At 48.2% G+C, this 72,089-nt stretch overlaps 1 protein-coding gene across 1 annotated transcript; it reads left to right on the plus strand.

The window, feature by feature from the left end:
- Positions 1–7,154: 7,154 nt before the first annotated feature.
- On the plus strand, positions 7,155–44,836 carry LOC144821915 (endonuclease domain-containing 1 protein-like). The gene is made up of 3 exons (XM_078679064.1): positions 7,155–7,183; positions 19,117–19,415; positions 43,869–44,836. Exons 2-3 carry the CDS (start codon positions 19,134–19,136, stop codon positions 44,469–44,471), a joined length of 885 nt encoding a protein of 294 aa, XP_078535190.1. The 5' UTR covers positions 7,155–7,183; positions 19,117–19,133; the 3' UTR covers positions 44,472–44,836.
- Positions 44,837–72,089: the final 27,253 nt, after the last annotated feature.

Below are 72,089 nucleotides of genomic sequence, written 5' to 3' on the forward strand. Positions count from 1 at the left end.
AGGGAGCAGGACCCATTTTAAATCATATTACGGATCAGGAATGGTATTCCCATTTTTTAAAACTGTATTGCGAGGAGAGTGTGGATAGCTCGATATTATTATCAGCTACTACCCCTGAAGGTATGCCTTGTGGAAATTTTATTTACAACACAGATCCATTCACCCAGAGAGAAGTATTAGATGCTATCTCTAAATTATTGCCCGGGAAGGCCCCAGGCCAGGATGGTCTTCCAGGGGACTTGTTAAAGTACGAACCAAATGTGTGGGCTAAATACATATCAAGTCTGATGAATTTGATCCAGGCTGGTCACCCTGTTCCCGACTCCTGGAAAGGTGCTGAGGTAATAACCATTTATAAAAAGGGCGAAAGGGATGACCCTTCCAATTACAGACCGATAAGTCTGATAGACATTATCCAGAAGGTGGTTGGAAGGGTGATCATAAACCGTACAGAAGCATGGCTTGTGGATAAAGGTATCTTGTCCCATTTCCAGGCCGGGTTTAGAAGTAATATAGGTGCAATAGATCAGGTATTTAGATTCTGTGCAGTCTGTTGGAAGTCAGTGTTAATCACTAAGGGTAGTCTATACCTGGCTTTCATAGACTTGAAGACAGCATTTGATGTGATCCCACGGAATAAGCTCTGGTCGGTCTTATCCGATATGGGTTTTCCTAGTTACCTCCTACAATTTATTATTAAACTTCATGAGGGGAACTATGCCAGGATCCGTTGGGGATCCCAGGGCCAACTGACTGAGAAGATTCCGGTAAATAGGGGAGTGAGACAAGGGTGTGTGATGGCCCCAACTTTGTTCTCCCTCTTCATTAATGGGGTTGTAGCCCATTTGAGGGAGGATCCTGCTGATGCCCCCGTCCTTGCAGGAGAGAAAACACCCACCCTCCTCTTTGCCGACGATACTCTTCTCATGTCAAAATCCCCCATGGGTTTGCAAAAACTACTCGATCGTTTTTGCAGTTTTTGTATAGATAGGGGGTTGACAATAAACACTTCAAAAACAAAGTTGATGGTGTTAACTAACAAAAAGAAACACAGGAAGGTAAACCTCTTGCTGAATGGCACCCCGCTGGAGGTGGTAGAAGAATTTGATTACCTCGGAGTGAGACTTTGTAATAACCTGAGCTGGTCTGCCCATATCGCCAAAATGGTTTTAAATCTCAAAAGGGTTGCAGGAGTAATTCTTAAGAACCAGCGACGATCTTTCAGTAGACCCATAGCCCCCACCTTGGCAATTTATGAAGGGAAAGCATTGGCAGTGGCAGTTTATGGTTCAGAACTTTGGGGGGCGGAAAATACAAAAGCTTTAGTAGTGGCGGAAAACAAGTTTATTAGAGATATGGTTTCGCTACCCTTATCGTCCCCACTGAAACCTTTATTTCTTGACATGGGCAAAAAATCGATTGTTGATCTGGTGCAAATTCGCCCCCTGTTATTTTGGGTTCGTCTTAGAAGGACCCCAGAACTTTATAATTACGCCCAGGTTTTGGATGAGCTGATTAGTCTGAATTTAGCTAATAAAATTAAATGGCTCAACAATTTAAAGCAGCTTGTGAAATCTATAGGTTTGGAGGAGAGTTGGATTTCGCAATTGCCACCCCCAAAATCAATTGTCAAAAAACTTTATTGGGATTGGGTTGTTGCTAAAGAACACAGGAATCCTAACTGGGGTCATCTAACTAGTACTTTCCTTGACCACAAGCCCCTTAGGAAGTTAGAGCCCTTCTTGGACTTTATCCAGGTCCCTCGCGATAGAACACTGTTTCTGAAACTCAGATATGGTATTCTACCCCTCAACACATTCAAAGTAGGTTGGAAGGGATATAGAGGAACAGAGTTCAAATGCCCAGGTTGTCCCTGCCCGAAAGAATCTCTGGGCCACTTCCTTTTTGCATGTGTAGCCTACAAAAAACCACGAGGAAGGTGGTTGAAACCTGTCTGTAGGAATCTAGGGGTGAGGGATCACAGACTAGCTATGTGTATCATTCTAACAGATGTTACTTCAATGTACATGGTCTGTGGGGTGGCGAAATATGTGGCGAATGCTTGGTTCATCAGGTCAAAACTTGTACCCATTGTCTGAATTGTTTTATGTACAGTTTATTACGGATATTGTATATGTACTTTTATGAAATTTTGTTTCGGATAAAGTATTTCAAAGGGTATCATTCTTCGAGAATCAGTTTGGAACATGCTTGAGTTCGGACGTGCTTCTTCATATCCCCACCGCGGACGAACAGCTCCAGTTTACCCAGCTAGAGGTTAGGCATGTCGTAAAACTGATTCCGAATGGGAAGGCTCCTGGACCGGATTGTGTCCCAGCGGATTTGTTTACCCATGAGCCGGATCTATGGGTCCCCTATTTAACCCGTCTGGCTAATGCTATTGCTGAGGGTGCACCAGTCCCTGATTCGTGGCTTGGGGCTGAAATCTTGCCAATTTATAAGAAGGGCGATAGATCGGCCCCAGGCAACTACAGGCCGATCAGCCTGATCGACGCTGTTCAAAAGATCATTGCACGTCTAGTTCTTGGTAGGATCCAGCATTGGATTATAGATAATGACATCCTGACACCTCTGCAGGCAGGGTTTCGTACCTGTATGGGGACGCTTGACCAGGCCTTTAGGTTTGTTATGTTGTTTTGGAAGGAGGTTTTCCTAGGTGGGGACGGCTTTTTGCTGCCTTTGTGGACCTTCGGTCCGCCTTTGATTTGGTCCCTAGGGCCAAATTATGGGAAACCCTATTAAAAATGGGGATGCCAGTAGGCCTGGTGAGGGTGTTAGTTAAATTCCATGAACACACCTATGCACAGGTGCGATGGGGTAAGCCAGGGGAAGTGACAGCCAGGTTTGAGGTGTTAAAGGGAGTAAGACAGGGGTGCGTTCTGGCCCCCACGTTGTTTTCCCTATTCATTAATGGGGTTATGAAATATTTTACTAATAACCCAACTGATGCCCCCTCTTTAGCGGGAATGAAGGTACCACTGCTCATGTTCGCGGACGATACGCTCTTAATATCTAAAACTCGCCAGGGGCTGCAGAAGGCCCTGGCGCAGTTTGAGCTGTTCTGCCGCGAGCATGAGCTGGAGGTTAATGTGGGGAAGACAAAGTTCATGGTGTTGAGGGGGTCAAGACCAATAAAAGCAAGGGTATGTATGGGAGGCACCGCTCTCGAACAAACTCCTATCTTCACTTATCTGGGTGTGACTTTTAGTGAGACCTTGAGCTGGAAGCCCCAAATTGACCTCTTTTCCCTTAAACATACCCAATTAGGAGGGGACTTACTTAGGGAGCACAAAAGATCCCTCACGAAACCACTGGCTCCATATTAAAATTTACAGCTCAAAAATTTTACCAGCAGTATTGTATGGAGCAGAGTTGTGGGGTTTTAGTAATGTTGACGCCCTGAAAACTGGCCAAAACAAATTTTTAAGATCGGCAGTGGGTTTACCACAATCTTCCCCCCATATACCCATGTTATATGACCTGAGTTGTCAGCCTGTAGAGGACATAATTCAGTACAGACCGCTGGCGTTTTGGCGACGCGTGTGGACTGTACCTGAACTGTCGTTGTACGCAAGGGGTCTGTTAGAGATTATAAAACTAAGGGGCTCCCATAAGATCGTGTGGCTTGATGGAGTCAAATCGTTGCTATTTGGAATGGGGTTACGAGAGTTGTGGTTTAATCCCGAAACCGCGATATTTCCCCCTCAAAAGTTAATGAAAGAACAATACTGGAAGTGGATAATATGTAGACGCCACTCTAGTGTGGCTGTTGGTTCTCTCACTGCTAGCTTTCTAATTGCCAAAGATAACTGCCTCTTGGAGGACTATTGGGGCATAATATCAAAGAGTCTAGATCGTAAGCTCTTCCACCAATTCAGAGCTGGTTCATTGCCCGTAAGGGGATTAACCAAATCCTGGGGCGGGGGGGGGGGGGGCAGTAGCAAATGCTTGTCTTGTCTTGACCAGGATGAAACATTAGACCATTTCCTCTTTGTTTGCCCGTTATATTGTGCTCCGAGGCGGAAGTGGCTGCGTCCAGTATGCTGTCAGTTGGGTACTAGATCTGCTTTAACAGCTAGTAGAATCTTGAAAACTGACACTTCCAACTTAGTAGTGACTGGGGTAGCCAAATTCATTGGTTGGGCCTGGATCATCTGGTGTAGGGTTGCCCGAGAATGTTCCCTTGTGCCTCTGGCGGAGCATAGTTCTCCTCCCTATTACTACTTGTGTCACTTTTTTTTTTAATAATAATAATAATACAGAGTTTTATAAAGCGCGAACAGCTACCTCACGAGGAGGTGTCCCGGCGCTATAGCAACAGTGTTGTGCCCGTTTAGGTAGAGAGCTGGAGTCTAACGTGGTGCCTAGCGTGGTTGGGCAAACAGCCAGGTTTTCAGTAATCGCTTGAAACATGCTTCGGATGGAGCCTGTTGGAGAGCAGGGGGTAGCGAGTTTATTAATACATATTGTAAAGTCTTTTCTGGATTTAATACTTTGTTTATATATTTATGAATTTTATCAATATGTACATTTCAAGCATCGGATTTTATTGAATGGATTTTATGGTGATAATATGATTGGGCTGTTTTTTACTAATGAAGTCGTATTATTTGTATGCTAGAATGTCTTTTAGGATGAAAATCGAATAAAGACTTTTTTTTGATTGATTGACATACGCGTACGCCGCGATTTTTCTTTAAAAAAAATTAAATAAAAAATAGAGCCTAAACATCCATGTACGACCCCTTGAGCAAGCCTAGAGGGTCAGAATGTCTCTACCCTACCCTCTTCCCTTATTTCTCACCTTTGTTTTACTGTTTTCTTGTGACTCAGTTCTAGCGAGGCACAAGATGGCCGCCAACACTTCCTTGTTTCGAGTGTTGACAGACAGTTCACAGCCAATCAGCATGCAGCTCGCGCTCGTAATTGAACTGATTTCAGTACACGTACTGAACTCCTAATCTAGATATCGCTATGATTTTACTTGCAATTTTCTCAGAAACTACTGAACGGATTTACACCATTTAACAAAAAGCACAATCTGCGAACTGAACTCTACCTCTCTGCCATATTTCGTGTAATTCCGTTCAGTCGTTCGGGCTGTAGCCCTGGCTAAAGGTCCCAAAGGAAAATTGCATGGGGAAAACACATTTTGGGACCCCCCCTTTTCTCTCGGCCCCCACTTGACAAATCACCCCCAAACTTTCAGGGAAGTAGCAGAACCGAGCAGGCCATTTTCTTGGAGAAATTCACGAAGATTCATCCACCGGCGCCAAAGTTATTCCAAATAGAATGCTGTGGAAACTAGGTCCTAACCATAACTACCTACTGGCTATATATATATATTTTTTACCTTATCAACCCCCAAACCTTAACCCGGCCCTACCCTAAAATCACTCCTGGCACAAAAATACAACTACCTGCGAAACACTCAAAATACTCTTGCCACTCAAAAACTCTTACCCACCCTAAACCCTAAAAACTGCTTTGCCACCCAAATAACACTACTTGCCCTAAAACCTAAAAATACCCTTGCAACACAAATTACCCTTACCCACTCTAAAATTACCCTTCCCACCCACGCACCCCTACCCACCCTAAAAACATACTTCCCACCCTTAACCCTAAAAAGTCCCTTGTGAACCAAAATACCCCTACGCGCCCTAAACCCAAAAAATCCCCTTGTCACACAAATACCCTTATCCTCTTTAAACCCTAAAAACAGCCTTGCCGCCCAAGTACCATAACCAAGCTAAACCCCCAAAAATCCCCCTGCCACCCAAATACCCGTTTCCACACTAAACCCTAAAAATCCTGTGTAAATCAAATACCTTTACCCACCCTAAACCCTAAAAGTCTCCATGCCACCCAAATGCCCTTATCCTACTTAAACCCTAAAAATCCCCTTGCAGCCCAAATACCCATACACACCCTAAACCCCCCAAAATCCCCATGCCACCTAAATACCCCTGTGCACCCTAAACTGTAAAAACACCCTTGCCTATCCATATTTCCTTAGCCACCTGAGACCCTAAAAATCCTCTTGCCACCCAAATACCCTTACGCGCCCCTGCCCTTACATATATATATATATATATATATATATATATATATATATATATATATATATATATATATATATATATATATATTCTTTCATTATTCTTTGCAAAGACGTGGGTGGTGAAGGCATTTGCGTTGTAAAACTTTGCGTGGTGAAGGCGCATGCGTTGTCATACATGTGTGATGATGGTATTGCCTGGTTCTGACCGCATTGTAAAGGTCGTTTCCCCTTACACACACACATATAGGACTTTGATAAAGAATCCTTTCTGTTTCTGTTTTAAAAATTAAAGTTATAAACCAGTCTGAAAATAACCCCCATATGTTTGGATACACAAGTCTAATCCATGAAACTGTTCAGTGTGTGTTCTTCCAAAAGACCTGGCTTCCAGAACACTTCTCTGTAATTTGAATATTGTTTCAGGAGACTGTACAGGAAGATTCTCCAAGACCACTCATACATCCTTTCGCCCCTCGGTTGAACAACCTGTGTGAGATATACAAAGCTATTATGTTTTTTTACAGCGCCTTGAACTGCATCAGTTTAGTTTAAGCGCTACGTAAATCCTCTCTTGTGCGATTATGTACTGAAGTGAAACACTCCCACGTTAGAAGGAAAACTGTTTTCGAAATGGGAAACTTGCTTGTTCTGTGATTACAGGATATTTGGTGCACGATTTACTTCCCCAATAGTTTGCTTTCTCAGCTGGGGCAGGGGCACTTTGAGCTCACTTTGACCCCCCTGCCTCGGCTCGGCTCTCCCTGCTAGTTTGCCGGCTCGCCCACTCCATGGTTTACATACAGTTCTGCCAGGCACTGCTAGCTCAGATTGCCTTGTGCTGGTAACTTTGCTGCCCTCACTCCCGTGTAGGCGGAAGCAAATCTGGAATTCCAAAGGTCCTTCTCTCGATGGAAGTGATTTGCCTCAGAAGTTGTTTGATATGGAAAATTCACTAATGGCTCTGTGATAGCACCCTGTTATCACCCAGACCGCCAGGGCATGTTTGGGTAAGGATGGGGTCTAGATATGGCACTGTATAAATACAGTACACTTCAGGCGTACTGGAAACATCTTTACTTGGAGACACAGAAGGTGTGGGTGAGTACCACTCTCTGTTGTAATAGAAGTCTGTGTCAAGGTGTGGGTGAGTACCGCTCTCAGTAGGGAAATACATCTTTGTTAAGGTGTGGGTGAGTACCGCTCTCTATAGTGAAAGAAGTCTTTGTTAAGGTGTGAGTGAGTACCGCTCTCGGTAGTGAAAGAAGTCTTTGATAAGGTGTGGGTGAGTACCACTCCCTGTTGTAAAATAAGTCTTTGTTAAGGTGTGGGTGAGTACCGCTCTCTGTAGTGAAATACATCTTTGTTAAGGTGTGAGTGAGTACCGCTCTCTTTAGTGAAATACATGTTTGTTAAGGTGTGAGTGAGCACCGCTCTCTATAGTGAAAGAAGTTTTTGTTAAGGAATGGGTGAGTACCGCTCCCTGTGGTAAAAGAAGTCTTTGTTAAGATGTGAGTGAGTACCGCTCTCTGTAGTGAAAGAAGTCTGTGTCAAGGTGTGGGTGAGTACCGCTCTCAGTAGGGAAATACATCTTTGTTAAGGTGTGAGTGAGTACCGCTCTCAGTAGGGAAATACATCTTTGTTAAGGTGTGGGTGAGTACCGCTCTCAGTAGGGAAATACATCTTTGTTAAGGTGTGAGTGAGTACCGCTCTCTGTAGGGAAATACATCTTTGTTAAGGTGTGGGTGAGTACCGCTCTCTGTAGGGAAATACATCTTTGTTAAGGTGTGAGTGAGTACCGCTCTCTGTAGGGAAATACATCTTTGTGAAGGTGTGGGTGAGCACCGCTCTCGGTAGTGAAAGAAGTCTTTGATAAGGTGCGGGTGAGTACCACTCCCTGTAGTAAAATAAGTCTTTGTTAAGGTGTGGGTGAGCACCGCTCTCTGTAGTGAAATACATCTTTGTTAAGGTGTGGGTGAGTACCGCTCTCTTTAGTGAAATACATGTTTGTTAAGGTGTGAGTGAGTACCGCTCTCTGTAGGGAAATACATCTTTGTTAAGGTGTGAGTGAGTACCGCTCTCTGTAGGGAAATACATCTTTGTTAAGGTGTGAGTGAGTACCGCTCTCTGTATTGAAAGAAGTTTTTGTTAAGGTGTGGGTGAGTACTGCTCTCTGTAGTGAAAGAAGTCTTTGTTAAGGTGTGGGTGAGTACCACTCCCTGTTGTAAAATAAGTCTTTGTTAAGGTGTGGGTGAGTACCGCTCTCTTTAGTGAAATACATCTTTGTTAAGGTGCGAGTGAACACCGCTCTCTATAGTGAAAGAAGTCCCTGTTGAGGTGTGGGTGAGTAACACTCTCTGTAGTGAAATACATCTTTGTTGAGGTGTGAGTGAGTACCACTCTCTGTAGTGAAATACATCTTTGTTAAGGTGTGAGTGAGCACCGCTCTCTATAGTGAAAGAAGTCTTTCTTAAGGAATGGGTGAGTACCGCTCCCTGTGGTAAAAGAAGTCTTTGTTAAGATGTGAGCGAGTACCACTCCCTGTTGTAAAAGAAGTCTTTGTTAAGGTGTGGGTGAGTACCACTACCTGTTGTAAAATAAGTCTTTGTTAAGGTGTGGGTGAGTACCGCTCTCTGTGGTAAAAGAAGTCTTTGTTAAGATGTGAGTGAGTACCGCTCTCTGTGGAAAAAGAAGTTTTTGTTAAGGAGTGGGTGAGTACTGCTCTCTGTGGTAAAATAAGTATTTGTTAAGGTGTGGGTTTGTACCGCTCTCTGTGGTAAAATAAGTCTTTCTTAAGGTGTGGGTGAGTAACGCTCTCTGTAGTGAAATACATCTTTGTTAAGGTGTGAGTGAGCACCGCTCTCTGTAGTGAAAGAATTCTTTGTTAAGGTGTGGGTGAGCACCGCTCTCTGTAGTGAAAGAAGTCTTTGTTAAGGTGTGAGTGAGCACCACTCTCTCTGTAGTGAAAGAAGTCTTTGTTAAGGTGTGAGTTAGTCCGCTCCCTGTAGTGAAAGAAGTCTTTTTTAAGGAATGGGTGAGTACCGCTCCCTGTGGTAAAAGAAGTCTTTGTTAAGATGTGAGTGAGTACCACTCCCTGTTGTAAAAGAAGTCTTTGTTAAGGTGTGGGTGAGTACCGCTCCCTGTGGTAAAAAAAAGTTTTTGTTAAGATGTGAGTGAGTACCGCTCTCTGTGGTAAAAGAAGTCTTTGTCAAGGTGTGGGTGAGTACCGCTCTCTGTGGTAAAAGAAGTTTTTGTTAAGGAGTAGGTGAGTACTGCTCTCTGTAGTAAAAGGAGTCTTTTTGAAGGTGTGGGTGAGTACCGCTCTCTGTGGTAAAAGAAGCCTTTGTTAAGATGTGAGTGAGTACCGCTCTCTGTATTGAAAGAAGTCTTTGTTAGGGTGTGGGTGAGTACCGCTCTATGTATTGAAAGAAGTGTTTGTTAAGGTGTGGGTGAGTACCGCTCTCTGTATTGAAAGAAGTCTTTGTTAAGGTGTGGGTGAGTACTGCTCTCTGTAGTAAAATAAGTCTTTGTTAAGGTGTGGGTGAGTACCGCTCTCTGTGGTAAAAGAAGCCTTTGTTAAGATGTGAGTGAGTACCGCTCTCTATATTGAAAGAAGTCTTTGTTAAGGTGTGAGTGAGTACCGCTCTCTGGATTGAAAGAAGTTTTTGTTAAGGTGTGGGTGAGTACCGCTCTCTGTAGTAAAATAAGTCTTTGTTAAGGTGTGAGTGAGTGCCGCTCAATGTGGTAAAATAAGTCTTTGTTTAGGTGTGAGTGAGTACTGCTCTCTGCGGCTACCAAAGTCTTTATGAAGGTGTAGGCGAGAACCGCTCTCTGTGGTAAAAGAAGTCTTTCTTCTAGTTTTATTCATGGGATGTTAAAGCAGGGACACAGCTTGGAGTCCAAGCCAAGCCCTAAAGCCTGTAGTATATTTGGTATTCTTCTCTATAGATGTTAGTGCACAAGGTGTAACTTTCTTATTGGTGTCATCGCCTCGGTGTTATTCGCTTGTGCTGTAGGTTGTACAATGTAGGGGAAAACAAACTCACCCTGCGAAGTCTGTAATTGAACTGTGTGCCTCATAAGGTAAACTTTCCACATTTAATTAGCGTACCGGTTGTTTTGAAACCACTCAGGACTCCGCCACACCAGGAACTTCTCTGATCTCCGCTGCAGCCGGTGATTGGTACATTTTCCCCAAATTACGGCTCTGCTTAGAGCGAGATTGTTCCTACTGGCTGGTGTTCTTGGCCGTCAACACTACCAAGTTTCAGGATTTATCTAAGTTAGGCTCATTAATTATTGCCAGTTGGCTGCCAGGCATTAACTGCTCTTAATACACATTTCCCTTATATGCCCCAGCCATTGGCGGGGGTCCATAATTGCAGTGCTGACAATTAACAGCTGTTAATAGTCTGGGTAGGAGATAACCCAGCATAATTAAGTATCTCTTGAATGACCAAGTCCAGAGGGTTTCAACCTCAAGGGACTGCAAAGGCGCTGCCAAGGAGGGGCAGACCAAATGTGCCAGACCCCTGTCCCCCCTTTCTCGGCATGCTCTCTTTTCACATGAAATATCATATTGGACAAAGTCTGTTTGTCTTATTGTAACTTTGAGCATCACATTTTGTGAATGTTGTTGCTGAGTCTCTCTTCAGGTTTTTTAAAATATTTTCTTTTAGGCGGTACTATAATGTGGGCATTCCAAAACCTTGGTTAGTTTGATTGGCAAAGGAGTGGGCTGTATTTATTTTCAGACACTTATACAACCAAATCCCTTTATATGTGTACAAAATGTGACTATTCATGGGAACTTTCAAAAGGTGTTCTCTTCTTCTCTGTTTTTTTTTTTAAATATTAACAAGTACGGTAAATTTTAGGAGCTGATTAAATCCCTCTCTGGTGTAAAATCAGATTTCTTTATGTAGATTCATTTTGTTTGTGAATTATGAATATGGGAATCAGTATTTAGAATATTCTTCATCCGTAACTTTCATTAAAAATTTCAACATTTCCTCTTGGGTTCAAGGTCACACATTTTGTCTGCATCTTTTCATTAACGACCCTGCCTGGCTGTGCAGCACATTACACTGGCATCCGTCTCCACTGTCCCTTACTTTTCTGCTGCAGGGTCACCAACATATACAATCGATGGCCTGGTTGGAGCAGTGAGTGGCGGGAATAGGGTATTTTTACAAGGTCTCCACAGTCATGTGGTGTCACTCCAGCCCCCACAAGGCCCCTCTGTGCTTTCAGATGCCCCCAACCCTGGGGTGTGACCAGGGCAGGATCAGCTTCCAGAAGGGTCGTGTTTGCATAAAGCTCTCGCCCTCAATCTGTCTCGAAAAATGAAATAAATACTTCGCACACTGTGTCTGTGACGTCCATTTTCATTTGCTTGGAGTGTACCACTAGTGGAGAGGTGTCCCCTCCTGTGTGACACCCTCACAGTGCCCTGGGGTGTCACGCTTAGATCTGGCAGGGGCTTCTCGCGACACAAAGTGTGACTGACAGGAGCACGCTGTAGTGTCCTAGCAGACACAGTCTAGTTGTTCTGTATGTAAGAATACACCTAACACCCACCCACCACTGATGTCACGAGACCACGTGACACAGCAAATAAATAGGGCGGAGCGCACATGCTCTTGGCTCACTAACCCACTAAACTACTGGTGTCCGTGTCGCAGTCCTTCCACCATGTGGGCCTAGGGCCCCACGACTTTACAATGGCGACGAGGGAGTGGTTCGAACTCCACGCAACGCAGCCACTGCTAAAAGGGAGGAGAATGCTGCCCATGTGAAGGACACCCCCCTGACGAGGTGGCGCCGGCCGACGAGCGGCCCGAGGGGTGTATACCTTGCCCCGAGCCTAGCCGTTAAGGAGGAGGTGATCGGGAGCTGACCCCGCACCTCTCTGGGCACGCCGTGCGGAAGGAGACGTACCTGCACCAAGCGGACCGTGCGGTGCCCACCCGCATCGGCCGCGACTGCCCCGGTGAGGAGAGACTGGACGGAGCCCACCCGCCGCGGCCGGAGCCCGACTGCAAGGCTCGTAGGCCGGAGGTGAGCCGAGGAGCTGTGAATGGCCCGGAGGGGTCGCGCATGCCAGAAGCGACCCCCCTCATCGTTTGCACAGAAGCGGAGCTCACCCACATGGCCAGAGCACGAGACGGCCGACAATTAACTTCAAATAAAGGCAGACCAGCTGAGCCCACCCGCGGCCTGCCTGCAGTGTCCCCGCCGCGCAGCGTGTGAGAAGTGCGGCGGCGGGGTAAAGAAAAAACGCCTGCAGCGTGTGAAGTGCTGCTGGGCGCTGTAAGGGGACAGCGGAGACCACCCGCATGGCCATGGTGCCCGGAAAGTAAACTTTACATACAGCAGCGCCAGCGGAGCCCACCCGCGGCCTGCCTGAGGCGACCCCCTACGAACACTGACTACAGCAAGGCCAGCGGAGCCAACCCGCGGCCTGCCTGCAGCGTCTCTCCCGCCGCGCTGCGCGTGTGAAGTACCGCGGGCGGGGAGAGTGAAAATAGTGAAGCGGAGCCCACCCGCTATGATGAGGGATGTTGCCCGGCCCAAGTGAAGCGGTGAGCGACCGGCAGCGTGTGAAGAGCTGCCGGTGCTGAGAACAATCAGCGGAGCCCACCCACTGCTGTGGCCGGAGGAGTAATCAGGGCGATCGTCAGCCACGCCGCAAGGAAATGCCCGGTAAGCAGAGATCACCCGCGACACACGCTGCCTCACCAGATCGGACATGGCCCCCAGCCTTTCCCCCCTGCGAAGGGACTGAGGCTGCCGCGGGCAGGGAGGACAAAAGAAGAGTGCCGCCAGCAAGCTCTCCATGTGAAGGGAGTGAAGAGTTCGCAGAAGCCTCACAGGAGCAGTGACCCCCCCTCTTCCCCTGCAAGCACCAGCGCCAAAGGAGGACAACGAGGAGAGACTGCCCTCCCCCGGTCCACAACAGAGCCCCAACGTGAACAAATGAAAGGACTTACCTGCAGCCAGCAGTAACTCCAGCCTCCTCCCCCTGCACACTCCATGGCCAAGGCAAGTTCAGCAAGCCCAAACAACATGGGAAGGAAAGTCACCAAGAGGAGGCAAGCTGTTGGTGAAGGGAATCCAGCCCACACTGCCATCTAGGGGTCACTAGGTGGTATTGCATCAGAAGAAGCACCAAGAAGCAAACAAGCACAAGACAGCACAAGGGACAGCCTACAGGGAGAACAAGCCTGCAGCGACGTGGACGAAGACGGAGACCCATCACCACTGCAGAAGTGACGCCTGTGGCCACAGGTGTTCATCGCAAACGCAGGAGAGACAACAACCTCACGCTGGACGTCGAGGGAGAGTCAGAACAGTCTACCGCAAGCAGCAAGATTCACAGGCAACCGACTGGAAGAGCGCAAGTGTACCCCGGACGCAGACAGTACAGGACAGCACCTGAAAGTAAGGAAGCCACACCCAAAGCACCAGAAGACGTGCGAGGCAAGTACCCAAGTGTGAAGAAGAAAAGTGCGATACGTACGTGGAAGAGCGACGACGCCAAAGAATTAAATGAACCGCAAGGAACAAAAGCTACACTGAAGATGTATCACGACGGTACCAAGTGAAGCGAGAACTTGCCACCACAATGCACACTGACGTGCTATGGAAGAGTAACGCAAAGTTACCCCGCAGCCAAAAGGAGGCGAAACAACCAAGCAAGGTGAACGCCCCAAGAAGCTAAAGAGCCTCACCAGAAGCGAGCACAAGCAGTGCATCCACCGGAGAAGGTCCAAGGAGCGGTGAGTTAACCCTCCGGAAAAGCAGAGCACACGAAGAGCGCAGGAGAAACTGAGCCAACGCAAAAGCACTGCAGCAGAACTGATAGCGACCCCAACGGTCGCTGATAGCGAGAAGACTCACGAAGAGGAAGCTGTCCACCCCATCTGGTAGCAAAGAAGATCGCCCAAGAAGAAAAGGATGATCCGACAAGCCAGAGGGGCGCCCAAGAAATTCTGCCAAGTCAGGATGAATATGTCCTGCCAGAAGACGTCCGTGAACTGAGAGACCAGAAGACCCGGAGAGACGGACGCAACACCAAGAGTAACTAGAAGTAATAGGAGGCAAACGAGAAGATCGTAATGACCGGTCCATTCACCGAAGAGTGGAGAAAAGACAGTGTCCTAAAGACAAGACAAGACCAGATGGAAACAGGCGGAGTGCACGCTGCTTGAAGAAGCCTGGTCAGCCAGACAAAGGAAGAAAGGTGACCGCACCGGGTCGCGAAAAGGAGAAAGGAGAAGAGTGGCACGATGCCATGAAGAAAAGAACTGAAGTAAGAAGTCATGTGGCACGACGCCATCATCAACAACTTCTGGAAAAGGTGAAGAGAGGTGTAACAAGTCCACACACCTACAAGAAGAAGAAATAAAGTCTCAGCAGCAATTTCCATCACCGTCATCAAGCAAGCAGCTGAAGAGACTCACTGTAAATTTGTAATTACTGTATATTTATGTACTTCCTCCCACAGGCTGGGACTTTTTGCTTTTCCTTAATTTTTATTAAAGTTTGGGAGGAATGTAGTGTCCTAGCAGACACAGTCTAGTTGTTCTGTATGTAAGAATACACCTAACACCCACCCACCACTGATGTCACGAGACCACGTGACACAGCAAATAAATAGGGCGGAGCGCACGTGCTCTTGGCTCACTAACCCACTAAACTACTGGTGTCCGTGTCGCAGTCCTTCCACCATGTGGGCCTAGGGCCCCACGACTTTACACACGCCAGGCATCTGAGGAGAGGTGACCTGAGATTGGGTAAAGTCCGACGCTCGGGATCCAATCACTGCCTTCGTGCAGAGACGCACAGAGGAGGCTTGCATCCTTGAGTGACACAGGCCGCTGGTCACTGCTCCAGCCTCTCCGGTGGTTTTCCACCAGAAGAATTTTGCATTGAACTAGGTTGGCTACCTTGTCACTGGGTTGCACGCATTCTCTAGTGAAACTTTATTACTTAAGAAAACTTTGCAAAAAACAGTGGTGCGCAAACTTCATATTGCTTTAACGCTCATCACTTTGCCAGAGGTGCATTGTGTTTCCGTGAGTGGCGTGGAATGGTCATCGCTCTGCCAGTGATGCAGTGTGTTTCCTTGTGTGGCGTGGGATGGTCATCGCTCTGCCAGTGATGCAGTGTGTTTCCTTGTGTGGCGTGGGACGGTCATCGCTCAGCCAGTGATGCAGTGTGTTTCCTTGTGTGGTGTGGGACGGTCATCGCTCAGCCAGTGATGCAGTGTGTTTCCTTGTGTGGCGTGGGACGGTCATCGCTCTGTCACTGATGCAGTGTGTTTCCTTGTGTGGCGTGGGACAGTCAACGCTCTGCCAGTGATGCAGTGTGTTTCCTTGAGTGGCGTGGGACGGTCATCGCTCTGCCAGTGATGCAGTGTGTTTCCTTGAGTGGCGTGGAATGGTCATCGCTCTGCCAGTGATGCAGTGTGTTTCCTTGTGTGGCGTGGGACGGTCATCGCTCTGCCAGTGATGCAGTGTGTTTCCTTGTGTGGCGTGGGACGGTCATCACTCTGCCACTGATGAAGTGTGTTTCCTTGTGTGGCGTGGGATCTTCATCGCTCTGCCAGTGAAGCAGTGTGTTTCTTTGTGTGGTGTAGGACGGTCATCGCTCTGCCACTGATGCAGTGTGTTTCCTTGTGTGGCTTGCGATGGTCATCACTCTGCCAGTGATGCAGTGTGTTTCTTTGTGTGGCGTGGGACGGTCATCGCTCTGCCAGTGATGCAGTGTGTTTCATTGTGTGGCGTGGGACGGTCATCGCTCTGCCAGTGATGCAGTGTGTTTCCTTGTGTGGCGTGGGACGGTCATCGCTCTGCCAGTGATGCAGTGTGTTTCTTTGTGTGGCGTGGGACGGTCATCGCTCAGCCAGTGATGCAGTGTGTTTCCTTGTGTGGTGTGGGACGGTCATCGCTCAGCCAGTGATGCAGTGTGTTTCCTTGTGTGGCGTGGGACGGTCATCGCTCTGTCACTGATGCAGTGTGTTTCCTTGTGTGGCGTGGGACAGTCAACGCTCTGCCAGTGATGCAGTGTGTTTCCTTGAGTGGCGTGGGACGGTCATCGCTCTGCCAGTGATGCAGTGTGTTTCCTTGAGTGGCGTGGGATGGTCATCGCTCTGCCAGTGATGCAGTGTGTTTCCTTGTGTGGTGTGGGACGGTCATCGCTCAGCCAGTGATGCAGTGTGTTTCCTTGTGTGGCGTGGAATGGTCATCGCTATGCCAGAGGTGCAGTGTGTTACCTTGTGTGGTGTGGGATGGTCATCGCTCTGCCAGTGATGCAGTGTGTTTCCTTGTGTGGCGTGGGACGGTCATCGCTCAGCCAGTGATGCAGTGTGTTTCCTTGTGTGGCGTGGGATGGTCATTGCTCTGCCAGTGATCCAGTGTGTTTCTTTGTGTGGCGTGGGACGGTCATCGCTCTGCCAGTGATGCAGTGTGTTTCCTTGAGTGGTGTGGGATGGTCATCACTCTGCCAGTGATGCAGTGTGTTTCCTTGTGTGGCGTGGGATGGTCATCGCTATGCCAGAGGTGCAGTGTGTTTCCTTGAGTGGCGTGGGATGGTCATCACTCTGCCAGTGATGCAGTGTGTTTCTTTGTGTGGCGTGGGACGGTCATCGCTCTGCCAGTGATGCAGTGTGTTTCCTTGAGTGGCGTGGGATGGTCATCACCCTGCCAGTGATGCAGTGTGTTTCTTTGTGTGGTGTGGGATGGTCATCGCTATGCCAGAAGTGCAGTGTGTTTCCTTGAGTGGCGTGGGATGGTCATCACTCTGCCAGTGATGCAGTGTGTTTCTTTGTGTGACGTGGGAGGGTCATCGCTCTTCCAGTGATGCAGTGTGTTTCCTTGTGTGGCGTGGGATGGTCATCGCTCAGCCAGTGATGCAGTGTGTTTCCTTGTGTGGCGTGGGATGGTCATCGCTCTGCCAGTGATGCAGTGTGTTTCCTTGTGTGGCCTGGGACGGTCATTGCTCTGCCACTGATGATGTGTGTTTCCTTGTGTGGCATGGGACGGTCATCGCTCTGCCAGTGATGCAGTGTGAAGGCTCCACTCCTTCTGCCCTTTTGGTTACTTTAAACCACGACAGCCAATGTGGTGTGTGCTTTTCCGGGCTCCTGCCCCTACTGATTCCCGCTCTCAGGGTTGATTCATTGTGGTCTTCCCTAGGGTTCACTTCTCTTTCCAGGGCCCGCACTGCTTCTATCTGCCACTGCATTGAGTGTAAGAATTGTGGAATCCAATTCAGCATTACTCCACATGATACTTCTGTAACACTATGGGGGTCACGTCATCTTTTTTTCAACCTACAGTCACTGTATGAAGTGCATCATGGATGGTTTTTACAGTGTTTAAAGTCAAAGAGTAAAATACAAATTTTCTGCACACCACAGGAACATCCGGTTAGAGGATTTGATGAGGTATTTGTACACAAAAGAGGAACGTTTTGTTATAGATTTGACATGGTATTGTTTTGTGTTAATTTCACCTGGATCTACGTAAATGGAGTTGCTATTTTTGAAATTTGCAACAACCGTGACAATTTAATTATTCCGAACTTCTTGTGGAATTTTATAGTACATTTATCATGCAAATACGTAGAAGCTGTTAATTTTAATAAATTTGTGGCCCAAAGGATGTGAAATAAATATGTGTTGTACTAGGGGAATCTCCTAATGCTTTCTCTGGAAAGATAGGCCTGGTAAACATGTTTTTTTACAAAATCTTTTTCAAATCGGATGCCGACCTATGTGTACATAATGTGAGGCATAATCCATTGTTATCAGGGAAGATGCTATAGCAGAATAAAAACTTCGGCAAAGAATCCTGTGGAGCCTACGGAATGGGTGTCTCCTCTTGTGGGAAGACATGCCAGAAGCAGTGTTAGACTGTGTGTTGATTTCAGAGAGTTGACTAAAAACATTCTGGTAGGTCAATGCCCATTACCAGTAACACATGAAATGTCTCTCATGAAAGGAGTTCAATGGTTTTGCACTAGTCTGCGTAACATCAGGTCCCACTAAGAGATTAACAACTTTCGTTACGTCAGTCAGATGTTTCCAGTTTTGGGGCGTGCTCTTCGGCCTTGTTTGGGCGTTATCAATGGACCAATACCTTATGATTAACTTGTTGGAAGGTGTGAGTGAAATGATGCTTTTTTAGGATGGCATCTCAGCCATGGGTAAAACGATGCTAGAAGCTTCAGGAAGTTTTGAAAACTTTAGAGAACAAAGGCCTTACAGTTGAAATCAATAAATGTAAGCACCAGAGGTTTACAAATCCTGGTGTGACAACAAAAAGGGGCTTCAAGGTTGGTGATTTTGTGAGAGTTAAGAATGACAAGATGGCGTGTCAGGGTGATTGTAGGTACTCTCACAGGTATAAGAGTGAATAGGTTCTTTTGCAAATCCTGCTTTGTTCAGTGCTGGTGATGTATGGGATTTAAGTAGATTAGATAGTGTATCCACGTTTCCTCTTGGGCCTAGATTTAGAAAGATGTCATGGAATGTACTGTGCACTGTGACTATGACTGGATTGATGAATTTGAAGCAAATTAGTTTAATATGTTGCTTAATGATGAATAAGGTTCTAATGATACTGATAATCCTACTTCATATGTAAGCAAACCTATAATATGACAGTTTTTGAAGAGCTATTGTTAAACTAAACAATATGCAGATTTAACATCTACTTAAAGTATTCTTCTCTTATTTAGGACATCAATTCGTTTTCCTATTAGAAAATGATAAAAGTGTCCCTCATGTTAAGGGGAAAGATATGTTGTGGGGTGTTTATAGTTATAAAGGTTGACCTTCAGTAGCCAATGTTTGTTGAACACTGGTGTTGATGTGTTCTTGGAATGTTTCCCGATGGTCTCCAATGCTTTTTATTCTGCCAGCAATGCACTTAGCAATAGCTCCTCCTACTCACACATCCATGAACAGCTAAATCGCAATCATTTCTTCTCAAAATTCACCAGTTCATTTTTTTAATGTTTTTTAGTGAGAGACGACTTCATCATGCATCTGCCGCTTGTGCTCCCTGTGATCTTGTGCAGCCTCACCCTGGGGAATGCAGAGGTTATACAGAACACATTTAAAGATGGCTGCCCTCAGTTTTTCTACAAAAATACAGAGCCCTCAGGAATTGTACCCAAAAATGCAGCTCGGATTTGCCAACGCTTCAACAATAAGTATCAATTTGCCACCATGTATGACCGTGATCTCCGCATTCCGCTCTACTCCGCTTACGTCTACGAACGGGGAGTGGCTCAGAGAGCTGACTGGATGATAGAGCCCCAGGTATGTACCATCTCTGGGGGGGTGGGGGGGGGTGGATGCTAAAGGGAGGGCAGACAGATGATAAAAGATGAGGGGAGGAGTGGAGAGGACTGACTAGATGATAGAGCCCCAGGTATGTGCCATCTCTGGGAAGGGGGGTCAATCAATCAATCAAGACATTTATAGAGCGCACTACTCACCCGTAGGGTCTCAAGGCGCTAGGAGGGGGGGGTGCCGTTACTGCTCGAACAGCCAGGTCTTGAGCTTCTTCCTGAAGGCGAGGTGGTCTTGGGTCAGGCGCAGGTCGGTCGGGAGGGAGTTCCAGGTCTTGGCGGCCAGGTAGGAGAAGGACCTTCCTCCTGTTGTCGCTCTTCGGATGCGGGGGACGGCGGCGAGGGCGTGGCTGGTTGATCTGAGGTGGCGCTTGGGAGCGTAGAAGTTGATTCGGTTGTTGAGGTAGCTCGGGCCTTGGTCGTGTAGGGCTTTGTGTGCGTGGGTGAGGAGACGGAAGGTGATTCTTTTGTTGACGGGGAGCCAGTGCAGGTCTCTCAGATGTCCGGAGATGTGGCTGTTTCGTGGGATGTCGAGGATGAGTCTGGCTGAGGCGTTCTGGATCCGCTGGAGTCTCTTCTGGAGCTTGGCGGTGGTTCCGGCGTAGAGGGCGTTGCCGTAGTCCAGTTGGCTAGTGACGAGGGCCTGGGTGACAGTCTTCCTGGTCTCGGTGGGGATCCACCAGAAGATCTTCCGTAGCATGCGTAGGATGTTGAAGCATGACGAGGAGACGGCGTTGACTTGTCTGGTCATGGAGAGGGAGGAGTCCAGGATGAAGCCCAGGTTGCGTGCGTGGTCCGTCGGTTTGGGTGCGGTGCCCAGGGCGGGGGGCCACCAGGAGTCGTCCCAGGCGGAGGGCGAGGAGCCCAGGATGAGGACCTCCGTCTTGTCTGAGTTCAGTTTCAGGCGGCTGGTCGTCATCCACTCGGCTACATCTCTCATCCCTTCGTGCAGGTTGGCTCTGCAGGTTGGCTCTGGCGGCGGCGGGGTCGTTGGTCAGGGAGAGGATCAGCTGGGTGTCGTCGGCGTAGGAGATTATGTTGAGGTTGTGTTGGCGTGCGATGGCCGCGAGGGGGCTCATGTAGACGTTGAAGAGGGTGGGACTCAACGAGGATCCTTGAGGGACGCCGCAGATGACTTCGGTGGCCTCTGACTTGTACGGTGGTAGGCGGACTCTCTGTGTTCTTCCGTCGAGGAAGGAGGTGATCCATTCCAGTGCCTTCTCCTGGATTCCGATGTTGCCGAAGCGCTGCACTAGGGTGCGGTGGCAGACAGTGTCGAAAGCCGCGGAGAGGTCCAGGAGGATGAGGGCCGCTGTTTCTCCGTTGTCCATCAGGGTTCGGATGTCATCGGTGGCCGCGATGAGGGCGGTCTCGGTGCTGTGGTTGGCTCGGAAGCCAGACTGTGAGGGGTCGAGGGATCCATTCGTCTCGAGGAAGGCGGCCAGCTGTTTGTTGACGGTCTTTTCGATGACTTTGGCCGGGAACGGGAGGAGCGAGATGGGACGGTAATTCTTGAGTTCGGTGGGGTCCGCTGTAGGTTTCTTGAGAAGAGCGCTGAGTTCTGCGTGCTTCCAGCTCTCCGGGAAGGTGGCGGTGTCGAAGGAGGTGTTGATAATGTCCCGCAGGTGGCGTGCGATGACAGCGTCGGCCTTGTTGAAGATGTGGTGAGGGCAGGGGTCAGTCGGAGATCCGGAGTGGACGGAGTTCATTGTGCGGATGGTGTCTTCGGTGCTGATGGTGGAGTTGCTGCGGTTGTGGCGTGCGTTGGTTGGGTGCTGAAGCTGTTGTGTATGTCCGCGATCTTGTTGTGGAAGTAGGACGCGAGGGAGTTGCAGAGGTCTTGCGACGGGGTGATGTCGTTGTTTCCGGTGTTGGGGTTGGAGAGCTCTTTCACGATGTTGAAGAGTTCCTTGCAGTTGTGTGCGTTGTTGTCCAGTCGGTCCTTGTATGTGTTTTTCTTGGTGGCGCGGATCAGTTGGTGGTGTTTCCGGGTGGCGAGCTTGAGGGTGGTCATGTTGTCCGTTGTTGGTTCCCTTCTCCATACTTTCTCGAGGGCTCAGCAGTTCTTCTTGGAGCTCTTGAGTTCGTCGGTGAACCATGGGGTTTTTCTGCTGCCGGGTCTGCTGGGCGGGGTCCTCAGAGGGGCGAGTTCGTCCGCGCAGTTGCTGATCCACTTCGTGAGGTTGTCGGCGGCCTGGCTGGGGTTCGCTGAGCCGGCCGTAGGGTGCTGGCTCAGGGAGGCGGTGAGCTGGTCGGCTGTGATCTTGTTCCAGCTTCTTCGGGCAACCTGTTGCTGGTGGTGGTGGATCGTCGTTCTTTTGAAGGTGAAGTGGACGCAGCTGTGGTCCGTCCAGTGGAGTCCTGTTGCGTGGCTGAAGGCGATGTCTTTGCTGGATGAGAAGACGGCGTCGAGTGTGTGTCCGGCGAGGTGGGTGGGGGTGGACACCAGCTGCTTGGATCCGAGGTTGTCGAGGTTATCGAGCAGGGTGATGGTGTTGCGGTCGCTGTTGTTCTCCAGGTGGAAGTTGAGGTCCCCCAGGAGGATGTAGTCGGCGGAGGGGAGGGCATGCGGGCTGATGAAGTCGGCGATGTCCTCGCTGAATCGTGTGCGTGGTCCCGGGGGTCGGGTGATCAGGGTGCCTCTGAGGGTGGTCTTCGGGTCGGTGTGGATCTGGAAGTGCAGGTGTTCGGCGGTGGTTAGGGTGTCGTCGGTGTTGGTCGTGATGCGGATGGTGTCTCTGTGGATGATGGCGATGCCTCCTCCCGTCTGGTTGGCGGTGCGGTCCCTCCGGGTGATCTTGTAGCCCTCTGGGATGGCGATGGCGATGTCGGGCGCTGAGGAGGCGTTCATCCAGGTCTCCGTGAGGAAGGCGATGTCAGGGGCTGTGGTGTCGAGGAGGTTCCAGAGTTCGATGGCGTGTCTGTGGACGGAGCGGGTGTTGAGCAGGATGCACTTGAGGTGGTTGCTGCTGGTGTTAGGCTTGGCGGGTGTTGGTGCGGGGTTGGTCCGGATGCAGGTGAACTTGCAGGCGTGGCAGCTGAAGGGTCCGTGGGTGTGCTTCGGGGTGGCTCGGTGACATCCCGGGATGGCGCCGGTGTTGAGTGCGATGAGTTCGGTGGCATTGTAGGTTCGTCGGGTCGGCTTCCGTCGGTGGGGGCCAGGGGTCCTGGCACTGGGCGTGGTCTAGGCGCGGACGGGCTTACCTTTGGCGCGCCTTCGGCGCACAATCGGCGCGCCCGCTGCGCGTTCGCACGGTCGCCATATATGGCGAAGTGCGCGGGGGGGCGGAGCAGCTGGGAGGCGGGAGCGGGGAGGGTACAGAAGGCAAAAGGGGCGGGGTTTCGCGGCGGTGGCGGGAAGCGGGGAGGGAGGGTGAACGGCGGCAAAAACAGCGGCAAACAGGAAGGAAATCCACAATACAGAAAAAACAGGCAATACAATTTACAAAAGCAGATTGACAAGGTACAACAGCAGGGGCAGGGGGTGGATGCTAGAGGGAGGGGCAGACAGATGATAAAAGATGAGGGGAGGAGTGGAGAGGAGTGACTAGATGATAGAGCCCCAGGTATGTACCATCTCTGGGGAGGGGGGGTGGATGCTAAAGGGAGGGCAGACAGATGATAAAAGATGAGGGGAGGAGTGGAGAGGACTAACTAGATGATAGAGCCCCAGGTATGTGCCATCTCTGGGAAGGGGGGTGGATGCTAGAGGGAGGGGCAGACAGATGATAAAAGATGAGGGGAGGAGTGGAGAGGAGTGACTAGATGATAGAGCCCCAGGTATGTGCCATCTCTGGGAAGGGGGGTGGATGCTAGAGGGAGGGGCAGACAGATGATAAAAGATGAGGGGAGGGGTGGAGAGGACTGACCGGATCATAGAGCCTCAGGTATGCACCATCTCTGGGGAGCGGGGGGTGGAAGCTAAAGGGAGGGCGGACAGATGATAAAAGATAAGGGGAGGGGAGGAGAGGAGTGACTAGATGATAGAGTCCCAGGTATGTACCATCTCTGGGGAGGGGGGGGTGGATGCTAAAGGGAGGGCAGACAGATGATAAAAGATGAGGGGAGGAGTGGAGAGGACTGACTAGATGATAGAGCCCCAGGTATGTACCATCTCTGGGAAGGGGGGTGGATGCTAGAGGGAGGGGCAGACAGATGATAAAAGATGAGGGGAGGAGTGGAGAGGAGTGACTAGATGATAGAGCCCCAGGTATGTACCATCTCTGGGGAGGGGGGGGGGTGGATGCTAAAGGGAGGGCAGACAGATGATAAAAGATGAGGGGAGGAGTGCAGAGGACTGACTAGATGATAGAGCCCCAGGTATGTGCCATCCCTGGGAAGGGGGGTGGATGCTAGAGGGAGGGGCAGACAGATGATAAAAGATGAGGGGAGGAGTGGAGAGGAGTGACTAGATGATAGAGCCTCAGGTATGTACCATCTCTGGGGAGGGGGGGGGTGGATGCTAAAGGGAGGGCAGACAGATGATAAAAGATGAGGGGAGGAGTGGAGAGGACTGACTAGATGATAGAGCCCCAGGTATGTGCCATCTCTGGGAAGGGGGGTGGATGCTAGAGGGAGGGGCAGACAGATGATAAAAGATGAGGGGAGGGGTGGAGAGGACTGACCGGATGATAGAGCCTCAGGTATGTACCATCTCTGGGGAGCGGGGGGTGGAAGCTAAAGGGAGGGCGGACAGATGATAAAAGATAAGGGGAGGAGAGGAGTGACTAGATGATAGAGTCCCAGGTATGTACCATCTCTGGGGAGGGGGGGGGTGGATGCTAAAGGGAGGGCAGACAGATGATAAAAGATGAGGGGAGGAGTGGAGAGGACTGACTAGATGATAGAGCCCCAGGTATGTACCATCTCTGGGAAGGGGGGTGGATGCTAGAGGGAGGGGCAGACAGATGATAAAAGATGAGGGGAGGAGTGGAGAGGAGTGACTAGATGATAGAGCCCCAGGTATGTACCATCTCTGGGGAGGGGGGGGTGGATGCTAAAGGGAGGGCAGACAGATGATAAAAGATGAGGGGAGGAGTGCAGAGGACTGACTAGATGATAGAGCCCCAGGTATGTGCCATCCCTGGGAAGGGGGGTGGATGCTAGAGGGAGGGGCAGTCAGATGATAAAAGATGAGGGGAGGAGTGGAGAGGAGTGACTAGATGATAGAGCCTCAGGTATGTACCATCTCTGGGGAGGGGGGGGTGGATGCTAAAGGGAGGGCAGACAGATGATAAAAGATGAGGGGAGGAGTGGAGAGGACTGACTAGATGATAGAGCCCCAGGTATGTGCCATCTCTGGGAAGGGGGGTGGATGCTAGAGGGAGGGGCAGACAGATGATAAAAGATGAGGGGAGGGGTGGAGAGGACTGACTGGACGATAGAGCGCCAGGTATGTACCATCTCTGGGGAGGGGGGGGTGGATGCTAAAGGGAGGGCAGACAGATGATAAAAGATGAGGGGAGGAGTGCAGAGGACTGACTAGATGATAGAGCCCCAGGTATGTGCCATCCCTGGGAAGGGGGGTGGATGCTAGAGGGAGGGGCAGACAGATGATAAAAGATGAGGGGAGGAGTGGAGAGGAGTGACTAGATGATAGAGCCTCAGGTATGTACCATCTCTGGGGAGGGGGGGTGGATGCTAAAGGGAGGGCAGACAGATGATAAAAGATGAGGGGAGGAGTGGAGAGGACTGACTAGATGATAGAGCCCCAGGTATGTGCCATCTCTGGGAAGGGGGGTGGATGCTAGAGGGAGGGGCAGACAGATGATAAAAGATGAGGGGAGGGGTGGAGAGGACTGACTGGACGATAGAGCCCCAGGTATGTACCATCTCTGGGGAGGGGAGGATGGAAGATAAAGGGAGGGCGGACAGATGATAAAAGATGAGGGGAGGAGTGGCAAGGACAGACTGGATGATAGAGCCCCAGGTATGTACCATCTCTGGGGAGGGGGGGTGGATGCTAAAGGGATGGCGGACAGATGATAAAAGACCTGGGGAGGGGAGGGGTGGAGAGGACTGACTGGATGATAGAGCGCCAGGTATGTACCATCTCTGGGGAGGGGGGGATGGAAGATAAAGGGAGGGCAGACAGATGATAAAAGATGAGGGGAGGAGTGAAGAGGACTGACTGGATGATAGAGCCCCGGTTATTATGACCCATCTCTGGGGGGGGCATTGATCCCAAAGGGAGGGGCGGACAGATGAGGAGAGGGGTGGAGAGGGCTGACTGGATGATGGAGTCCCAGGTATGTGCCATCTTTGGGGAGGGGGTTACTGAAGAGAGGGGTGGAGAGGTAATGTGACATGAGGGTAGGAGGGGGTAGGAGTGAACGGTTGTTGGAGCCGCTGGTGTGGCCCATCTCTGGGGAGTGGAAGGAGAGGGGAGGGTATGGAAGATATGGGACGAGGAGGAGCGACGAAGAATGGGGAGGGGAGGAAAGGACTGGATGATGGAGCCGTAGGTATGTGTCTCTGATTATCTATCTGTGCGGTTTGCAGGGCCAGACTCTGGTAGCTCCATTGATACAGGACATTCTATGGACTTGTGTGAATCCTTACAGCCCTTCACCTGCAGGACTTAGGCACATGCTTTCCACGGTGGTGTTTAACTTGAGTTGTATCTCCCCTGCCAAATATCGCCTATCACAATATTGTGAAGGTAGGAGTATGTAGGTGCTGTTCTCAATTCTGCATCTATGTACCATGACCATGTACATACCGTCAAGGTACAGACATGTAGAGGGAATTATAGTAAACCTATCCTTACTTCTACATACTTACCTTCACGGTATTCTAGCATTTACATCTCGATACTCTGGTAGTAAACTTTCATTTGTAATTGATTTAAAATGCCTAAACAATAATCACAATTAAAAATCACTGTATTGACAACCTCTAAAAAATGTTTGGGCTTGCTTTTAAACCAGGTTTATTAATTACACCTATTTGTTTTAAATTGTTTTTCTTAGGGACATATTATCAAGACAGGCGATAACAATTTATCGCCTGTCTTGATAATGTGCCCCTTAGGGGCATGTTAGCAAGGGCAATATCGCCGCTTTAGCGGGACTTTTTCCCGCTAAAGCGGCGATAATTTCATGGCCCTATTAGCAAGTTGTCGCTGACAGTAGTTAGCGACAGTTTGAAGGCGATAGCTACCGGTTTGGGACCCACTTTGCATGTCAGCGATATTTATCGCTAATGACATGCAAAGTGGGTGTACCCAACCTGTTAGCGACTGAAAGCAGTCGCTAACACAGCTAACGCCTATTAGCAAAGCAGGCTGTGTGATTGAAAAAGTCGCTCTAATCGCGATTATCGCCAGAACCGAACGCCTGCTCAGACCATGACTTAACCTGTATATCCAATGGGAGGGGGATATTCAGGTTAAGTCCCCATTAACGTTAATGCCTGAATATCGCTGGATTTCCAGCGATATTCACACATTGAGCCGCTATCGGCGGATATTTTATCGCATTAGAGATAAGCGTTGCTAATAGCATGTTATCTCTGCGATACTATCCGGCGATAGGCAGCGATAAAAAAAAAGCAATAAATATAGATATTTGTTGCTAATATGCCCCTTCGTTTTTAGGAAGTTACTACGAACTAGGATTAAACAATTCAGAAGAATGTTCGAAATGATTGCTACAGATACTTAATAAGACAAACCCTAAGACACAGTAACCTCTACACCATCGCGCCCAGCATGAAGGAACCTGTCCCTTTCATAAAACTCCAGTTAAAACCAATACATCTGATAAATATATTGATGCTGGCATTCACATTGAATTTATTTTTTTTACAAAATGGGGTTATTGATGGGAGCTTGGGGGTGGAAACCCTTCTCAAGCAACAACCGCAATCCTTGTCTGGGTGACCCTGAAAAGTCAATAAATTCACCTATGCTTAACCCCCTGGTAGACTGGCTCAAATGCAGTCCGGCTTAACTTAGAGGCAAGTGTAAAGTATTTATGCAGCACACAATCAGTAATAAATAAAGTGAAAACACAACCCAATTAAAATCCCATGCTAATTTGCAAAACTATAGTACATTTTAAGAAACGAAACGACATTAGAAAGACAAAAATCCAATTAGTAGAACCGAAGATATGCATTGTCAAAGTTTCAGGTTAAAACAGCACCTAAAAGACACTCAGGGTCATCTGGTCGTGCAAGACTGGGGGAAAGTCCAAGGTTCAGGTCGACCGTGATGCAGCGCAGGCCAGATCCAAGGACAAGGTTACGTTCTCAAAGTCTGACACAAAGAGTTCTGTGGGCACTGGAGGTAGGCGCAAGGAGAGCATGGTGGAGGATCCCCGCTGCAAAGCGAGGAGCTGATCGGGAGCCGCGGACAGTCGTCACTAGAGGTTTTCCTTGGCGGGCACGGTGGGTTGTCACTGCTGTAATTCATAGTGCAGATCTTGCATTGCGGTCCTCACTTGTAGTAACTTTATTGCAAAACTTGGGTTCATCAGAGCTTTGAAACACAAACAACTTCAAGTTTTCTACCTTTCTTTACAGGAGGGGCTCAACTGATGCCAGCCAAGGGTCCATGACCTGGGGTGGGACCTCTTGGGGATCAGGAATCCATTTCAACAGAGGCCAGCAGGCTTTAGGCATGTCCAGTTGCAGGTCCAGTTGCAGCAGGTCAGCTGGGCAGTTGCAGGGAGGCCTCTAGAACTTGTTATGTCCCTATAGCTCAGACAGGAGGTCTGCCAGCTGACTATAGGAGACACTCTGGTACCCTGGGATGAAGGGAGCAGGTCCAGTCTTCCATCTCAGAGAGCAGGCCTCAAGCAGCAGGGCAGGCCTCTGGGGAACAAGGCAGGCCTCAAGCAGCAGGGCAGGCCTCTGGGGAACAAGGCAGGCCTCAAGCAGCAGGCAGGCCTCCAGGGAACAAGGCTAGCCGCAAGCAGCAGGGCTGGCCTCTGGGGAACAAGGCAGGCCGCAAGCAGCAGGGCTGGCCTCTGGGGAACAAGGCATGCCTCAAGCAGCAGGCAGGCCTCCAGGGAACAAGGCTGGCCTCAAGCAGGAGGCAGGCCTCCAGGGAACAAGGCTGGCTGCAAGCAGCAGGGCCAGCCTCTGGGGAACAAGGCAGGCCGCAAGCAGCAGGGCAGGCCTCTGTGGAACAAGGAAGGCTGCAAGCAGCAGGGCAGGCCTCTGGGGAACAAGGCAGGCCGCAAGCAGCAGGGCAGGCCTCTGGGAAATAAGGCAGGCCTCTGGGGAACAAGGCAGGCTGCAAGCAGCAGGGCCAGCCTCTGGGGAACAAGGCAGGCTGCAAGCAGCAGGGCCAGCCTCTGGGGAACAAGGCTGGCTGCAAGCAGCAGGGCCAGCCTCTGGGGAACAAGGCAGGCCGCAAGCAGCAGGGCAGGCCTCTGTGGAACAAGGAAGGCTGCATGCAGCAGGGCAGGCCTCTGGGGAACAAGGCAGGCCGCAAGCAGCAGGGCAGGCCTCTGGGAAATAAGGCAGGCCTCTGGGGAACAAGGCAGGCTGCAAGCAGCAGGGCCAGCCTCTGGGGAACAAGGCAGGCTGCAAGCAGCAGGGCCAGCCTCTGGGGAACAAGGCAGGGTGCAAGCTGCAGGACAGGCCTCTGGGGAACAAAGCAGGCCTCTGGGGAACAAGGCAGGCCGCAAGCAGCAGGGCAGGCCTCTGGGGAACAAGGCAGGCAACAAGCAGCAGGGCAGGCCTCTGGGGAACAAGGCAGGCCGCAAGCAGCAGGGCAGGCCTCTGGGGAACAAGGCAGGCATCAAGCAGCAGGCCAGGTCTGTGGGGAACAAAGCAATCCTTAGGACGAAAGGCAGTCCATCTTCTGTAATGTCTATTGTTTCAGGAGTGTACTGAAGAGTTGTTCAGGCGATCCATTATTTATACCTGGCCACCGACTTTGTGTGTGGGACGAACACCTTGTCCTATCACCAGATCTGATTCTGGAAAGTTCTTTCTTCCCCATGTACAGGCTCCACACTGTCTAGGGCGACAATAAGCGGGTGTCAGAGGAATATATCTCATTACAATGTGCGCGAGGTATTACATCGCGTGCTTTTACAACACAGTACCATTACAACGCAAGTCATTACAACGACTTGCTCTAGATGGCGCGCTGGACTTAATAGTATAATTTACTATTCCAACTCCAGTGTGTGCAACAGTAGGGAAGGTGTTGGAATAGTAAATGATATTATTCCTTAGTTCAGAGTGCCATCTAGAGCAGACGTTGTAACGACTTGTGTTGTAATGGTGCTGCATTGTAAAGGTAACGCGATGTAATGACCGCGGTGTAAAGGTTGTTTCCCATGTCAGACTCTTTTGAGGGTGCTTGAAGGTGCTTGAACAAGTGGGGCAGGGCACAACTCCGCCCCCAGCCATTCTGGCAGGATGGCCCATCCTGCTTACATTTAGTCCCCTTTGTCTTACTGTCTGGCAGGATTACACAAACCCCAAGAGCAGAGACATTCACTGCCAGAAGGCACAAATGGTTAGGGAAAGAAAATTTAACTTTTAAAAAGTAATAATATGTATTAAAAAGTAGAATGAGGATCAGAGGTAGCTAGTTCACTTCCCCGTAGGATATTAGTGATAATCAAAAAGAGCTAGCTATACTAGTAATGCTTATGTAGTGCATGTTTTTATGAAGGCCCTCACCCACCAACCAAGTTACCACCATAGTGCTACCTAGAAGGTAGCACTCTGGTGGAGAACAGAGAGTTAAAAGTAAAATGAGGTGCCATCTGTGCCTTAAATGGGGGTGCAGTATGCATTCTAAAATCAGGAACAGTCACCCGGTCTGGCTCGTTCGGGGCGGTTGGTAGGGGTATATCCAATGTCCGGCGGTCCCCCGGGTATCACTTACTTTGTGCTTGATCAGCACCCACTTCTCAACCTACTTCAGCCAAACAGGAACTCTGTCAATGGTTTTGCAGTGTTTCTGTCGGTGTTTAAATAGCAACTAGACGCCACAGCTGTAGCAGGTTCAGCGGAAGGCGACAATTGTAGCAAAGCTTATATTTTTGGGTGTTGAGATCATTGGGATGACTTAAAAGAATATATTTAAACGCAACTTCAATGCTAGGGCAGTTAACATTAAGATGCGTTTTAGGGCAGCTTTTGGAGTCAATTTAGGTGAGCGTTTTAACCATATATTAAGCAACCGATGCATCTGCGTAGAGTGCTGTATAATCAGTGGATTCACAGATTATCATAGGTGGACATTTGCTCTGTTGTTGAGTGAGATCATAGCGGGATGTGGTATTCAAGGCCACTGCTCAAGGGCGGTAATGGGATGCAGACCCGGAAAACAAGGTGGGTAGTGGTGAGGGACATATTGGCATCATATAGACCTGTGTTGGTGGGTCTTGGAGGTTGTGTAGGTGTTATACGGAGCACTATCATGAACCGTATTTAGCTCATAATGTGTATGTGTTCATCCCCGGGGGTTTGAAATTTCAACGACTGAGACTGTTCCAAGGTGTATTATCATTTAATCCTCGGTGTGGGTCGAGAGGCGGTATATCCAACGCTGTTCTTTAGCCAATAGGATTTTGTTGTTATTGTTGGCGTGATAAGGCATGTGTTCAATCACTGTCCAGGACATATCGTTGGGGGTATGTCCTTCTTGTAGGTAGTGGTCCATAAGTTTGCTGTGCGTCTTCTTGTACCAAATGGTGCTTTGGTGCTCTACAATTCTTGTCCTCACTTTCCCGGTTGTCATGCCTCCGTACCTGAGTTTACAAGGACACTCAATGAGATATATTAGGTTGGTTGAATTGCAGTTTGTATGCAGATAGCGGCCATGATAGTACAACAGCCAAGACTGATGGCGTCCCCTCCCTGTTCACTCCCGTCCACTTTAATGATCATTCTTTCATGAGCTCCAACTAGGTCTGATGGATGATAGGATGTGGTAGCATGATGCCTGACCTATTTAAAAGGGTAAAAGGGTCCTAGGAAGCCTGTGAGATATATTATAGGGTGGTAGAGGAGAAACTGTTGCACTACATGCATATAGCACACATATAGCACTCAATGGTTAGAGGACGTGCCTTGAGACCATCAAAGGTGATTGTGCACTTTACAAATACACATAACATAACAAGAGAACTTACTCTCTTAAAGAAATTCATGAAACCAGTGGCATGGTCAAGGAGCATTATCACCTCAACCTATGGATAATTTAAGCATATATGGTTGTACTGCCAACCCAAAAGACCATAAGACCCTACAGGGAAGAAATCCTTGCATGTAGAAACAACAAGAGAGGAAGGGTTCAGGGACACTCCTATACCCCAGTCAAAATATCATTTAAACAACCAAGGAGTGACTCAAACAGTGAAAAATAACAAAATGAGACACAGAAAAAGCACATGGGTGTGTAATAGAAAAAGAATCACAATGATTTTTATAAAACCCTCACTCACCCATCTATTGGGTGACATGCTTCATCATTGGGTTGTTCACCGGGTATGCCAAGTGCATGCCCGGTGTGCTACTACACCTGCAACTGCAGTGGAGCTGGTTACTAGAATAAAAGCAGTGCAAAAAAGTGATAGTGAATTTAAAGTGTAAGAATAAAAAAGTGCGCGTTCCAACCTAGACTTAATTTTAATAAAGGTTGAAGCAGGCACGATGTTAAAAGGATTGACGGACAGGCTTGACTATAAATTTGAGTCAAGCAGTCCTGCTTAAAGGTTCAAATGGTCGACATGTTTCTGCTCATAGCGGCCCCTTTAGCCGAGCTTTCTTCAGGACCAAACTGCGACACTGGGCGGTATACACACGCTAAGGCGTACCCTAACCTCAGTGTACTAGAAAGAGAAAGGACTCACGGTTTTTTTACCGGATCACCCTGGTATTTCCAGGGTATTGTAATCTGTGGAATAAAGACAGAGAAACAGAGCCAAACATATAATCATGGACATGAAAAAATGCATGGGTTCCTTTATCCACCACAAATTATTTTATAACACACCACCGATTTATGTGCTCTTCAAGAGTTTACTTCTCCTCTTTTCTTTATTTATTTTAAATGGGGTTAATTTGTTTGTTTTTGATCGGGTTACAGAAGGGAGTTCCCTCTTCACTCTCACAAACAAACCAGTTTGGAGGGCGCCAAAAAATGCGCCTACAACTGTGTTTATACAATTAGTTAAACACGGTGTGATTTTATAAAATATCACGATCACCACATTTGGTTTTCAAGGAATTGTGCAAATCTAAAAACTTTCAACAAATTAAAAACCACAGTACTCGCACATCGGACCTGGGGGAAATACGCAAAAAAGGAGAAAACAAGCTATTTATAATTACGTGAAAGCACAATTGTCTTCACTTCATAGGTCGGTGGGGCGGGTTATCTTCACACCGGAATAATCTGGTGAAGAGAAAGGGATGGCGATGTCACAACCCGTCTAAGCCTCCAGAGCGGGTAAGAGCTAACTACGGACGTATCCGTTTGGCACTCACCTTCATTCCGGTGACTCCCCGCATTTACACCTTCGTAAGGCACTGCCACCGCCTGAATACTGGAGGATGCGAAGTGCTGACCGGAGGATATCGCGCTAACTGGCACACGTGATGATCCCACCGAATCGGCAACTACGTCCTTGATGACGTCAGGCGTACTGGTTTGTTTTCAAAGGATTTTAAAGGGGAAGTAGATAAATAATCCCGATCAGAATAACTTTATCAGTCATTTTTTAACTAAACAGACGCTCGTATTAACAGTTGGTTGCTATACTAGAGGGTAGTTTGCAATATTAATAAAATAGAACAGAAAGTTCTCGATTGCACATGAAAAGGGGCATTTGCTACTTTTAAAGCACTTTCATTGATCAGAAGCGTGCTGCTTTGTATATGGAATGATCTCGTTGCCTAGGGCAATCACAAGTGAAGAAGGTTAACGATGCCTCACACTACCCCAAGGGATATTATCATTAAGACCCTGTAGGTGTGTCGAGAGGCGGTACACCCATCGTTGCTCCTTCTCAAACAGGGATTCCTGTGTCATTGTGGCAGTCACTATCTGTTCCACTATTGTCCATCTGATGTCATTAGGGCTATGATTCTTTTCTTTGTAGTGTGTTGTAAGTTTTGTCATATCCTTAAGACACCTGACATTACTGCGATGTTCAGTGATCCTGAGTTTTACACGTCTTGTAGTCATTCCTACATAACGCAGTCCACAGGGGCAAGTTATAAGATAGACTACGTTTGTGGAATTACAATTAGTGTGTTGTCTTAAATGCCATGTTTTGTTTGGTTCTAAAGCCAAAGTTTTAGTTGCAGATGTCAGGTGGCATACACTGCACCCGCCACATGGATAGTGGCCTAGTACCGGTGGGAGCCCCCACGCATTAAGTACTGTGTTTGCAGGTTGCACCATTTGTTTAGTCGGCCGTGTATGGACTAAGGAGTCCCTCAAACTTCTTGCTCTCCGATAGGAGAAGAGGGGTTTTTTCCAATTGTGGTTGTTACTCGTGAGGATCGACCAGTGTCTGTTTATGCATCTACTAACTGTGTTGGAGAGACAGTTATAAGTTGTGACGCATGTCAGAGGGATTTCATTATTTTCAGGCTTCGGATAGTCCTCAAGTAGGGCCTCACGTTGCTGATTTCTAGCCCGTTTACAGCTTTTCGTCAGGATTCTTTGAGGATAACCCCGTGCTAGGAGTTTCTCTGACAGTTGTCCCGACTGGTTTCTGAAATCTTCAGTCTCACTACAATTACGCCTTAGGCGTAAAAATTGCCCATATGGGAGATTTTCCCTAAGGGGGCGGGGGTGAAAACTGTTGAAATGTAGGAGATTGTTTTTGGATGTGGGTTTTTGATAATTTTCTGTTTTGAGATGATTACCTGCTCTAGTTATTGTAACATCTAGGAAAACCATGGTGTTAGGATTGTAGTTATTTGTAAATTTGAGGTGGGTATTGCAAGTGTTGATCCAACCGAAGAACTCTAAAAGAGCAGCTTCAGTGCCATTCCAAATGACCAGCACGTCGTCGATATAACGACGCCAGAAAGTGATGTTAGTTAGAAATGGGTTAGAAGCATGAAGGATATGTCTGTTCTCAAAATTATGAACATACAGCCCGGCCACGCTCGGGGCACAGGTACTGCCCATCGAGGTCCCCGTTGTTTGGAGAAACAGGTCATTTTGGTATTGAAAGAAATTTCTTTTAAGAACAAGAACTGCACAATCCACCACAAAAGAGGGTGGAGTTTTGTAACTCCATTCTGAGTCATTCAGGGCATCTGTAAGGACCATCAACGTATCATCCTGTGGGATGCAGGTGTAAAGGCTCTCTATGTCTAAAGAGACTAGGAAAATGGGACCTTCTGGTAAAATGATTTCATTGAGCATGGCTAAGAGACTTTTCGTATCTTTTAGATAGGTAGCCGTTTGTTGTATTATTGGCTTTAGAAAAAAGTCACAGTATTGAGATAAAGGCTCTAGCAGCGACCCGATCCCAGACACAATGGGTCTTCCAGGAGGAGGGACCCTGTTTTTGTGTGTTTTGGGTAGGATATAGAAATATGGAGTTTTGCCATCCGATTTTGTCACAAAATTCGCCTCATGTTGCGAGATCCAATCCTTGTGTTCTGCTTCAGACACTAGTTCGATTATTTCATCCCTCAGAGCATCTGTAGGGTCTGTATCAAGAGGTAGATAGTTAGTTCTGTTATTCAGAAGCCGTTTGCATTCTGTATCATAGGCCACTGCGTCAAGTATTACAATCCCTCCCCCCTTGTCCGCAGGTTTTATTACAATGTTGGTATTAGATTGTAAAGACTGTATTGCCTGGTACTCGGTAGCTTTCATATTTTTAAAGGGTGCTGGTTCTTGTAACTGGTCAACCTCGTTGAATACTGCCTGCTCAAAGGCAATTATTTCTGGTGGGGTCATATGGGAAGGAGGAACAAAATTCGATTTAACTCGTAACCCCGTGTCATCTTGTACACGTTGTGAATCTCCATCGTTATGTTTTTCCCAAAAGTGTTTGAGGCGTAATTTGCGGAAGAACTCGGACAATTCACAGTGTAGTTTAAAGCGATCTAGTCTCGCTGTTGGAACAAATCCTAACCCTTTTTCCAAGACAGCTATTTCATCCGGTTTCAGGAGTACTGTCGATAAGTTGGTGATCAGGCTCTAAGGTTGCTTGGTCCCGCCCGTGGTTCTGTTGTCTTGCTGCGGGTGTTGTCCCCCACTGTCTCGTTCTGGACCCAGTGGACCTGGTTGGCCCCTCTTCTCCTGCCCCTGTTCCTTCGACCTTGCCCTAAAAAAGGCTGTTGGTGCATATTTTGTGGGTATTGAGGGAAACCCATGTTTGGTGCCCTTTCCCACAGCATGGAGCGTACCCCATGCCTTTCCAACCACCTTTTCCACCACTGATGGTGTGTGTTTGGTGCTACCTCGTGGCCTCCCCAGTGCTGTCCGCACCTCCGGAGGTTGCCCTCCAAAACTGCTTTACACACCTGTAATTGGCACGACTTCGAGTGCACCCTGGTTCCATTGGTTAACACTGGGCACCCGACTCTGAATCCGACCTCTGTACCCGGCTGCCTCAGTGCCGCTGGTGGTGCAGTATTTAAAAAAAAATCTTTTTATTGACCTTGCAGATGCATTACATACATCATCAATCAACTGTAGCAGTCATAACATGTAGAAATTCAACAAGCATTGGCATAGCCAATAGGTCTTGCCGTTGGGACCTTATGTGTTTAGCCATGCAATAGTTGTTGTTGAACCAAGAATATTGTGCTGCATAACTAAATACTTGTAAGGTCCCAAAAGCGAGACCTATTGGCTATGCCAATGCTTGTTATAATTAGCAATGAAATGATGTCTCTAGAATACTTTTTATGTGGGTATTTTATCAGAGAAATAAAGTTTGATTGATTGATTGACTGTGAACGTTTGGCTAGTAGAGTTTGCTGTAACATTTTATTGAACACCGCTGTCTCCACACAGGTACTGAACAGGCTCTTGCTGCGGATTGAGCTACAGGTCACAAAAACCTTAGAAGCTGCTCTGATGCAACGTAGTGCGCCTACACCTGAGCTTTTATGGTTATTAATTTCATATTTTCTGTATGTAGAGAACATCATACAGCAGCGTAGAAAGGGGGGGTGGCGGTCATATTAAGTTATGCTGTGATAAAAAGACGTATATTTTTTTAACAACAAAAAAAAAAAACAAGCATTGGGATGGAAATTACATTATGGTACCTGCCGTGTGATTGTTCGAGTTATGACTCACTAGTCCCACACTACCCCCTCTGAGACGCCTTTGACTGCTCTCCGTCACTACTCTGTGAGTCAAATGCAGAAGGGGTGTACTTTTTCCAGTTTTTAAATTTGCAAAGCTGTAGTACAATTCCTACAGGAAACTAGTGGAAAGCAAGCTCAACCACCACAGTTGGAGCCCACTAAGGGGGGAGGAGGTGTGGCGCAGCGGCCAGTGCGGCTGACTTCGGAGCCCCGGCTCATGATCAGATCCTCAGCATCGGAGGCAGATCAGCCCAGCATTATGTGACTCTGGGCAATAGCTCATTTAATCTACCCGGCGGCCCCCAGCGCCGGGAGACCCTTACGGGTAATTAGTTTGTACTTTACAAATACCTAGTTATTATTATTATTATGCCCTGTCAACCTCTTGATGACATGGTGTCTGGCATTAATATTACTAATAAAAGTCAGGGGGAAGAGGGAGTGAGATGCAAAGAAATGAATTGTGTTTTGGACGGTGAGACATGACATCTCTGCATATGGCATGTGTGAGTGACTGTACTGAGAGAAAGAAAGTTTCCCTCTTAGCCACTGTGTGTGTCCATGTTTACAGAATGTTGCAGGCGTCGGTGATGGCATGCCAGAGATGTTTTAAAGCACAATCCATGAAGGGGTCTCAGCCGGAGGCACCTGAGGCCCCTGCTGGGCTGAGTAAGAGCTCTCTGCCCCTTCCTCCACGCACAGTGGGGTGCCATTGGTTCACTCTCTGTCTGCTGGATCTGCTAATCCTCTGGTTTGAAGTAAGGTGGTGTGTCTCCCTTACATCCTCTTCCTGTACATCTCCCCTGCAGGCTTCATTCTTCAAATGTTTTCATGGAGATCAGCATGCCATGCAGCTGTCCATGTGACTAGCATCTGTCGCCATGATTAATTTCATTCAGGTTCTTTCAATTGAGAAAGATAAAGAAAATTGCCCACCTTTTAATTTATTCCGCTTTGATTCAAGTAACTATCGCCTTAGTTTTATCTCGGCTTGACTTTTCAAATAGTCTGTACCTAGGTCTTCCAGCAGGTCAGCTAAAGAGATTACAGTATGTCCAGAACCAGGCAGCCAGGATCATTTGTAAGCAACCTAAATGGCAATCCATTAGGCCAGGATTAGAAAATCTTCACTGGCTGCCGGAAGCCCAGAGAGCTGCATTCAAAGCCGGCTGCATTATTTTTAAAGCATTGCAGGGCAAGGGTCCCAAATTCATAAGGAATTTGGTATGCAAATACATCCCTTCACGTAACCTTCGCTCGGCCCACCAAGATCTGCTAATGGTCCCCTTATTTAAGAAAAAACGTCAGGGCGGTAGTTGTTTCCACTACCTTGCCGCCTCTTTATGGAACTCCTTGCCACTGCCTTTAAGACAGTGTGAGGTTCTTCTTACCTTCAGACAGGCCTTTAAAACATGGCTTTTTAGACAGGCCTATCCTTAAATAAGTGTGAAATGTACCCTTGCGAAATGTACCTTTAGCGTTATGCTGTGTTCCCCAAAAAAACTTCGATAGCGCCATGAAGCCCATGGGCGTACGTGCGCTGAATAAATAAAATTTAACATAACATAACATTTAAACTGAAACGAGCAGTGAAAGGCCTGGCCTCACCTCTCTGGGGAACAATACTTGTTTCTAATGAAGGACACTTCACAATCTATTGAGTACAAAAAACACTTTTAGTCATGAGAATAAAAAGTTTCTAGAAAGCATGCACACACTGCTACCTGTTTGGTCCTTTTCGTGCAATAGGCATCACTGTTTTCCTCTGCTTAACCTATACAGAATAAGGACAATTTCCAAACTAAGTTTCCAGGGCTGCATCATTTTAACACGCTTGGGGCTTTTTTTTCTTCTTTTTGGGGGTTATATATAGGGCAAACTTGACCCGAAGGTATTGGGGCGCTATACTTGAGCACCAGTTACATTACACAAGGACACATTCATTTTTGGTAGGCTTGAGGGAACCTTTCTCGTTAGCAAACCAGGAGGCTCAGCAATTCTGAACACTTACTGATTTGTGAATAGGAATGCAATGTGAGATGAAGTGTACGTACTAAGGGCCTCATTAGGATGGCGGACGGATCTGCGTCCGTCCGCCACCCCCGAGGAAGAGAGACCGTACGCATGGGCAGCGGCGGTCCCTCCATGAAAATTAGGATGTGACCGCCACCCTGGCGGTTACATCCTGGATCTTTAACCTTGCGACGGGTGCTGCTTGAAGCAGCACCCGCCGCAAGGTTAAAAAAGCATTTTACAAATTTACATGCACAAAGCGGCAGGCACCGTGCGGTGCCTGCCGCTTTGTGCATGCAAATGCAGGGGGGTACCATAGGTACCCCCCATGTGCACCCCCACCCCCCCTTTACCCTGGGGGCCCGCAAGGGCCCGCAAGGGCCCCCCAGAAGCAAAGGTTCACATGCTTTTCCACGGCGGAAAAACCGCAGCGGAAAAGTATGTTTACTCATGCTTCCTAATTTGGCTGACGGTGTCTTGCAGACACCTCCACCAAATGGCCCAACAAAATGCGCGGATCAGCGGCGGACGGACCTGCCATCCGCCGCTGGTCCCACCACATTCCCACCGCCATCCTAATCTGGCAGTGGGTGTTTGATGTGGCCGCGGTGGTGAATCTGCATCCTCCGGGCCGGCGGTGGCTTCCGCCGGCCCGGAGGATGCGGATTCACCGCCATCCTAATGAGACCCTAATAGTCAAATTGCAAACCGTCCTTTCCCATTAGGTTGCAAAACGACATGCCTAATTAATTGCTTGCAAATGCCGGGATAGAGGCCTGCAGGGGATGGCAGACCTCTGTACCTGTATTTGCATTCTTAAGGGAACATTTCTTTTTTTTTTTAAAGTACTGCATGTACAGCTTTAAAACATAGGTAAATCAGTTTGGGAAAACATCAGGAGGCGCAGGGAGAGGTAACCTGGGCCAACCGCAAGGCCACGGACAATTCACAAAGGGGAAAAGGGGGGGGGGTCCCTTTGTTAATCTGTTACCACCCCACCTTGGGGGTTGGTACGTTGTCAATCTTTTTTTAATGCAATTGTAGTCATAAGTCACTGATCTATTCTTTTCAGAATCTTAAATAGGTGGGTGATGACCCTTTCATACCCCCTCCTACATGCAATTTGGAAATGATCGCAAAAACCCATTTTACGATTCAGAAAGATTTTTCCGACATGTAAGAGGGTTTATTTTGTACATTATGAAAAGCCATTTTGCGTTTGGAAACCCTGTGATTTTGCAGGTAGCCCCGTTTGCTGTTACAAAAGCGTTTTGTACAACAGGCCCTAGATTTCAAAATTGCACATGAGCTCTTCTCAGACGTTGTTATCGGTGTTCACAGAAAGAGTGTGGCACATTACATACTGGCCCTATTAAGCTGGGAAATGTGTTGTTTTATTTTCTCTTTCGTTTCTTGAAACAATAATTTTAGGCCTTCCGCATGTTTTAAAGTAAGATTAAAATACTCCCCAAAAAATGAAGAGCTAAAAAGGGACACGACAAAGAAGTCAGTTGGACAAAAAGAACTACAATTTTACAATGTATACAAACTTATATCTGGAGTGGAGAGGTCGTTTTCGTTTGACACCACTCTCATTTCCATTAAAAGGAATTTTCAGGACTTTATCCACAATCCACAATATTCCTGAATTCAGCAAATCCCACTTTATTTTGGATTATTGCCAGACAAGCTCACAAGTCCCAATCCTCATGACTCTGAGAAGAAAAGTGCCACTATGGAGTACACACAATAGCTTTGCCGGTGGAGGGCTTTATCTGGAGAAGCGGGTGCGGGCGCTCTCGGCCCCGATCTCAGCCCGGCCCTCCCCTCCTCACCCTGGGGAGATGCAGCTGCAGGCTCGCGGACAATGACACCTCAAAGTTTGTCGTGTAGTTCCAATAAACGCTTCTTATAGTGAAGACAAAGGTCCTCGATTAATTGAATAACTGAAGGACTGCACAGCGCTTCCCACTGGAAAGAAAACAACATTAAATGAGACCTAGGCAGTTTGTCTCTTTATGTGTATGTAAAGACTCTTTGCAGCCTTGTTTTAATAATATACCACATGAACTGCTGCAATACAGTATGAACGTGTGTATTGGAATTTAAAAAATGCTATAGTTATATACACAAAAACTGCAACTGGAAGGAATTCCAGTAATAAGCACACACGTTTTGGACACCGATGGTCAATTTTATGGAATGTATAGCCTTTTCAAAATGTTTACCAACTTCACATAATTTCACTCTACTCAATACAAACTAAGTACACCCCACATAAAAGCACTCAATGCCACATAGCAACAATCTACATAAATACACTCCACCCCATGCCACATAATTCTTCTTAACATAATTTCACTCAACACCACACAGTTCCACACCGCATAATTGAACTTCACACATCTCCATTCCACACCACATAATTCCATTCCAAAATACAATTCCACTCTACACTACATACATCCAATCCACACCACAGAACTCCACATCATGTCACAATATTTAACATCACACCACTTAATTCCAATCCATTACATGTCATTCCAAGTACATAATACTCCACAAAATCACACTCCATGACACATACTACCACTCCACATAATTCCAGTACACTCAGTATCACATTGTTACTATCCACATATTTCCACTGCAGAAAATGCCACATAATTCCACTACATCTAACTCCACTCAACACCACACAATTCCACGGTACACAATTCCACAACAAACAATTCAAATACAACCCACATAATTCCACTTCACCCCACATGCATCCATAAACATAACACATTGCTGAAAGACATTGTCATTGACAACACTAATGACTCTCAGATTGCCAAGACCTATTGGCTTTGCCACTGCCTGTTTGTTCTGACCAAAGTAAGTTATAGTGTGCACAGAGACCAGTGGATCCCCAGAGGCTTAACAGAGGCTAAAGTAGATAATACTAATGCACTCTTTTGTGGTAGTGTGGGCGAGCAGTCAGGCGTATCAGAGGGCAGTGCTAAGCATTTGTTCTATACACTCAGGCAAGAAATGATTACACACACTTAATAACTAAATCCAAGAACACATGCTTTGTAAAAATATGCCTTTGTTACTTTTATTACTAGAACCAAAAAGGCTTTTTTGTAGGTAAGTGCAGTTTTTAAACTGGCAATATCCTTCAATCCAGTAAATCAATACTTAGTGCAGGACTTCAGTTAAGCAGTTACATACAGTCTTTAAAAACAGCAGTACAGTTCAAGAAAAATACACACTTAGGGCAAATGGTTCAAATGAGCAACGTTATCCTATGGGAGGAAAACAGGAATGCAATTTTACAGGTAAGTACTTTACCCACAAAGCCAGTCTTCAGGGTTAAGGTAAACACAGGGCAAGGTTCAAATGAACACCAAGACTACACTACCAGTTGACTGGTGTGGAGCAGCCGAAAAAGTAGTCTATTGTAACCGGGAATGCCCAGAGAAATAGAGCAAGTGGATGGAATACAGGGGGATCTGAAATGTAACTTAAATACAAATAAAGTAAGGCATACCGTTAATTGCTAGCCCGAACATGGACGACCTGAAATATCTATCCGGGTGGGGGGAAAGGGTCATGAGAACTCCGAGGATGACAGGAAGATAATCCTTTTTAGGTCTTGCCTACTCAGCGCGCATGCGCTGAAAGGCAAAAATACCTTTTCCCGTGGCTTTGGCTTTTCAGCCAAGCATGTGCACACGTTCCATTGCCATCAATGGCAACGCATGCACATCAGGAGATTCACTCGCGGGAGCGTGCGCCACCATCTGGCAGCAATTGTCGCTCCCGTGAGTGAATCACGCAGGCCACCATCTCGCCCCTTCCCCCTGCTGACACGCGAACGGAGGAAACTCTGGCATTTGTGAACACGAGCTGCGAACACAAACCTTCATTTTACCCAGAGTTCTGCAAGCGCTAAGGTCTTTTTCTCATTAAATCGAAATCCGCCTACCAGAAGTTTCACCCCGTTGGCGGCGATCCCCCAAGCACTGAGCGATACTTGTGATCCTGGACAGGCCGGTGAAAGCATCTTTGGAGCGGCAGCGACAGACCGAGGGCTTCCCTCCTTCCCCAGTTGAGGGCAGGGCAGAGAGAGAGAGAGGGTTTACCTTTAACAGGAGCAGTCAGGCCAGTTTAGGTGCAACTGTTGCAACTGAGAATGATGCGAGTAAAAAAACAAAAAAACAGCTGCGCTTGTGAAAAATGCTCTTAAGGAAATAAAAAATGTGTCCTGAAACAATGCCCTAAAATGACTGCTGCATATGTTTAGGAGTAGTTGGTTGCTGCTCTCGGGCAGGGACAAACTCTGGAAGAGCCATGGCGTATGCATGCAATGGACAAATGGGATAACAAATAATTGAGTAAAATGAAGCCAGCAAATCGGAAGCCTACGGGTGGGCTGAAGCCCACAGAGCAGATACAACATGTCTCTTTTTGAGACAGTTCGTGCACGCTGCCTAGAGCCGAGCGCTAAAAAGTAGCTTCCTATTCATTGGCATATCAGCAATGTGGGACAGGTGTAGCCTGAAACACTTTTTTTTTTTGTATCTCCTTCAAATCAATGCATTTTGAATACAAATCCCCAGACAATGATAGCGCCTTGAATATTTTCTGAAGGGGAATATTGTGTGATATTGGTTGCTAATCTCAGACTGAAATTAAGACAGATTCAATACTTCTAAGAGAAAATGATTCAGTTTGTGTTTTCTGGTATTTGTAATCTGCAGCCTAGAATGTATTTCCTGAACACAGCACTTCCATATAAAACCATCTTATTGCTCCATTTGATTGTGTCATATTTGAAACACTGAGTATAAACACAACTGTCCTTTTATAAAGCAGGGTTGCCCAGGTGCAATCAGGGGACTGAGTAAGAACCTTCTCCAAGTATGAAATGTAATCATTGGAGGAAACAGCATTTCAAGTTTAGGTACCAACTGGTCCCCTGCTTCACTGCTTAGCTGCAAATGCTTTATGTGAAAGAAAAGCACACAACTGCCTGTACATATGATGTCTTTTTCACAAAAAATAACAAGTCTATAGCTGGAATAAATGTAAAATAAGAGTGATCTGAGAAGACTTCTGACCACTTGCCCCATTCTATATTTCACAGCTTGTGGACCGCAAGAACAGCAAGGAAATGGAAGACGAGATCCTCACGAAAATTGATAAAACCAAGCTTGCGACTAGCCAGGCTGTTAACTCTGATTATGAAGGGTCAGGTTATGACCGAGGACATCTCAACCCAGCTTTACACCACCTAGACGGACACGCCTCCGAGTCTACCTGCACCTTGACCAACATTGTGCCACAGAACGGTAGACTCAACCAGGGACTATGGGCACATTATGAAGACGCCACAATGAGGCAACACACTAACGGATGCCAAACGACTTACGCCATAGTAGGAGTCATCCCTGGGAAGACAACGATATCGAATGGACGGGTTAATGTGCCCAGCAGGATCTGGGCTGCCGCCTGCTGTATTACCGCAACGAAGGGGGTGAGATCCTGGGCTGTCATTGCTAACAATGTTGAAGCAGGCATAGTAGACCCAATCACTATAGGGCAATTACAGGGAGAAATAGGCAAATACACAAACCGAGGTGTCAGCTTGTTCCATAAGGATTGCCCCATAAACACTTTGGCCAATTACTTTGAGCTTGAAGATGAAAATAGTCTGTGGACAATAAATGCTACTGATAAAGCCCTGTAATTAAAATGCAAACATTTAGATTAGCAGCTAAATGTGCAATGCTTAACGTAAAATGTAGAGCTGGAATGACACCCATTTAAAATGTGCAACCTGCATTAAGCATGCTTAGATATTAGTTCAGGCCATAGAAATGCTTCAATACAAGTCTCTTCAACTAAAGTGAACTGAATATTGCTGAAATATGCTTCCTGCGATCTAGAAAGCTTGACCTTAAGGTGAGATGCTTAGAAATATTCATTATTTGACTTTTTGTTCTAATTATGACGTGTTATGAGATTTCTGTAAATTTACTACAGACGTATTGATTAATTTGAATAAAGATACACTTACTAATCTCTTATTGAGAATAAAGCTTTTTAAACTTATCCAACCTCTCATCATTGCCTGAATTTAGAAGTGTGATTGTGATTTCACCTGTGATGCCAAAATAGCTCTTTGAATCAAAATACGGTGGCAAATATCCGTCATCTATAGCGAGATTACCCCCCAAAAACCAGCAGAGGAATGGATCTTGACCCTGTGAGCGATGGTAACTGAAAGTGTAAGAAGCTGGCTTTTTATGTCGTGATGCCAACGAAAGGGAAAACCACGCAAAAATTCCAGACGACCCTTATTGGTTTACAGGGCTGCCTTTAATTGGGGCTGTGCTTCTCCTCGCGCTGTGGACACGCGCTGAAAGGTACGCTGTGGGAAACGTTGTTGGGAACATAAGGCTCGGCGATCTCACGCCCAGCAGTCACTCCAAAGTACCACTCGCACCCTGCTGCTTGCTCGCTTTTTAAAAATTGTATTTTACCTGCACCTAACTGCTATTTTGCCTAGTCCTTTTAAAAGAATTCCTCCTTACCTCCTGCGCCTTCGCCTGCACCCCGGTCCACCACGGGGCTCTCCCGATTGTTGTGGAGGGTGCAGGCTCACGCAGGACGGCAGTCTTTCCTCGCTGACAGTTGGGGGCGGAGCACCGCGATTAGCGCTGTGTCCCATCCTATAACTGGGGATGTGCTTCCCATCGCGCAGCGGATGCGCCGATGGCGCGCCAAAGTCGCGCCAAAGGCAAGCCTGTCTGCGCCCGTCCGTGGCCGACCGGGGCCAGGGGCCACACACCCTGCCCGATTCTCCCACAGTTACACAGCAAGGGAGCTTAAATCCCTCCAGGGAAAATGGCCCATTCACCCTGACCTCCTCAGTACGTTAAACAACGTTGGGATTCTGTCACCTAAAAACGCCACCCCCGTCCCTTCCTCGGACCCTTTCCCCACACACCCTCCACAAGTCCCAGGGTTCCATACCCAAAAAAAAACCTCCTCTCCTCCAGTTTAAACCATGACCGTTTATCCATATGGTACTTAAACACTCGCTCACTAGTCAAGCACCAGCTCGAGATTTTCCATCTTTTAGACTCCGTCAAACCAGGCATCTTGCTTATATCCGAAACATGGCTCTCATCTGAATCCATGCTGGACATACTGGCCGCCATCCCTGACAACTACTATATCCTTCAAGCAAACAGGCCAGAAGGCAAAGTAGGGGGGGGAGTTGGGGCCATCATCTCTCATTCTTACAAATTCACTTCCCTCACCACCCCCAAAATCCACTCTGCTGACATCTTGCTGTTCAAACTCGATTCCAAAAGTCTCCCCTTAACCTGTGCCCTCTTCTACAGGCCATCTGCCCACTCGCTTAAATTTCTCCAGCTATTCAGTAGCATGACAGCCGAAATAGCAATAAATCATGCCAAAATCCTCATTATAGGGGACTTCAATTACTGGCCCCATGACGTGCGCGAGAGCGCTTGCTCGACGGACTTCACGGAATCACTAATCGGCCTGAATTTTACTGAGCATATTAAAGTGTCCACCCACAATAAAGGACACACCCTGGACCAGGTCTGGAGCTCAAACCTGAACATCATTGATCTCCAGATTTCCCCTTGTGCCTGGTCTGATCACTTCTATATCTCTTTCTCCATCATTATACCCACCACTACCAAAGCCCCTACAACCGACCCTATCATGGTCAGGAACTGGAGTCGGGTAGATATCTCTACCCTCTGTGCATCCCTCACTTCTGCTTTGCCCAGCATCTCCCAACCCTCCAGCCTGCCACTCTCCCTTCACACACAGGCTGATGATCTCAATACCTGGCTGGCCCAGGCTAGAGACAACTTTGCCCCTCTGAAAGAACTTAAGAAGAAGAGGCCCCACGCTGCCCAGCTCTGGTTCACTAGTTCAAGTTCAAGTATTTGTATAGCGCACTACTCACCCAGAGGGTCTCAAGGCGCTTGAAGGAGGTTGGGTGCACTATTTATCGAATAGTCAGGTTTTTAGTTGCTTTCTGAAGGAGAGGTGGTTCTGTGTAAGTCGGACGTGAGTGGGGAGAGAATTCCAGGTCTTGGCCGCTGAGTAGGAGAAGGATCGTCCTCCCATGGTGGATCTGTGGATGCGCGAAATTGCGGCAAGGGCTTGATTGGATGATCGCAGTTGGCGGGTAGGTGTGTAGAAGGACAATCGTGTGTTGAGGCATTCAGGTCCTAGGTCGTAGAGGGCTTTGTGTGCGTGGGTAAGGAGACGGAACGTTATTCTCTTGTTGACGGGGAGCCAGTGGAGTTCCTTCAGGTGACCGGAAATGTGGGCTTGACGGGGAATGTCCAGTATGAGTCTGGCAGAGGTGTTTTGGATGCGTTGGAGTTTTTTCTGAAGTTTGGCTGTGGACCCGGCGTAAAGGGAATTTCCATAATCCAGACGGCTAGTGACCAGTGCGTGGGTGACTGTCTTTCTTGTTTCGGTGGGGATCCAGCGGAAGATTTTTTTGAGCATGCGTAGGATGTTGAAGCATGAAGATGAGACGGCGTTGACTTGTCTGGTCATCCAAAGGGAGGAGTCTAGGATGAAGCCCAGGTTACGTGCGTGATCTGTAGGTATGGGTGCTGTACCCAGGGCCGGTGGCCACCATGAGTCATCCCAGGCCGAGGGGGATGATCCTAAGATGAGGACTTCCGTTTTGTCCGAGTTCAGTTTTAAACGGCTGTTCTTCATCCATTCGGCTACTTCTTTCATTCCTTCGTGTAGATTGGATTTGGCGGTATTTGGGTCTTTGGTGAGGGAGAGGATCAACTGGGTGTCGTCTGTGTAGGAAATGATGTTGAGGTTGTGTTGTCGCGCGATTGATGCGAGGGGACTCATGTAAATGTTGAAGAGGGTGGGCTAAGTGATGATCCTTGTGGTACACCACAAATGACTTTGGTGGCCTCTGATTTGTATGGGGGGAGGCGGACTCTCTGGGTTCTTCTGGCGAGGAACGATATGATCCAGTCTAAGGCTTTTCCTTGTATTCCGATGTTGTTGAGGCATTGTATGAGGGTGCTATGACAGACTGTGTCGAAGGCAGCTGAGAGGTCAAGTAGGATGAGGGCAACTGTTTCTCCGTTGTCCAGTAGCGTACGGATGTCGTCTGTTGCTGCGATGAGTGCGGTTTTGGTGCTGTGTTTGGCTCGGAAGCCGGACTGTGAAGGGTCGAGGGATTTGTTGGATTCGAGGAAGGCGGCGAGCTGACTATTGACGGCTTTTTCAATGACTTTGGCAGGGAATGGGAGGAACGAGATGGGGCGGTAGTTCTTAAGTTCAGAGGGGTCTGCTGTGGGTTTCTTCAGAAGGGCGCTGAGTTCGGCATGTTTCCAGCCTTCCGGGAAGGTAGCGGAGTTGAAGGAACCGTTGATGACATCGCGGAGATGGGGTGCGATGATGGAGTCTGCTTTGTTGAAGATGTGGTGGGGACATGGGTCGGTAGGCGATCCTGAGTGGATGGAGTTCATCAGGGGGATGGTGTCTTCAGTGTTGATTGGGTTCCAAGCGGAAAGGTTGTGAGAGTGCTGTTTTCGTTCGGAGGTGGGTGGAGTGGGCTGTTCTGCGGACTGGTTTTCAAAGCTGTTATGTATGTCGGCGATTTTGTTGTGGAAGAAAGAGGATAAAGAGTTGCAGAGGTCTTGGGAGGGAGTGATGTCGTTGGTGCAGGTGGTGGGGTTGGTAAATTCTTTGACGATGTTGAATAGTTCCTTGCTGTTGTGGGCGTTGTTGTCGAGTCGATCCTTGAATGCAGATTTCTTGGTGGATCGGATCAATTGGTGGTGTTTAAGGGTGGCGTTCTTGAGGGTGGTCAGGTTGTCAGTGGTAGGGTTTTTTCTCCAGGTTTTCTCGAGGGTACGGCAAAACTTCTTGGATTTTTTAAGGTCATCGGTGAACCAGGGGGCCTTTTTGCACCCTTGTTTGATCTGGTGGTTTTTCAAGGGTGCTAATTCGTCAGCGCTGTGGGTGATCCATTGTGTGAGTTTGGTAGCAGCATCACTAAGGACCTCAAAGACAAGAAACTCGCGCTGCGCCACACCGAGCGCAAGTGGAGACTGGACTACTGTCCCCTCAAGAAATCCACCTTTCTTGCGGCCTTACAAGATTAAAAAACTGCCATCCTTTTAGCCAAAACTGAATATTTCTCCGCTAAAATCTTGAACTCGACCTGCAAAGCTAAAGTCATCTTCTCGATCGTGGACGAACTTGTGAAACCTGACCGTGTCACTATCAAACCCCGGCCATCACAATCCCTCTGTGACTCCCTCAAAAGCTATTTTATCGAGGAGATCACCAAAATCAAAACAAGTATCCCCAAGGCCGTCTCATCCCCTGATCTCAATGACACACCCCGTAACTCCTCTCTTTTCTCCAATTTCCCTATGATCACTGAAGAGGTTTTTTCTCCCTCCTCAGGAAAGTTCGTTCCGGCTCTCCGTGGGACAGCTGTCCCCCCCACATTGCCCGAAAGATTTTTCTCAACATCCCTGACTCCCCACTCTCTCTCTTTAAAAACTCCCTTACCTTCGGCATGGTCCCCAACTCTTTTAAAACCGCGGTGGTCTCGCCCATTCTCAAAAAAGCAGGATCCGATCCTGGGGCATTATGTAATTTCCGCCCAATATCGCTTCTCCCCTTCCTGGGTAAAATCCTGGAGGCCTTTGTGGCAAATTGCCTAAGCACCTTTGTGGAAACCTCCCACTACTTGGACCCCCACCAAGCCGGCTTTAGGCCTCAACACTCCACTGAGTCCATCGCCCTGGCGAACTCAGAAAGGGAGCCGATCAGAACACCTCACAGGCATTGATGCTCGTGGATTTGTCGGCGGTGTTGGACACCGTCGACCACGCTGTTCTCCTTGATCGGGTCAAGAGCGCCGGCATCTGGGGCCCACCGCTGAGGTGGATCGCCTCATTTCTCCAAGACCGCAATCAAGCAGTCTGCCTCCCTCCTTCGCCTCGGAAGAAAAAAGACTTACCTGTGCGGTCCCTCAGGACTCCTCCCTCTCCCCCCTTTTGTTTAACCTGAATATTTTTCCCCTGATCTCCAAACTCCAGAAAAGATCTGGGGCCCGATGTACGTAATTCATATTTACCACTTCTTAAATACCGAATTTTACCGATTCGGTATTTAAGAAGTGGTAAATATGAAGGGGGGAGATGTAGGTATTTCCAGATGTGTAAATACCGAATCTTTAAGATTCGGTATTTACCGAATCTGGAAATACCGAATCGGTATTTCCTATTGATTCCTATGGGCTGTGAAGCCCATAGGAATCAATAGGCAATACCGATTCTGTAATTACAGAATCGGTAATTACCGATTTTAGCAAGGGTGCAGGGGGTGTCACTTTGACACCCTCTGGCACCCCAAAAATAGGCTTGGGTGCCATGTGGCAGGCATACATGCCCCAAGGGCAGGTCTGCCTGTCATATGGCAGAGGTGTGCATGCACACATGTGCATGCACACCGGAATCGGTATTTTACCATCAAATTGGATTTGATGGTAAAATACCGATTCTGTAAGGCTTGTGGGACTCAGAAGAGTCCCACCTACATCTCAAATTTACCGAATCGGTAAAAATACCGATTCGGTGTTTTACAGAATCGGTAAATTTACCGATCGGTAAATTTACCGATTCTGTAAAATTCAGGGCCCTACATACCATTTCTGAATTACCGGTCGGTAACGGCCGAAAATACAGATTTTCGGCCGTTACCGACCGACCTACATCTGGCCCCAGGTGTCATATTCAACTAAGCCGATGACTTGTAGCTCATTTTCAACATTGACCCCTCTCCCTCCTCTATTGAGAACGTTCAATCCACCATTACCTTCATCAGCAGCTGGATGAACGCAAACCAGCTCAAACTTAGCCCCGACAAGACTGAGCTGGTTCTCACGGGCCCCTAGGTAATCCTTGGCACTCCACTTTCTGGCCCCTTTCCCTGGGCTGCCCTCCAATCCCTGTCAACTCAGTCAAGAGCCTAGGCGTTACCATCAGCGATGATCTTTCCATGAGGGCTCAAATCAATTCGGTGGTATCTGTCTGCTTTTTCCACCTGCACCGAATCAGGAAAATCAGCATCTTGTTGTCACATGAAGCTCTCGTTCAAGTCACCCTGGGACTAGTCATGTCCCGCATTGACTATGCGAACTCTGTATGTCGGCATACCCTCGTACCAATCCCACCGACTTCCACTCGTCCAGAACCAAGCAGCCAGGCTTATCCATGGCCAGCCCAAGTTCAGCCACACTAAACCCCTCCTTAAGAGCCTTCATTGGCTCCCTGTGGCCCAGTGCAGCCTTTTCAAATTGGGCTGCCTGATCCATAAAGCCCTCTCCTCCCAGGGACCCTCCTTCATTGCCTCACGAATACACCGTTATGTCCCTTCCCGTGTCCTACGCTCCTCTTGCTCCAATCCACCTGTCCCCTTGCACCTTCAGACGCAAGAAGCATGTTGGCCTTAGATTTTCCACCCTAGCCCCACTCTTCTGGAATTCCCTCCCTCCAGAACTCAACTCAGAAGACAATGATTCTTTACTATGTCACCTGCTCTACCACCCCCCAGGCAGAAACAACGGTTTTGGAGAACAACTATCCGACCTGATAGCACAAGGTGCACTTGGCGACTCCAATAACCTAATTCTTGGGGACCTGAATCTACGATGGAACGAGACACACAATCCTCTAATCCAATCGCTATCTAGCCTCCTCGAGGATAATAACCTTAAACAACACTGCACTGAGGAAACTCATTACAAAGGAGCCACATTGGATGCCAACATTTTGCAAAAGAACTCTATCACGATCAACCACATACTTCCTGTCGACTGGTCAGACCACCACATGATCCTATTTCATATCAATCACCCCACTATCTCCTCCCAACCTCCACACGACCCCCAAAATGGATGAGAAACATCTCCCAAGTACCCCTGGATACCCTGGAAGCGCAGTTAAGCACACTTCTCCCGGACAACAAAGCCCACGCCCCTGCCGCGCAGTGATTGGCCGCTGAGGCCGGGCCCCTCAACGCTGAATCCGGTTTGGTTCCCGGCGCTGTTCCCCGCAGGCCGCGCTGCTATTGGCGGCTGCGGGCGTCCTTGCTACTGATTGGTCCCCGGGCCCGGCAGACACCGAGGAAGGCCCGGGACCGGGGAAGACCTCCACGCGGGGGCTCGGAGAAAGCACCGGAGCCCCCGCTCCCCACTGACATTGCCGGAGGGCCCATGAGGAGCCCGAGAGCCCCTCACCAGCCGGCACGAACCCCAGGAGGGGTCACGATTGATCTCCCGGCCGCGTGAGGCCTCCTGGAGGGCCGGAGCTCGCCCCTCCCACCAGACAGCACCGGAGGGACCAAAAGTGAACCCTAGAGATAGCGCGAGCCCCACCTGGCGGCGTCACAGCCCAGATAGGGCCCTCTCCGCCTCCCACCTCACCAGAGAATCTGCGCAAGGGGCTGTGTAGGCCCGAAGAAGCCAGGTAAACCCCGGGGAGGAGGGCGGAAGGCCACAGGAGGCCCTGAGATCGCCCCTTCCCTGGGGAACACTGTTGATGGGCCCTAATTACTTACAGAAGGCCCCCCTCTGAACCGGGCAGTAGCCCTTATTGACTGAGTAGAACCCCAGATTAATCATTGAGTGACTGGTCTGCGGAGGAAGTGGACCCTGGTTGTGGAATTGTCTTAGCCAGATTGCCTCTTAGCAGAAGCTGAGTTCCACGAGGGAAGAACCCTGCGGGGTCAGTGGTTTACCTATGCCTATTGATATGATTTGCTTACTAAAGGGGTTACTTACAGAATGGAATGTTCTACTCTTAACCTTATGCAGGATTTAACCTGGTGAATGAAATGTGTCTACTTCTGCTAATTGAATGTTTTACCTTTAAGGAACAGGTGTGAGCTCCTGGCTAGTGCTGCATCCCCTGAATGCTAATTCCCTGTTCTACATTTAATGAGAGGTTTATTCATACTTAGTGCCACATTTCCTAAAAGCCAACAGGTACCTACTTACATGTTTAGTGTTGTGTCAAGAAAGGTCATCTCTTCCCTAACCGGGTTGTTGCGATATGCGGAATTGATTAAGGAATTACAACCTATCCTCCTGCAGGGAAATGATTATTGAAATGTGCTGCATGGATGATGAAATGGTCATGTTTATCCTATGAGGTGTCCCCTCTGATTGAGGACATGCTTTACGTTCTAATGACCTATTTAATCCTTCTAGGAAATGTTTGGGTCTTGCCTAATGCAACGTTGTTCCTCTAATGAAATGCTGGAAGAAAGATATTAATGCATAGTGTATCTATGCTCCTTTGACCTTCTTATTGCCCTACTGAAGTTCTCCACAAATGGTTAATGAAATGTTTACTGCTGGGCAATGCAGCGTCTAATTTCCTTGATGAAATGCTCTGCACATGTTTAATGAACTATTCTTTTGCCTCATGAGAGGTTGCCTGATTTTCCTTAAAGTGTTTAGGCTGCATAGAAAGTTGTGGACTCCAGGTCTACAGGTATCTAAGGAACTGTTGATTCAGGCACCAGGTAATGTGATGGTATTTGATACCTGATGAAATGTTTTACATTTAAAGAAATGTTCTATCCTCATGTAAGGCACTGCTTATTCCTGCTGAAGTATATGTTTACTCTTGCTAAGGAGTTTTCTGTAAAGTTCACCCTTGCTTGGTGAAAAGTTAATTGTTTTGCCTACTGAACAGGTCACTGACCTGACAGGCTCATCCTTGCCTGATGAGCTGGTTGTCCAAGCTAAGTCTTCTATGAAATGTTTGCTCCTGTTTAATGAGATGCTAATTCTTCCAAGAAAGGTTCATCTTTAACTACTGAAAAGCTAATTATCTCCTGAGATGTTATTGTAACAGATGCAAGTGATTATTGACCTGCTCCCTTTTCTCCCCTCCTATGAAATGCTTAAATGACTAAACGATACTGTGATTTTCCACTCCTGAATCTTAATCTTACATAAAAGTTATTTGATTTTTAATCAAACACACTGGAGTGGCGTCAGTCATTGCGTGCCTTTTATTGTCTCAGGGAGTGTGTGCTGTGTAGTCACTTAACACATAGGCTTTCGGGTGCCTACCTGCTCGTGCCAGGCTACCCCCAGGGAACTGGTGCCCCAGTTCCTACATTGGTGCCGAGCGGTGGGATTCAGGACCTGTGACTATACAGCACTCTCCAGTGAGACGGAGTGTGCCGCAATTAGACTGGACACCTATCGTGCCTGCAAGCATAATTAATTGCCCCCACTGTCTAGCCTGTGTGTAGAGACCTGTTTGACCCAGAATTGTTACCCACGTCCTAGGATCTTTCCTTTATTTTATCTGGGTCCCCACCTGGCAAGATGGAGTTCCAGCTGGCCAAACTGTCATGGGAATTTTGTCAGGGGATGGAGGTGCCGGTTGGGCGGAGAGCCGCAAAGGAGGAGCTCCGTACCACTGTGAGGGCAGGGGTAAGAGCCCACCCAGAGAGGAGAGGGGATGGGGAACAGGAGTGGCAGGTTACACAAGGGGGGGCGGGCGCTCCAGAAGGACTAGGCCTACTGAACACTGTGATGAGTGGAAATGTGTCAACGGGAAGACGTTCCGGGACAGGCAGTAGTGTATCTAGTAGGAGTGCGTCGTCCAAGATGTATGAGGACAGGAGGGAGGAGAGGCGATTGAGATTGGGGCTTGCCAAGTTAGAGCACGAGAGGGAGAGAGAAAGGGAAGATAAGAATCTGGCTTTAGAGAGAGAAAGGGGAGATAAGAAGTTTTCTTTGGAGAGAGAAAGATTATCATTGGAGGAAAGGAAGCGGGCGCATGAGCTGCAGCTCAAAGAAATGGAGCTGAGAGCCTTACAATTAGGTGTGCCAAGAAATTCTAATGGTGGCAGCGTACCCGAGGTTCAGGGGAGTGATCCTGAAGGGAGTGGTGAAGGGATCTTCCGACCCAGCGAGGCGGGAGAGGTGAGGAGTAACCCAGCTAGGTCCCAGGATAGTGTGAGGGTTGTAGGGCCTCACATCCCATCTACAGGAGGGAGTGAGACGGAGAGGTGTCCCAAGGTGCCCCAACCACAGTCACAGGGCCTGGAGAGTTTGATAAGTGAACCCCAGGTTGGGAGCCTAGGCTGTCCTGTTGTGCCTTCCAGTAAAGGGGATCCCCTTGTGCCAGAAGAACCCGGAGCATCAGTAACCGGAGCTCCAGTGGTTCAGGGTTCTGACCAGTCGCAGGGTTTAGATCCTGGACTGGGGTTTCAGGTTCAGGAGTTGCCTGACCTGGAGGGTGGGGTACCTGTAATTAAGGTCCCTACCGAAGTGACTTCCATGGGTACTTCTCGCGGTGAGAGGGTGCGGAACTCTGGGAGGGTGTGCAGGGGGAGGGAGGACTCGCCCCTGTCACCGATTCAACCTAAGGGTCTAGACTCTAGGTTGAGAAGGAGAGTGGTCAAATGGTACTACGGGCCTGGGGCTACTGCCCTCCACTCTGTGTGAGAGCTAGGGCCAGAGACTTTTGGACTGTCTAGAGGCCAGTCCTGGCCACATCCCACTAGGGATCACCAGTGGGGTGGTTTGAATGGTGAAGAGCTGGCAGACGCCATTGAAGTAACGGGCCTGCGTCCACCTTTTTCCGCCCCAAGCAGGGAAGCCCATCCCTGGGATGATTGGTCTACCCTGGCTTTTGGCTGGGGGGGAGTTGTGTTAGACTTGGCCCTTTTCACTGAAATGTTTTGCTTTTTGCGTCCCCTAATTCATGATGTCCCCCCTTTATAATGTATTTGTATAGGCCCTGTGATGTTAAAATGCTCTGTGTATTATTAAAACCAATGTTAGGTACAGGTGCTCTACCCTCAACATGGCTGCCATAGGCCCCTCTTACTGCAGTGTGGTTTTGTTAAGGCGCATTCTAGTTGCCAGGAGCTGGCAGGGACTCCAAACAATGTTGCCATTCCTGCCTGCCATGCCTGCCCACAGTTAGAGTAGGGAAGCTCCTGGCACCTTCTAGAATAAGGGCGGAGCTTAGTTTTGCCGCCTTAGAGGGTGGTCACCTGACCTGGGCCTATATAAGGAAAGGGAGGGAAACTTTCCAGTCAGTTGGGGCATCACTGACCTGGGGAACCCACGCAGGAGTTTTAGGCAGGAGGGCCTAGTTAGGAACCTATGCTACTGGGAGTGACAGGATTTAGGTGCTGCCTCTTAAGCTGGGTGAGGTGTCCAAAGCTAGCCCCCTGATCTGGCCCAGTGGTAGGGAACCCCAGAGTCCATCTACAGTGACCTGCAGAGGAAGACTGCCTGCAGGCTCCCAACTCAACCCCCCTTCAAGTAACAAGGGACTGATATTTACAAGGGCGCCAAAATCCATCGAGCGCCAAGAAAAAGAAGACCTTCAAATTACCACAGGACTGCTGGGGAATCAACCAGGTATTGGCCTCCGCTGCCCTGCCTCACTCCCCCTGATTGAATGAACTGAACTGATGTCCTGAGGAAAGTGCACACTGAAGTGAGTGCTACGCGCTATCTCTGCTAAGCGCCAGCCCCCCTGAACTGCCTCACTGGTCTTGGCTGCCTTTCCAGCTCCCTCCTATTGATCTGCCAGAAGAGCGCAGCATTTTGCCCCAAGCGCTGAATTTGTCGAGTGCTGCTTTTACATTGGTGCCCTGGCGTGGAGGCTCTGGAGCGCTGTGTCCTGGAGGCGCTTCCCGACTCACCGCTACATCGCGGGAGCCTCCGTGCCTTAATCTGCCCCCTCGGCGGCCCTCGGTGTGAGGAGAGGGCCGCCGTGAATTCCTGTCAGGCCGCGCTAGGCCTGAGGCTGCGATCTCCTCGCCTCACGTGACGGGAGCGCGTCAAGCCACGCCCCTGCCGCGCAGTGATTGGCCGCTGTGGCCGGGCCCCTCAACGCTGAATCCGGATTGGTTCCCGGCGTTGTTCCCCGCAGACCGCGCTGCTATTGGCGGCTGCGGGCGTCCTTGCTACTGATTGGTCCCCGAACCCGGCAGACACCGAGGAAGGCCCGGGACCAGGGAAGACCTCCACGCGGGGGCTCAGAGAAAGCACCGGAGCCCCCGCTCCCCACTGACATCGCCGGAGGGCCCATGAGGAGCCCAAGAGCCCCTCACCAGCCGGCACGAACTCCGGGAGGGGTCACAACTGATCTCCCGGCCGCGTAAGGCCCCCGGGAGGGCCGGAGCTCGCCCCTCCCACCAGAAAGCACCGGAGGGACCAAAAGTGAACCCTAGAGATAGCGCGAGCCCCACCTGGCGGCGTCACAGCCCAGATAGGGCCCTGTCCGCCTCCCACCTCACCAGAGAATCTGCGCAAAGGGCCGTGTAGGCCCGAAGAAGCCAGGTAAACCCCGGGTAGGAGGGCGGAAGGCCACAGGAGGCCCTGAGATCGCCCCTCCCCTGGGGAACACTGTTGATGGGCCCTAATTACTTAAAGAAGGCCCCCCTCTGAACCGGGCAGTAGCCCTTATTGACTGAGTAGAACCCCAGATTCCTCATTGAGTGACTGGTCTGCGGAGGAAGTGGACCCTGGTTGTGGAATTGTCTTAGCCAGATTGCCTCTTAGCAGAAGCTGAGTTCTACGAGGGAAGAACCCTGCGGGGTCAGTGGTTTACCTATGCCTATTGATATGATTTGCTTACTAAAGGGGTTACTTACAGAATGGAATGTTCTACTCTTAACCTTATGCAGGATTTAACCTGGTGAACGAAATGTGTCTACTTCTACTAATTGAATGTTTTACCTTTAAGGAACAGGTGTGAGTTCCTGGCTAGTGCTGCATCCCCTGAATGCTAATTCCCTGTTCTACATTTAATGAGAGGTTTATTCCTACTTAGTGCCACATTTCCTAAAAGCCAACAGGTACCTACTTACATGTTTATTGTTGTGTCAAGAAAGGTCATTTCTTCCCTAACCGTGTTGTTGCGATATGCGGAATTGATTAAGGAATTACAACCTTTACTCTTGCAGGGAAGTGAATATTGAAATGTGCTGCATGGATGATGAAATGGTCATGTTTATCCTATGAGGTGTCCCCTCTGATTGAGGACATGCTTTACGATCTAATGACCTATTTAATCCTTCTAGGAAATGTTTGGGTTTTGCCTAATGCAACGTTGTTCCTCTAATGAAATGCTGGAAAAAAGATATTATTGCATAGTGTATCTATGCTCCTTTGACCTTCTTATTGCCCTACTGAAGTTCTCCACAAATGGTTAATGAAATGTTTACTGCTGGGCAATGCAGCGTCTAATTTCCTTGATTAAATGCTCTGCACATGTTTAATGAACTATTCTGTTGCCTCATGAGAGGTTGCCTGATTTTCCTTAAAGTGTTTAGGCCGCATAGGAAGTTGTTGACTCCAGGTCTACGGTTATCTAAGGAACTGTTGATTCAGGCACCAGGTAATGTGAGGGTATTTAATACCTGATTAAATGTTTTACATTTAAAGAAATGTTCTATCCTCATGTAAGGGACTGCTTATTCCTGCTGAAGGATCTGTTTACTCTTGCTAAGGAGTTTTATGTAAAGTTCACCCTTGCTTGGTGAAAAGTTAATTGTTTTGCCTACTGAACATGTCACTGACCTGACAGGCTCATCCTTGCCTGATGAGCTGGTTGTCCAAGCTAAGTCTTCTATGAAATGTTTGCTCCTGTTTAATGAGATGCTAATTCTTCCAAGAAATGTTCATCTTTAACTATTGAAAAGCTAATTATCTCCTGAGATGTTATTGTAACAGATGCAAGTGATTATTGACCTGCTCCCTTTTCTCCCCTCCTATGAAATGCTTAAATGACTAAACGATACTGTGATTTTCCACTCCTGAATCTTAATCTTACATAAAAGTTATTTGATTTTTAATCAAACACACTGGAGTGGCGTCAGTCATTGCGTGCCTTTTATTGTCTCAGGGAGTGTGTGCTGTGTAGTCACTTAACACATAGGCTTTCGGGTGCCTACCTGCTCGTGCCAGGCTATCCCCGGGGAACTGGTGACCCCAGTTCCTACACACTCCATCTAGAACATGGTTCAACGATGACCTCAACACAGAAAGGAGAATCCTAAGAGCCAAAGAAAGAAAATGGAGAAATAACCCGACTGCCATCTTTCGTGACCAACTGAAATCAGCCCGTAGGAAGTACAACAACCACATCAAAAATAAGAAATCCAACTTCTTCCGCGAGGCACTGGACAAGGCCAAAAACAGACCGAATAAACTCTACAGCATCATCAGACAACAAACCTCCAAGCCAGTGTCCTCATCTGTACAGGCGTCCAAAGAACTCTGTGATAACTTTGCTCACTTCTTCAACGATAAGATAGCAAGAATCGAACTATCATTAGACATCAATGAATCACACCCCAAGAAGAGCAGCTCGGCTGTACCCCCTGCCCTCTCTCCTGGCTCTTCTCTCACCCCCTGGCTTAGCTTTCGTCCAGTTCTAGAAACAGAGATAATCTCGCTGATCTCGTCCTCCAAACCATCAGCTCACATCTCAGATCCCATTCTTCCCCTACTAATCAAGAAACTGAAGCAGGCTTTTGAACCTATATGGGGCAAAATCATAAATAGCTCCTTAAAAAATGGAGTGGTCCCTGATTGCCTAAAAATGGGACAAGTCACCCCCCTGCTGAAAAAACCCGGTCTAGACTCGACAGATCTGAACAATTTCAGACCTATATCTAACCTCCCCTTGCTCTCAAAAACACTTGAACTTGTTCTTCATCAATTGACACAACACCTGGACAACATCAACCTCCTAGACCCCCACCAGTCTGGCTTTAGAAAAGGCTGCAGCACAGAAACCGCGATGCTGAAATCATAGATGACATCCATGGATCTCTAGACTCAGACAAATGCTGCCTCCTCATTCTCCTTGACCTCTCGGCAGCATTTGACACAGTGGACCACAAACTCCTCATCAAGGCTCTCCAAGAAAGAGCTGGCCTTGGCGAGGTAGTTCTCAAGTGGTTCTCCTCCTTTATACACAACCGCACGCAATTAATAAAAATCAAGAACTTCACCTCCAAAACCCAGCAAGTTAACAAGGGCGTCCCCCAAGGATCGGTGCTCTCTCCACAGCTTTTTAACATCTATATGGAACCGCTCGCCAAATTACTCAATAAAGCCAACATCCGCTTCCACCTCTACGCGGATGATACACAGATCTATCTGGAAACCTCCTCTCTCACTGACATCCAAAGACTAAATGATTTCCTAAAAGATGTTCAAGAATGGCTAACAAACAACCATCTGAAACTAAATCCAGACAAGACCGAGACACTCCTCATCTCGAACAAGGATGACAACCCTCTAATCACTGAATGGCTAAAGGCAATTGATGCGCTCAAAGGGAATCTTACTCTAGCAGACTCTGTTAAATCTCTTGGCGTCACCCTGGACCCAAAACTAAACATGATGAAACACATTAAGAGCTCTGCCAAAAGTGCATTCTTTAACCTCAAACTTCTGAACAAAATCAAACCCTACATTCTTAACAAGGATCTCAAACTGGCCACTCAATCCCTGGTACTGTCAAGACTGGACTATGGGAACGCAATCCTAACAGGTATTCCTAAATCGCACCTGGCACAGATCAAAAGAACATTACATGCGGCAGCCAGAATGATCACCGGCATCAAAAAATCTGATCACATCTCCCCGGCACTCAAAGAACTTAAATGGCTACCAGTAGAAATGCGAAGTAACTTCAGGACGGCCTGCCTATCCCACAAAGCCCTCCATACCGGCAAACCCGAATACCTGGCAAAAAAACTCAAAAAAGCTGGCCAAGCCAGGAATCTGAGAAGCTCTATCTCCCTCCTGCTCATCCTATCTAAAACCAGAAAGAAAAGAACAGCGGACTGCTCTTTCACGGGAAACGCCCCTAAAATTTGGAACTCCATCCCCACGCACATCAGAACCATACCATCCTTTGTGGAATTCAAAAGCCAACTCAAATCCTTGTTCCTCATCCATTCCCTTGCCTGTGGATAACATGGAACAGACTGCAACACCAGAACTTTGTGCCCGCATTGAACCCTGAAACCAAAGAAGCTCTGCAGTACATTTATGCAGCTCTTACTCTTACTCGTGGATTGTCAATACCTTGCTTATGTTATGCCTTTGTTGATTATATGCTATTCTCTTACTGTAAAGTGCATTGAACCCTGAAACCAAAGAAGCTCTGCAGTACACATATGCAGCTCTCATTGTGACACTCGTTGATTGTCAAAAACCCTTCATATGTCATGCTTTTGTTGATTATATGCTGTTCTCTTACTGTAAAGCGCTCTGTTACCTCTGGGTCTTGACAGCGCTATAGAAAACTTCAAAAATAAAAAAATAAAAAATAAATAAAACTCCGCCTAATACCCTCCTATGCCCAATTCAGGAAGTCACTTAAGACCTGGCTCTTCTCCATAGCCTACAACTAACTCCAACACACTGCCGTGCCCTTCAGCCCCTCCACTTAAGCGCCAAGAAACCGCTGGTGTACGTGCGCTCTATAAATCCCCTTTATCATATCATATCAAATCATATCAAGGCCTACCTTAATAATCTCAAGTGCTCTATTTCTGGTAGTGTGGACGAGCGGCTCAGGCTTGTCAGAGAGGAGTGTTAAGCATTTGTTGTACACACACTCAATAAGTGGCTCACACACTCAATAAAAAATCAAAGACAAATTTGTAAAATAAAAGTAGATTTATATAAGAATTTAGTCACAAGAATTTTAGACTAACCTAAGTACAAGCAGAGATATCTATTTTTGATGAAAATGGCACAATAACTCGAATAACGTTTTTGAGGCATGAGCCTTGAACACTAGAATGTTATTGTATGTGAGAAAAACACACATAGCAAGCAGGCACTTGTAAACAAAATTCAGAGATGCCCTTTGGACCTTGAGGTGCTAGGGGGCCAGGGGCCAACATACAACCAGCAGTTTCCCTTTACCTGCCCTGGTGTGTCCGGGTGCAAAGGTGTTGGGCAGGATGGTAACCTTAAACACTACACTGATGTCAAGAGGAACTTGGGGCAAATCCGGGTGAACCTAAAATTGGGGTTCAAGTCATAGAGGCCCCAGGTCAAGGGAACACAAGCAAACGTCACAGACTCGGGCTGTGGAGCTCGGATGCTGAGGATCTTGGCTGCCTGGCCACTGGAGTTCAAGGCTTTCATGGTTGTCAGAATATCTGCAGCGGGGAGAAAACAAGACAATAGGACCACTCTAGTTGGTGGTCTCTTCTGTCCTGATGTCCCTGGTCATGCAAGAAGGCCTACATGGTGGTGGAGTCGGGCTGGACAAGAAGCAAGCCTTGTCTGGTGCAAGTACCCCGGACTCAGGATATTGGTGCTGGGGAGCTTCTGGAAGGTCTAGCGTCTCGAAACTCAGCTGAGAGATGTGAATGTTCTCCTAGAGCCCCAAAGTCCTCTTCTTGAAGTGATGCTTCCTCGGTGGGCCCGATGACCAGGAACATCATGAACAGGGCAGATATGGTTGGTGTCTGCGGAAGCAGAGATGGCTCCTCCACTCCAAGGGAGATGATCGCTTGTTGCCAAAGTTGTTGATAGTCTTATGAGAGTTGCGGAGGATGCACACTTGCCTTTGACCAGAAAGCTGTGATGACAGGGGTTCTGGTACCCGCACATAGACAAAGGACCTATGTAAGGTAGAGGCAGAATTTTCTTTGCTTATGGAGACGAGACCAGATGGATGGTGGTCCAGATAGAACTCACATACGTATGTTTTTTTGTTTATCACAATTTACAGCAGAGTGACATGACAATGGTCCTGATGAATGCCGCAAATTTTTACCTGGCAGAAACATGTTGACCTAGTCTGATAGGGAACATCTATATCCTTATCGTTACACTGGCTTTTACTTCATCCATTGGGGATACTGATTAAAGAGAATTTTCCCTAGATGAGATGATTTTAATACACTTTTTGTTATAATGTTTGCACTCTGCCCCTCACTCACTTATGACATTGGAGTGAAAAACACCTCACTCGCCTCTCCTGAGGGAGAGTTGTAGCCCACACTGTGCACCTTGCGGGCACTTAGTGCAAGAGGGGACCCAATGATGAAGCATGTCACCTGAGTGGTGAGTGAGGGTTCTCGTCTTTAAGAAGCAAATGCCCAAATCCATATAATATAATCCAGTTACTCTGTACACACTGATTCATATTTTTGCATTTTTACCATTTGGTTAACTTTTGTGAGAATCATATAGTGGAGTGGTATCGTGAATGGTTACAATTTCTCCAATTGAGACCCTGTTGTGAGTTATTATCACTTGCAGGATGAATCAGGTCTCTGTAATTCTTAAGGAGGCAGGGTTTGGTGCCAGTTTCTGTGAAGGTCCTTGGTTCTTGTGGTGACAGCTCTTCTTTGTTGTAGGAGAGTAGGGTCTGCTATCCTATGGTCACCCCAAATTTTTGCTTTTTGCTGCACTGGTTTTCGACTTACTGAGGCTGTGGGCCTGCTAATCGGACCCCCAGCCTGCTGTTCTCTCTCTAAATTATAATACATGTGCTATAGGTACATACCACAATTGGAAATGGACTCCTTGTCAGCCCCTGTACCATGCACTATAGGTGCTCAGGGCATAGGTGCCACCAAGGCCTACCAGGGGCTGCAGCATATCTTTTGCCACCCCTGGCTGGTTCTTAAATTGACACATCTGGCTGATCACTCAGCTGGGGCAAGATGGTGTAATCACCACTTGCTTAGATATAGTATACCTATATCTAAACCTATATCTGGACACATATAAACCTGGGAGCCACTCCTATGGAAGGCCTCATCAATCCTGGAGGCAGAGTGCGTGGTTTAATGTGAGATGGAGCTCTAGCATGAGCTGAGCCTGTCTGCAGCTGTCGGGAACAACTCCCTAAGCTGTTTCAGGATAATGCCATACCATATACTATTAAGTGCCTTATAATGCTCGCGGTTATATAGCAACTTTGGTTTGGCTTTATCAAAACATGTCGTGTAAGGTGTCATACGATTTGTAATACTATCCCCTCGCCAGTTCTGGCGACGGGGATAGCATTCCACCCCTCTAGAGGGAGAAGACATGTTACTTTACTGAAATGCGGTTGATTTTTAAAAGAGCCTCAGATCCACAAAATGGATGCTTCTGCCACAGACACGAGTCTGACCCCCTGCAGCTGACCGAAACTCAGCCAAGGGGGCCTGGACAAAGGGTTTCCTGTCACAGGGTGGTGTCACACCACCCCAGACAGGAGATAGTGGATTGTAGCAGGGAGGTTTGAAAGAAACCAGACACTGCATGGGGAGAACAAGGCTGCCCCTTGCATAATCCGGTCAAACCGGTTCTGGGGCACACCAGCCCCAGTCCCAGCGCGGCCTAGATCAAAGGAAAGGGGTGTACCCACCCCCTTCCTGTGTCCCACCCATAGGAGGGGACCTAGCAGGTAATCCAGCCCCCTAGATTGGTATAAGAATGGGAGCAGTGCCAATGCACTTCAGATTATCCTGATGAAACATAAGAAATGAAACTCTGGACCCTTCGACATCCTACTCAACGTAGAAGACTGAAGAATCTCCCTTGTGGTCAAGGAGTGACCACCCTGTGCAAACAGGCACCATCCAGCACATCGACGTCTGCTTTGTTGCAGTTCCCGCCGGAACTCGAGCAACAGAGATCAACGAGATCAAGCTTGCCTGCCTTCTAACAGCCCGATCCACAATCCCTGCAGAGCTGAGACCCGTGGAGGCGACCGGAAGCGTGGGGCACGCCATCTTGAAAAGACCACGAGACGCTGACCGTGCAGCCCACGAGTGACCCTCGAAGCTGTACACCGGGGTTTGAGAAGCCCCAACCCTGAGCCACTTTTGCACCGAAGTTCAGCCCTCCACACTCGACGAGTGCTGCGTGGGGCCCTTCTGCTTCTTTTGGCTCAACGCATTGGCCCGGTCACTTGCCAGCTGGCTTGTGGCCCCTGTGCCGGCAAAAACCGAAATATGACTTATGAATCTGGTTGCTTCAGATTTGCACTTGCTCCCCTGAAAAGGAGTACCCACTCTGACCCTCCTGGACCGAGTTAGAAGCAATCTTCCAGTTCCGCGTGGATTGCTTTTGCCAAGTGTTGTTTGCTCCAATCTTGAAGCCGACAGCGCCGACGGTGAGAGCCTTTGGGGGACAGATCGTGACCCGCTCCTGGACGTCGCAGATGCCCCAGAGCCCACGTGACAGCGGAGAGAAGCTCCTCGACAACCACCTGATTGCACCCGACATTGCCTGGTTCCGTCCTGGTTCCACCCTGGTCACTGCTGAGTGACCCAGACTCTGTCCCCTCTGCTTTCAGGTACTTTTCGACTCTGATCCACCCTTGGATCACACCGGACCCTTCTCCTTCACATCGCCTGCAGCATCTTCAGCTTCAAGCACCCAGAACCTGCGTGACGAAACCCGACGCCGCTTCGACCCTATGCACCCGCTTCCTGTGGGTGAGGTAACATTGCAACGCCAGTGTTCCCACACTGGTACACACCTCTAGGGTCTGTGACTAAAGTTTTGTCCTTCTAGGTTCAGCGGAAGTGTCCTAAAACTCTGTTTGCTTAACTTTTACGCACCATTGACTTGCATTGGTGCATGCGTGTGCTTTAAGCACTGCACCCGAATCCCGCTGGCTTTTCCTGACTTCAGCATTGCTTGTCCCGACTGCTCCCAGCGATTCCCTAGGCCCTAGGCCTAACCACTGTTCGATTGGTATCTCTTATACCACTTTTTTAGTATATGGTCTGAGTGGCCTCCCGCCCTCATCCATAATTGTGCAACTTTGTATGTTATACTGTGCTTTTGATTTAACGCTTGTGCCCCTTTGTTCATAAAGAGTACTGGGGATTTATTTAAGAATAAATACATATATTTTTACAATATATACTTGTGTGGTGTCCTTTCATTTGATATTTCAGGACTGTGATTGGTAACACGACCTCTTGAGTTAAGCCTTCAAGGCTGCTTAGTCTATGCTACCATTAAGATAGCTTGTCTACAAGGTTGACTTACAACCAGACACCATAAGGGTTAGCTTGGACTGATACAAGGTGGTTCCAGAATTGGAAACATCATATATCAGGCCAACTTCTCACATTGGTGCGCAGCGGTGCGGATTTGAGCTTGCTGTTGTTTTACCATTGCAATCTTTTTATCAAATTGAAAGATCACATCAAGTACCTTAGGTATATATAAATCAAAAGCTTAGCATATTAAGTTCTACTGAACTTAGTAGTTGTAGATTAAAGGGAGTAGCACACCCTGACTACAACTCACTAGCAAGGTACAGTAGGAAAACACTTAGTGTAGGTAAGTGCACCACTTACACCTCACTAGAGTCATGTCTGGCACAGGTGAAGCTTCCAGCTCTCTACCTGTGACAGTTGACCTTACCAAGGCAACTTCCAGCTATGACAAACTTAGCCACAAAGACTTGGTTGCCTTGTGCATCTCAAGAGGGCTAAAAAGGGGCAGAAGTCCCACCAGTCCTACCCTGATAGCCATTCTAGAACAGGATGACTTAGATAAGGTGAGTGCAGCTCCCTTAGTTTCAGGAGATGGAGTGAACCCCCCTGTAACTGATACCACTCCAGAGGAAGAAGAAGAGGAGGTAGAGGAGGAGGATGGGTCAGATTTAGATGACCTTGAAGATCAGGACCAGGTTATAGTTGCCAGGCTTAACCAGGCCAACTTAGACCTACTTGGGAATGGAGAGGGCCAGCACCTTCCCAGATCCCAAAACATCATTCTCCCAGGCAACAGAAGAGTGAGATCTCCATCAGGGGACTCTCATATTTCTAGTGCCTCAAGAGAATCTCAGAAAGGAATGACTTCCTCTCAGAAGATTGAGCATAAGGTGAGGATGAGGGCTGTCAAACTCCAGATAGAGAGGGAGGAGGTAGCCCTGGCTCAAGCTAGACTTGCTCTAGCAAGATAACAAAAATTGTGTGGGTTAGATGCCACTGGTGGCAGCATAATTCCTAGAGAGAAAGACAGGAGCTATGATAATAGAAACCTAACAAAAATTGTGCCCCCCTACAAGGAAGGGGATGACATCCACAAATGGATGACTGCTCTTGAGAGAGCCTGCATGGTACAGCAGGTTCCTCAGGATCAGCGGGCTGCAATTTTATGGTACTCCTTTTCTGAGAAAGGGAGGGATAGGCTCCTCACAGTTAGAGCTGAGGATGCCAAAAACGACTCTGTCCTGAAGAGTGCTCTTATTGAAGGGTTTGGCCTAACCACTGAGTAATACAGGTTGTTGTTCAGAGACACCCAAAAAGCACAGGCTCAGGACTGGACTGATTTTGTTGATTGTGCCACTAAGGCTCTGGAGGGTTGGCTGCAGGGAAGTAAAGTCTCAGACTATACAGGATTGTACAATCTTATAATGAGAGAACAGATCCTTAATAACTGTCAGAACCAGCTGTTGCATCAATACCTTATTGACTCTGATCTGACCTCTCCCCAAGAATTGGGAAAGAAGGCAGACAAATGGGTCAGAACAAGGATTAAGCAGAAACCCCAGAACCAAGGTGGTGACCAGAAGAAAACAGACCAGAAGGGTGGGAATCAGAAAGATAAAGAAAAGGACCAGAAGTCTTCAGGCCCCCAAACTAGTAATAAGGAGGGTGGTTCCCAAAATGGAAACAAGAAAAAGAAGAACGATGGCCCAAAGAAACCTTGGTGTAATACCTGCAAATCAGTTTCACACTGGGGCAGTGAATGCACCAAGAAAAATCCAGTCCCCACCACTGTAGCTCCTAAAGCACCTGCACCCCCTAGTACAGTTAACAGTGGTGGTACACAACCTAAGGGTATAGTGGGGTTAACCTTGGGTACATAGATGGAATCTGGCCTAGTCAGAGTCCCTACTCAGGCAGTTCTCCTATATGATGTGGACTTAGCTTTGTCCACTGCAGTGAGTCGCAGTAACCTGGGCAAATATAGGCAGACGCCTTTGATAAATGAGAAACTGGCTCTGGCCTACAGGGACACATGTGCCAGTGTCACTATGGTGACACCTGACTTTGTGGACCCTGGACAGATTGTACTAGGTGAAAGTTACCTAGTGACCAATGCAAGCAAGTCCACTACTTCACATAGTGTGGCTGTTGTGAACTTCTCCTGGGGAGGGGTAGGTGGCCTAAAGAAAGTTGTTGTGAGTGCAGACCTCCCAGTAGACTGTCTGTTAGGCAATGATCTTGAAAGCTCAGTTTGGTCAGAAGTGGAGTACAGGACTCATGCAGAAATGCTAGGGATTTTAGCACATGTCCTTGCAGTGACAAGGCCTCAGGCTAAGAAGTGTCTTCCTGAACCAGCGGTGGATCTTGGAACAATAGACCAACCACAACCCAAGAGAAGGAGCAAGAGGGTAAAGGCTATGTCTTCTCCCTTGCCCAAGGTTGAGGATCAGATTTCACAGGAAACTGATTCTGCAGTCCAAGAGGAGACTGTGTCTGAAGAACTTGAGCCTGATCATGTTGAGTTTCTGGGGACAGGGGGACCCTCAAGGGCAGACCTGGGGCAGGCCCAATTAGATTGCCCTTCACTTGAACCCCTCAGACAGCAAGCTGCTGCTGAGGCTGCAGGGAATGCTCAAGGTGCCCATAAAGTATATTGGGATGATGGACTCCTTTACTCAGAGGCTAGAGACCCCAAGCCTGGTACCACCAGGAGGTTGGTTATACCTTTGAAGTTTAGGGGTTTCCTTCTCACCTTGGCCCATGATATTCCCCATGCAGGACACTTAGGCCAGAACAAGACTTGGGACAGGCTTGTTCCTCACTTTCACTGGCCTCATATGTCAGAAAATGTCAAGGAGTTTTGTCGCTCCTGTGTCACTTGCCAAGCCAGTGGTAAGTCAGGTGGCACAACAAAGGCCCCCCTCATACCACTACCTGTGGTGGGGGTACCCTTTGAAAGAGTTGGAATAGATATTGTGGGTCCCATGGATCCTCAAACGGCATCTGGGCACAGATTTATACTGGTGGTAGTGGATCATGCCACCAGGTACCCAGAGGCAATTCCCCTAAGGACCACCACAGCACCTGTGGTGGCAAAAGCCCTCATTGCAGTTTTCTCAAGAGTGGGCTTTCCAAAGGAGGTACTTTCAGATAGAGGCACTAACTTCATGTTTGGATATCTAAAAGCAATGTGGAAGGAGTGTGGAGTAAACTACAAGTTTACCACACCCTATCACCCACAGTGCAATGGGCTTGTGGAGAGATTCAACAAGACCCTCAAGGGAATGATAAAAGGTTTACCAGAGAAGCTCAGGCGGAAATGGGACATGCTTTTACCCTGCTTGCTCTTTGCTTACAGAGAGGTCCCACAGAAGGGGGTTGGCTACAGCCCTTTTGAACTTTTGTTTGGCCACCCTGTGAGGGGTCCACTATGTTTGGTGAAGGAAGGATGGGAGTTACCTCTCAAAAAGCCTAAGCTAGATGTTGTGGACTATGTACTTGGTCTCCGCTCCCGGATGGCTGAGTATATGGAGAGAGCATCCAAAAACCTGGAGGCCAGTCAAGATTTACAGAACGCTTGGCATGACCAAAAGGCTGTTCTGGTTGAGTTCCAGCCAGGGCAGAGGGTGTGGGTGTTGGAGCCAGTGGCCCCAGCAGCACTCCAGGACAAATGGACTGGACCCTACCCTATCATTGAGAAAAAGGGAGAAGTCACCTACCTGGTTGACTTTGGAACCCCTAGGAGCCCCCACAGGGTGCTCCATGTAAATCGTTTGAAAGCATTTGTGGACAGAGAGGACATGAGCTTGCTCATGGCCACAGATGGGGAACAGGAGGAAGAGAGTGACCCTCTCCCAGACCTGCTTTTCCAGAACCCTGATGATGGTTCAGTTGATGGAGTAGCCTTGGCAGGCAGCCTCACTGACCAGCAGCAGATGGACTGCAGACAGGTTTTGCAAGCCCACAGACATTTGTTTTCACTCACACCCAGTCAAACTAACTGGTGCACCCATGAGGTGGACACCGGTGACAGTCTGCCTGTGAAGAATAAGATCTACAGGCAACCTGACCATGTCAGGGATTGTATAAAGGCTGAGGTGCAAAGGATGTTGGAGCTTGGAGTGATTGAGCCATCAGAGAGCCCATGGGCTAGCCCAGTGGTCCTTGTGCCAAAACCTCATACCCAAGATGGAAAGAGAGAAATGAGATTTTGTGTGGACTACAGAGGTCTCAATGCTGTCACTAGGACAGATGCACATCCCATTCCAAGAGCAGATGAGCTCATTGATAAATTGGCTTATGCCAAGTTTCTGAGCATATTTGATTTGACAGCTGGCTACTGGCAGATCAGACTAGCTGAAGAGTCAAAAGCCAAGACAGCATTCTCTACCCCTAGTGGACATTATCAGTTTGTGGTAATGCCCTTTGGTTTGAAGAATGCACCTGCCACTTTCCAAAGGTTGGTGAACCAAGTCCTTGCTGCGTTGGATGACTTTTGTGCAGCATATCTAGATGATATTGCTGTCTTTAGCTCCACCTGGGAGGATCACCTGATCCACCTGAAGAAAGTTCTGGAGGCTCTGCAAAAGGCAGGCCTGACTATCAAGGCTACCAAGTGCCAGAGAGGGCAGAGCAAGGTTGTGTACCTGGGCCACCTAGTAGGTGGAGGTCAGGTTCAACCACTGGAGAGCAAGATCCAGACCATACAGGACTGGGCTCCTCCAACTACCCAGACACAAGTCAGAGCCTTCTTGGGCCTGACTGGGTATTACAGAAAGTTTGTGAAAAACTATGGGTCCATTGTGACACCATTAAATGACTTGACATCCAAGAAGATGCCAAAAAAGGTTCAGTGGACAGTTAGCTGTCAAAAGGCATTTGATGACCTGAAGAAGGCCATGTGCTCTGCACCTATCCCCAAGAGTCCTGACTACTCCAAACAGTTCATTGTACAGACAGATGCTTCTGAGTTGGGGGTGGGAGCTGTGCTTTCACAACTTAATCAAGATGGTCAAGACCAGCCCATTGCTTTTATTAGCAGAAGGCTGACCCCCAGGGAGCAACGTTGGTCAGCTATTGAGAGGGAGGCTTTTGCTGTGGTTTTGGCCCTGAAGAAGTTGAGGCCATACTTGTTTGGTACTCACTTCCTAGTTCAGACAGACCATAAGCCCCTCTTGTGGCTAAATCAGATGAAGGGTGAAAATCCCAAACTGCTCAGGTGGTCCATTTCCCTACAGGGGATGGACTTTACAGTGGAGCACCGCCCAGGGACTGACCATGGTAATGCAGATGGTCTCTCCAGGTACTTCCACTTAGAACATGAAGACTTATCTGGTCAAGGTTAGTTTAATGTCCCTGCGTTTGGGGGTGGGGGGGGTTGTGTAGGAGAGTAGGGTCTGCTATCCTATGGTCACCCCAAATTTTTGCTTTTTGCTTCACTGGTTTTCGACTTACTGAGGCTGTGGGCCTGCTAATCAGACTCCCAGACTGCTGTTCTCTCTCTAAATTATAATACACGTGCTATAGGTACATACCACATTTGGAAATGGACTCCTTGTCAGCCCCTGTACCATGCACTATAGGTGCTCAGGGCATAGGTGCCACCAAGGCCTACCAGGGGCTGCAGCATATCTTTTGCCACCCCTGGCTGGTTCTTAAATTGACACAACTGGCTGATCACTCAGCTGGGGCAAGATGGTGTAATCACCACTTGCTTAGATATAGTATACCTATATCTAAACCTATATCTGGACACATATAAACCTGTGAGCCACTCCTATGGAAGGCCTCATCAATCCTGGAGGCAGAGTGCGTGGTTTAATGTGAGATGGAGCTCTAGCATGAGCTGAGCCTGTCTGCAGCTGTCGGGAACAACTCCCTAAGCTGTTTCAGGATAATGCCATACCATATACTATTAAGTGCCTTATAATGCTCGCGGTTATATAGCAACTTTGGTTTGGCTTTATCAAAACATGTCGTGTAAGGTGTCATACGATTTGGAATACTATCCCCTCGCCAGTTCTGGCGACGGGGATAGCATTCCACCCCTCTAGAGGGAGAAGACATGTTACTTTACTGAAATGCGGTTGATTTTTAAAAGAGCCTCAGATCCACAAAATGGATGCTTCTGCCACAGACACGAGTCTGACCCCCTGCAGCTGACCGAAACTCAGCCAAGGGGGCCTGGACAAAGGGTTTCCTGTCACAGGGAGGTGTCACACCACCCCAGACAGAAGATAGTGGATTGTAGCAGGGAAGTTTGAAAGAAACTAGACAC

The sequence above is a fragment of the Lissotriton helveticus genome, chromosome 2_2, assembly GCF_964261635.1.
Source record: "Lissotriton helveticus chromosome 2_2, aLisHel1.1, whole genome shotgun sequence".
Lineage (NCBI taxonomy): Eukaryota > Metazoa > Chordata > Amphibia > Caudata > Salamandridae > Lissotriton > Lissotriton helveticus.

Bases quoted from the DNA above. Each gene is read 5' to 3' on its own strand.
- LOC144821915 (XM_078679064.1), top strand. From the start codon at position 19,134: ATGCATCTGCCGCTTGTGCTCCCTGTGATCTTGTGCAGCCTCACCCTG. The intron at 19,416-43,868 runs GTATGTACCATC...TATATTTCACAG, and splicing joins ACTGGATGATAGAGCCCCAG to CTTGTGGACCGCAAGAACAG.